The 72,089-nt window shown below is 34.6% G+C and overlaps 5 protein-coding genes and 1 long non-coding RNA gene across 6 annotated transcripts in view; 4 read left to right on the plus strand and 2 right to left on the minus strand.

The window, feature by feature from the left end:
* The first annotated feature begins 12,559 nt into the window (after positions 1 to 12,559).
* LOC145032739 (uncharacterized) lies at positions 12,560 to 13,577 on the plus strand. The gene is made up of 2 exons (XR_013677191.1): positions 12,560 to 12,708; positions 13,276 to 13,577. It is a non-coding gene; the product is annotated as an uncharacterized LOC145032739 (long non-coding RNA).
* A 16,928-nt stretch (positions 13,578 to 30,505) lies between these two features.
* LOC145032740 (Major facilitator superfamily protein) lies at positions 30,506 to 33,566 on the plus strand. The gene is made up of 10 exons (XM_078981649.1): positions 30,506 to 30,907; positions 31,550 to 31,713; positions 31,885 to 31,948; positions 32,074 to 32,187; positions 32,286 to 32,330; positions 32,426 to 32,676; positions 32,778 to 32,868; positions 32,949 to 33,058; positions 33,134 to 33,257; positions 33,356 to 33,566. The coding sequence occupies exons 1-10, from the start codon at positions 30,752 to 30,754 to the stop codon at positions 33,539 to 33,541; spliced, it is 1,305 nt and encodes a 434-aa protein (XP_078837775.1). The 5' UTR covers positions 30,506 to 30,751; the 3' UTR covers positions 33,542 to 33,566.
* Positions 33,567 to 33,704: 138 nt separating this feature from the next.
* Positions 33,705 to 40,932, minus strand: LOC145032741 (short-chain dehydrogenase TIC 32 B, chloroplastic-like). Its single transcript, XM_078981650.1, has 8 exons — positions 40,598 to 40,932; positions 35,071 to 35,302; positions 34,805 to 34,884; positions 34,522 to 34,675; positions 34,375 to 34,453; positions 34,205 to 34,289; positions 34,069 to 34,115; positions 33,705 to 33,974 (listed from the first exon to the last, which is right to left on the minus strand). The coding sequence occupies exons 1-8, from the start codon at positions 40,713 to 40,715 to the stop codon at positions 33,804 to 33,806; spliced, it is 966 nt and encodes a 321-aa protein (XP_078837776.1). The 5' UTR covers positions 40,716 to 40,932; the 3' UTR covers positions 33,705 to 33,803.
* Positions 40,933 to 43,736: 2,804 nt separating this feature from the next.
* Positions 43,737 to 44,966, minus strand: LOC145030374 (uncharacterized). The gene is made up of 2 exons (XM_078978749.1): positions 44,503 to 44,966; positions 43,737 to 44,379 (listed from the first exon to the last, which is right to left on the minus strand). Exons 1-2 carry the CDS (start codon positions 44,964 to 44,966, stop codon positions 43,737 to 43,739), a joined length of 1,107 nt encoding a protein of 368 aa, XP_078834875.1.
* A 10,920-nt stretch (positions 44,967 to 55,886) lies between these two features.
* Positions 55,887 to 57,365, plus strand: LOC145030375 (uncharacterized). Its single transcript, XM_078978750.1, has 3 exons — positions 55,887 to 56,046; positions 56,392 to 56,588; positions 56,736 to 57,365. Exons 1-3 carry the CDS (start codon positions 55,887 to 55,889, stop codon positions 57,363 to 57,365), a joined length of 987 nt encoding a protein of 328 aa, XP_078834876.1.
* Positions 57,366 to 71,681: 14,316 nt separating this feature from the next.
* Positions 71,682 to 72,089, plus strand: part of LOC145030376 (uncharacterized) — a 582-nt gene continuing 174 nt past the window's right edge. The window contains exon 1 of the mRNA XM_078978752.1: positions 71,682 to 72,089. This exon is cut by the window's right edge and continues 174 nt beyond it. Within this exon, the coding sequence (XP_078834878.1) occupies positions 71,682 to 72,089 (408 nt within the window).

Consider the following 72,089-nt stretch of genomic DNA (forward strand, 5'->3'; position numbering starts at 1 on the left):
ATTGTAGACTTGTCATCTCGATCTGTATTTTTGTGTAAGTTGTATGACAAATTGAATACTATTTGACAGTATTCGACTACTGTTGTACCTACTTTGACTACTTTGTAGCCTGCATAATGTATTGTCTTTTCAAAATGACTACTCTAAAAATGAATAATTACCCTTGCATTCAACTTGAAATGAAATCTATTTATAGTGGACACCTAATTCATTGAGACATATGAATTGGAAAAATGAGTGGATTCAATGAGGTATACAAAAAAAGTTTTTCAAACCTACCAAATTCTTTCATAATCTTCAAAGAACTAATCGTAACTCTTTCACAATCATTAAGAAAGATATGAGAGACCGGTTTCAATTTTGTTTTGTCGCATTGTGATGTGTGGTATGTCCATCTCTATACTAAGTTATTCTTTATTTCAAGTTCATATTTGCCTAATGTTGGTATCGTTTCTTGCAGAGTACTATCTTTCTCACATCCATGATACCAACAATATTTGTTGGCATTGTACCCCTTATTGGGACCAACATAACGACAATGTATGTTGCTGTTGCTTTGGATGGTAATCATGAACCCTTGATCATAGCATTCGCTTTGGGAAGTGTAGACTGTGACGAGGCTTGGATTTGGTTCATGAGAAGGTTAAAAGAATATTTAGGTGACACTATTGAACTTGGTTTCATAAGTCATATGTCTTGTTCCATAGACTACGCCATTCAGCGAGTATACCCATATTCATATCATGGGTATTGTTGTAAAAATATAGCTGATAAAGTTCGGGCTTCCATAGGAAGTACCGTTGTGGAATAGTTGTTCTGGAAGACATGCAAAACTTATAGTGTGTCTAAATTTTATGTTTGTTTGAACAAATTAACAAATGAGGTTAATGGGAATGATCTTCAATGGCTTGAAAATATTGCAATTGCAAAATGGGCTCGAGCCTTTTTTTCCTAAAGTCCGTTTCAATGTGAAATATATCAGCATTCCGACTGGATTGAATTGGCTAACAACAAACATGCACGAGTTACCAATAACGTCAATCATTGAAGTGGTCCATCAATCGATACGAACAGTGTACGACTATCGCGTTGCATTGGGAGGTAAGAAATATTTGTTGTTTATTTTTTACCTTAATATACCCCATTTATTATTGAAAGTAAAATAATTTTGCAGATGGAATGCATGATCATCTTACCCCTTATGCACAACACGTACTTGAAAGAAGAATGAACCAGTCTAATGGTTATGAGGTTACACATATTGGTAGTCACAAATTTGAAGTGAGTTTAAATTTAACCATACAAACCGTACAACTTGAACGTGGTATTTGTACTTGCGGAAAATGGCAAAAATGCGGCATACCCTGTGAACATGGTATAGCATCACTAAGAAGGCTTACATTTGACAAAATACAGGAGTTGGTAAATTATAAGTTGACTTCTGCGGTGTATCAAAATGCATTCCAAGCTGAGGCGGTTAATCCTATTCCAATCCTTTTACATTGGGAAATTCCAGTTGAAAATATGATCGTCTTACCACCATTTGCACTTTAGTAATATGTTAACTTATCTTTATTATTAATGTCATGTGTATTTGTAATTTTACCACCATTTGCACGTTAGTTCTAATTTACTTTCAGTATTATGTTATGTTTATTTAGAGGGTAAAACCAATGAGGTAATGATATCGGATTTGAAATCCAGATATTTTCCGACGAACAACTATGTACAAAGAAGGTAACCGACATATAAAACATAAAAATAAGCATTAATTGTACTTTTATGTTAACCTGAAAACGGTAATGTGTGTTATTTTATGTGGTTTTGAACACCACAAATCATACTTTGGAGGGTAAAACCAATGAGGTAATGATATCGGATTTGAAATCCGGATATTTTCCGACGAACAACTATGTACAAAGAAGGTAACCAACATATAAAACATAAAAATAACCATTAAAAACATACCTTTATGGTAACCTGAAAACGACAACTTATGTTTTTTTTTTTTTTTTTTTTTTTTTTTTTTTGTCGTTTTTAACACCACGAAGCATACTTTGAAGGGTAAAACCAATGAGGTAATGATATCGGATTTGAAATCCGAATATTTTTCGACGAACAACTATGTACAAAAAAGGTAACCAACATATAAAACATAAAAATAACCATTAAAAACATACTTTTATGGTAACCTGAAAACGACAACTTATGTTTTTTTTATCGTTTTTAACACCACGAAGAATACTTTGGAGGGTAAAACCAATGAGGTAATGATATCGGATTTGAAATCCGGATATTTTCCGACGAAAAACTATGTATAAAGAAGGTAACCAACATATAAAACATAAAAATAACCATTAAAAATCTACATTTATGGTAACCTGAAAAAGATAACTTATGTTTTTTTTTTTTTTTTTTTTTTTTTTTTTTATCGTTTTTAACACCACGAAGCATACTTTGGAGGGTAAAACCAATGAGGTAATGATATCGGATTTGAAATCCGGATATTTTTCGACGAACAACTATGTACAAAGAAGGTAACGAACATATAAAACATAAAAATAACCATTAAAAACATACTTTTATGGTAACATGAAAACGACAACTTATGTTTTTTTGTCGTTTTTAACACCACAGACAAATGGAAAAGATATTACAAAGACAATGGAAAATATATTACAAACATAATATATTTCTAATATATTACAAACACAATGTCAAATATATTACAAAACTAATATATTACAAAAACAATAGCAAATATATTACATAGACAATGACGAATATATTACAAACATCATTATTTAACAGGAATAAAAGTTACATTGGCAACAAAACAGCCAACAAAGGGTCTGGTGTTTCCCATACAGATGGTGGGGGAAGAGGGTGAATGGTTTGTGTCTGGTAGATGAGTTCAAATTCAAACATTGTGAAATCATTTGGAAAATTTTCTTTTTCTTGAATCACCCAGTCGTATTTTTTTTTGTAAGTTTTTGAGAATTTTTTTCATCTTAACCTCTTTTTTGTTGGCGTAGTCTGTTGCATCTTCTACCCAAACCCGTGCAGTTTTAATGTCGCGTTCTTTGTCTTGGACCGACCTCATTTTAGACCATATATCGGTTTGTAACTTATCCAATCGTTTCCTATCTTCTTCAATTCCTTTAATCTCGTTCTTGATCTCTTCTTCTTTTATTAATAGTTGTGATCGCTTCTCTTGTGGCATCAACCACCATGTTTCTTGAGAGGTGGACATTAGTTTATGTGATTGAGGTTTATAGAATACATATAAGTCTCTATATATAATTGACAATTTAACCACTTTTTTATAGTGCTGACTACTGTAAAATAGCTTATGACTACTATATTATGTGTTGTCACATCGTACCAAAACATTATTGTACTTTGACTACTGTCTTATAGGATTTGACTATTGTCTACTAGCCATTGACTACTATGTTTTTGTAGCACCTAGTTCCTGGTACGTAAAATTTATCTTAGTGTTTTTCATTTTTTTAGCCTTGGACTTAGCGAGTAGAGACGGGATCCGGAGCATGTTTAAGTTGGCGACTCGGCGAGTCCATATTCCAGACTCGGCGAGTCCCCGCTGTCTGATGAAACCCTAATTCCAAGGGTTTTCCCCCTATTTAAGCTAGCTTGTGCGGTCCAAGCTCGCCCCCTTTCACCCTCAGAGCGCCCTACATCAACCCTAACTCGTTTCTTCTGAGATTGAAGTGATTAGAGTGATTCCTTGAAGTTTTTGGGAGAAGAAACAGAGTGGATCAAGAAGAGGAGAAGGAGACCAGATATCTTGGTGATATTTCATAGTTCTCTGAGGTATATCTCTGCCCCATTCTGTTTGTATGCTTAAAACCCCATTAGAGCACCTTTTGAGCTCTTCTTGAACCTTTTCCAAGCTTGTGCATGAAGTAGAATTCGTAATGGGTTGATTATCCGCTAGATCTAGTCATGTTTGAGCTCTAGAAGCTCAGATCTATAACCTTTATGGGAGTAAATTGCTTGAATGTCCTAGATCTACCTTATTAGCCCTTATTTCGCCTTTAATCCCCATTATATGCATTTCTACACGTAAAGTTGGAAACTTTACGTGTAAATCCTGCCCTAAGAACCCAGATCTGTAGATGGCATGAGTTGGATTTGAACAAGATTGAGTGTATAGTATTTGCATGTGGCAGACTCGACGAGTCGCTCATCGAACTCAGCGAGTCGGGTGGGTGAGTTGGAAGCCGAACTCATCCGGGAAGGAACTCGGCAAGTCAATGCCCTAACTCAGCGAGTTCAAGGAAACCTTCTTAGATCAAGAATAGACTCGATGAGTTGTTCATACAACTCGGCGAGTCACAGCATAAAGTGTTCATCGGATGAAGATGAACTCGGCGAGTTGTTCATACAACTCAGCGAGTAGAATGAAGGACTTGGACATCAGTTTAGAAGGCGAACTCGTCGAGTCAATGCATAGCTCGACGAGTAAAGACGAGATTAAGGACAATCGAATGGATGGGACTCGACGAGTTGGCGAGCTAACTCGGCGAGTCGGGTCAACTGGAAGTTGACTCTCACTTTGACTTTTGACTTGATCAGGGGTAAAAGAGTCATTTTACCCAAGGGGCAATTAGCAGTGTTTGAGTGAGTATTTTGTGGGAATTATAGCCGGAGGATTTTCGGAGTAGCAACAGCAGCAGACAGTCAATTCCCACACCGATCAGCAGCTACTTTGAGGTGAGTTACCTTCCAGTAGCGGTGGGTCTACGGCTACAATGCCGGCCCACCAGTAGGAGTTGTATGATGGATGATTGTCTCTGTGATATTCATCTAAGGTTGTTATTACCTGTGATATGTTTATGTGCTAGTATGATATGCTGCTATGTGCTAGTGATAGTAGGGGGAGATAATCCCCAGATTATCGGTCGATAGGGCTGAAGGGACGGTCATGCCCAACCATGCTAGATAGATTATGAGATATGTGTGTTATGTGGTAGTAGTAAGGGGTGAAATAGTCCCTAGTATCCGATCGAGAGGACTGAAGGGGAGACCAGCACCCAGATATGCTAGTCAGTATTTGATCGAGAGGACCGAAAGGGAGGCAAGCTCCAAGTTATACTAGACAGTATCCGGTCGAGAGGACCGAAAGGGTAGGTCGGGCACCCAGATATTCCTGACGATATATGCATTATATGTGATTGTATGATATGTGGTACGTTGGGGGAACTCACTAAGCTTCGTGTTTACAGTTTTTAGTTTTGGTTTCAGGTACCTCTTCTTCGAAGGGGAAGGAGCTGGCGCGGTAGTGGTACATCACACACCTGCTTGTATTCCGCATTATGATATCTTCCTGGGAAATTGTACTCTGACACTTTTATGATTATGACAATGTTTTTCCGACGTGCAACATCTTTTGTGAAATGAAATGATTTTTGAATGATTTTTCCTAAATGTTTTGCTAAGTACATGTTTTAAAAACGAAAATTTTGGCTCGTATTTTTGAGATGTTACAGTTTTGTTTAGTCTTATCGAACAGTGAATATTCGACACATGATTGTTATTTGTCTACTTTTTTTATAGGTTTTGACTACTGTCTAATAGCATTTGACTATTAGTTGATTTGATTGACTACTTTTTATAGGTTATGACTACTATCTTCTAGCCATTGACTGTTATCTTGTGTTATATATAATGTGGATTTGTTATCAATTCAGAAATGAAAGAAACAATAACAAAAAAAAATTGAAGTGTGAAAATGACAGAAAGATCAGAGGAGATGAAAAGGATCTTGGCAAAATTTAATTAGCCATCAACGTCCAACAATAAGCCTCCTTTGGGGACAAGGTCCCATAACGTGTCAACCAATCCCCCTCCCAACGTTGATCCTCCTATAGTAAGAGAGAGGATGGATGAGGAAGTGAAAAAATTGTTGTTACAAAGAGAAGCTGAAGTGGATAAGGCTTTTAAAGATTATCGTCTCCAAAGAGACCTTCTAGACATCTATTGTGATGACATTGATCATAAAAAGAATTGGAATATAAGTACCAGGCAAGAAATCCAATCGATCGAGAGTTCGATCTGTTCCAGTGAAGAAAATTTGTGAAAGCTTAAGAGTGAATTAGCACTTCGTGAGTACTATTTGGAGAAAAAAAAAGGAAGTCATTGCTATGAAAAAAGAGTATCCGTATGAGTTTCCGATGTGGGAAGAAGATGAGTAGTATTTTAATAATGTTCTTGCTTGTTGTAGTAATATAAACGTAGTATATGTCCAAGTATGTCTTTCATTTTTAATTTTAAGGTAGTATATCTGCAACTATGTTTTTTTTTTTATCTGTGGTTGGTTAGGAGCTGCAAAATCTGTAATAGTTCCCGGTTTACTTATGTTTAGTAATCTAATTATGTTAATGTCAACTTTGTTTTATTAATTACTCAACGAAATGGTTATGTCTGCTATTTTTTAATTTTTTTATTTGTAAACAACATGTGTTGTATTGTCGAATGAATTAAGAATGAATATATATTACAACATGTATAGTATAGTACACAAGCAATATAGAAAATTAAGACAACAAATTCTCATACATGGAAACACAAACCATTACAATTAAGAACATACATTACTACATCTTACGTACTTCTACTACTTAGTGGTACATACAGCCTGCATAATCGACATTTAGACTACAACTTATACACAACAACACCAAAAAAGAAAATCCAACTACAAAGTAACGCTATCTTCAAGTGTAGTACTTTGCTTTGAAGTTTCTTCTTTGATCGAGCTAAGTTAGCAACTATCAACGTATTATTGTCGTTTCAAACAATATCTACGTGTAAGGTATCTGACAATCAGACTACTCTTTGACATTATTTGACTACAGTTTCATAGACTTTGACTATTACTTTGTAGCCTGCATAATGTATTGTCTTTTTGAACATTATATTTATCGTTTCAAGCAGTATCTCCGTGTAAGGTATCTTCCAATCGGACTACTCTTTGACATTATTTGACTACAGTTTCATAGACTTTGACTACTACTTTGTATCCTCCATAATGTATTGTCTTTTCGAACAGTATATTTATCGTTTCAAATAGTATCTCCGTGTAAAGTATCAGCCAATCAGACTACTCTTTGACATTATATGACTACGGTTTCATAGACTTTGACTATTACTTTGTAGCCTGCATAATGTATTGTCTTTTCGAACAGTATATTTGTCGTTTCAAACAGTATCTCCGTGTAAGGTATCTGCCAATCGGACTACTCTTTGACATTATTTGACTACGGTTTCATAATGTAGTTTCAAACAATACTTATGGGAATCCACCTAATTGTATGTTATTCTTTTTTTCTTATTTAAGTACTCCTATAAAATTATAACAAACTAACAAAAAACTTAAAAAAAATGGCCTCCAATCAACCAACTTCTTCCAATGCAGTTTCTCCGTCCAATACTCCACATCCATGGACAATAAGAGAGGTAATGGTGGTAACACGTTGTTGGTTGAACATTTACGATGATGTAACCATGGTTAACCCTGATTGCGTAGAAGGTGATGAATGGACTCGCATAACAGCCATGTTTAACCTCTCGTTGGGAGAAGGAAAACACCGAACACAAGAAGATATTTTTGGTAAGTGGATGGATTTAAAGGAAAAAATCACATGGTTTAATCGATGGTATCATCATCTTAAAAACAGGTATCATTATCCAAACTACGAAGAAGATCTTTTAGAAATGGTTAAAGATCATTACATTTTCGAGCACGAGGGAAGTGACTTCGAGTATGAGGATGCATGGATCCTACTTAAAAATAACAAATGTTTCATGTAGAAGGCTCTTTTATGTGAAATGTATTGTGTAATGTTTCTTAAGGGTGTATCTCGATTTCTATAATGTTTTATGTTTGTGTTTTATTTTTCATGGAATAAAGGAGTTAATAAGTGGAGTACTAGATTTAATTAATAATCTCAGAAGTGCTTTTTAATACAAGCAATAAAAATTACAAATACGAGAATTCATTGCTTTCCTACATTAATCTAAGGACAATTCAAATCAATTGTACTATTCAAATCAAAAGTAGGGTACACGCTTTCGTTCTGTGACCCGCTCCCGGATGCAAACTCATCAATCATTATGCCCTTTTGTGTAGATCTTTTCCTCCCCCCAGATCCGCTCCCTGATCCCCTACCCGTACAATCGTTCCTAGTGTGTCCAAATTGACCGCATGTAGAACATTCTTATCGTATGGGACGCTCACCTTGCGATGGGATACGTCCAATATTTCTTGGCCTACCCGGCTGACGTCTCTCCATTATGGGTGGCTTCACGGTCATCACATCATCGGGGATCTCCCAATCAGATGGACTTGGTAAGGGGTTCACATACTCCTCGTAAGTTTTTCTAAGCGTCTCTGTAAAGTAAGCTTTTAAAGCAAATTCCGAACAATCTTCGTAACGGTTCATTGTGAGCACTTTTATGACATGGCCACAAGGTAAGCCATCTATTTGCCACCACCTACATGTATAGGTTCTTTGTTGGAAATCAACAATGACACTTTTGTGAGTAGAGCTTTTCACTTCAAATCTACTATTTGAGATAGGGTACACCACACCATCCAATTATTACAAGCATCCTTATTTGTTTGTATAATCATTTCAGCCCATGGGGTGAGTGTCGTTTTTACTTCAGCTAAAAAAATAGACATATGTTAATAATATCATATGAGTAGTAAAATAACATTTCAAGTAGTATTAGATATAAAACATAAGTACTTGCTGCACTACGTTTCTGAAAACTCCATTGTTGCATTGTTGCACGAAAATACTCAATCAACATCAATATTGGCATCTTTCTTGCAAATCTTAACATTGCATTTATCGACTCCGCACTATTTGATGCCATAAGAAAATACCGATTCCACGGAAAATGTGCCCTGGCCCATTTTTCTGGATTGATGTTTTGTAGGTATTTCCGTACACGAACATTTACCTTTTTAATTTTTTTCATCCCATTATCAAATTTTTTAATAGTATACGATTTGCATGTCTCCCAAAATAATGCATGTATTGTATTGCTGCTTCCAAATTTTGGTGAAATGTTGAAATACAAATGGATACCACATATTCCATGATGGCGTGAGGAAATATATTTGCAATTGACGTCGCTATGGATGGAGCCTTATCATATATGAATGTAAGGTCTTCCACATTGCCTATACATTCATGTAGTTTTCGAAGAAACCAGGACCATGTCTCCGTACATTCACTTTTGCATATGGCATAAACAACAGGCAAAATCTGATTTTGACCGTCCATTGTTACTGCGAGCAACGTCATACCCTTGAATTCACCCTTTAGGTGACCACCATCAATTATTAGCGTCGGCCTACAATATTTGATGAACGCTTGTACCTACAATTATTTTTTATTTGATTAACAAATACAAATTGAGAATCATATGTTATATTTGTTATAAAAAATTATCACTGCTTACCGAGCAACCCATCGCAATATACACAAACTCAAATCGATCTTCAACGTCTGTTCTTATCTGAGTAACAATTCCTAGATTATGCTTGACTAAGTTGTGCATATACGCTGCTAGTTTGGTGAATGATTCCTCTTTGGTACCTCTTAACATCAACAACGCATATTGTTTTGCCCGCCATGCCTGTTGGTATGAGATATTGATTGGAAATTTCGAATTGATGTCCCTTACAATTTCATTACTCCAATAAACTCTATTATAATCTTTGGCCAAAACTTCAGCGATAAAGTGGCCGAGTACCTTTTTCTTTGATTGTCGATGATTAGACTCCAAGTTTGTTGCACAACATGTGTGTTGGTCAACAACTTTTGTGACTTGGAAAGCAGTAGTAGATTTGATTCCCCTTGCCCTAACCATCCAAGAACAATTTTCTACCAAACAAACCACCTCGAACCTTTCTTTACTCGACCTGGTAGTCTTATACTGCTTACCTTGTTCCATGCATTGTGTTCCAATTGCAGGCTTGAGCAACTCTTTGTCATAAAAAATGTCTAGAACCTTAATCTTTTCATTTATATCCAACCTCTGACATGGAATGTTCACATTATCATTTACAGGGCATAAAGGCAATGGGGGCATACCATGAAACATGGTATCAGAATAAATAAGTTTAGGTTCATCATCTAATTCTTCTCCGTTGGAATCACTCTCTAGACCGATTATATCCAACTTGTCACAATCCACAAACTCACCATAGCCTTTTAGTTCTCCATCATGCAAAAATGGATCTTCTTCTTTTCCAGATTCATTACCAACCTTATTCACCACATCTAGTGCTTTTTTTTTGGTCAAAGTTATGATTTACACCAACATCATTAACATATGTACCAACATCATTATCACCTATATACTTATAATTCTCCGGTATAACATACATAATCAGTTCTAGCAATACATTTTCATTTTCAGCAACACTGTGATATTAACTTTTACTTGGACTTTTAAAGTTACCTATTGGGGTGTTGCTCCCTTTTCAACTTGATAAATTAGCTGCAGATGCCTTTCCTCTATCATCCACTTCGTTACGCGATACGCCTTCTTCAACCACCACATAGACATACACATATTTATTGCCAACGATATTTATTACCTTGATCAGCTTTCTAATATCACGATCATTAACAACACCACAATAATAGAGTTGTTCTGGATGTTGATAAGCCAGACTGACTTTTGATTCTTCGGGAAGACCCATCTTGCACTTCACCAAATGAACAAATTCGGTGTATGTGGTGGTTTCATAAAATTCAACACCGAAATAAAATATTCTCGGATTGTATCCCGGTGGCCAAAAATATGATAATTGGGAATTAACAAACTCCCATCTTCCATCCATAATGAGCAACACAAAATACTCTTTGCAACTCATTGTCTTAATTTTGAGAATAAAAAAGCTAGGGTGAAGAAACTTTAAAGAACATGAAATATTTCAAAAAATATTAAATACTTAATATATATATAGTAGGTTGAAAACAGTAGTCAACTCTGACGAAAATATAGTCAACTCTAACGAAAAAGTAATCAAATTTAACAAAACAATAGTCAAATTTTTAATAAAAAAAGTAGTCAAATTAACAACAAAGTAGTCAAGTTTACCGAAAAAGTAGTCAAATTCAAACCAAATAATTGTTAAAATTTAAACAAAATAGTTGTTAAAATTTTATATAAACACTTTTTTTATTCTGTGTATTTAATTAAAATAAAATAAAATAAAATAAATTTTAAAAAAATAACCAAAAAGTAGCTTTTTGGAAATAATAATAGATAAAACCCCAAAATAGTAGATAAAAAAACAGTACTTTTTTTGACAACATAGTAGATAAACCTCCAAAATAGTAGATAAAAAAAAATAGCTTTTTTGGCAAAAACTATAGCCTACGGTTTGGAAACCCGTAGGTATTAGAGAGAAAACCGTAGGTTATATATTACATACGGTTTTGTATGTGAAAAATGATTTTTTTATACAAAACGCGAAATAGTAGACGAAATAACGAAACAGTATGCGAATCTCGAAACTTACGGTTTCGTGGGCTATTTTTGGCTATCTACTAATTTTTAGCTAAAATTGCTAATAACTCCCTTAATTTGGCTAGATTAGTAATTACCAAAAGAAATATCTTCAACAAAATAATCAAACTAATTTATGTCTTTAAACTATAAAGAAACAAAATGGAAAGGTAAAAGACAAAAACTGACCTTGATGCAGTTAAAAGCCAGTTACCCCGTTCCTATTATTCATTGAGGGGTAGATACATTGAACATATAAAACGGGTAAGATGCAAGCATCAGAAGATGCAAAACAACCCCACCACAGGACCAAAGTTTTTATTTATTTTTTATTTTATATATTTCCTTCGTTTTTAATTATTATGTAATGATCTGCTTGATATGCTCAATAACCTAAAATATTAGTTTGTTTAAACCATGATTGATCCCTTGAAGCAATGTATTTGATCCCCTAGCTAGGCAATGACACCTATTTTTTGTAAGTTGTGTTTTGTTGCTGACAAAGTATTATTATTATTATTATTATTATTATTATTATTATTATTATTTATGTTTTTGTCTTAAAAATTATTAGAAACTATAGTTATTATTCTATTTAATAATAACTCATTTATTATTGTTAAATTATTTTATAATTATTTACTGGTAACAAGGATAAGCTCTACCCAGTACCCACCTTATCTCAAGGTCAAAATTTTAATTGTATTAAAAAGTCAACTGACTGAAGTTTTATTTTAATTACTTATGGATGTCTAGTCTCATAGTTATTTGATCAAGATGAATCAAATGGGTTTTTTAACGAGGAATTGATGAGGTTCAGAATATATAATAATAAAATTAAAAGATTTACAACAAAGTATTATATTTTATTATAAAAATATCCATTTATTTTTTCAATCTAGACAACGTTGGAAGTTAAACTAATAATGCAAGTTTCACTCCCTGATCACTACTCAAATTGTTTATTTATACAAGCTTTCTATTCACACATGGATGCATATTCCCTGCATCTTTTTTCCAATTTCTCTCACAAAAATGTCTCAGGGAGGAGTGCGCCGCCACCAAAGGAGGCTATCTCAGTCGGTTTTCGACTTCCCGGACGACGTTCTGCAACCACCTCCCGTGGCGGACAATGACAGTTCCGACAAGGTTGGTTTCACTTTCACCTCTGCTTGTGCTTTAATTTAACTTGATTCAGATCTCGTTTCATATTTCTTAATACTTATGCTCCCCTGTTTACCATTTTCGTAATGCAAAACGATCTGGTCACTTATAAAAAGGTTTCTTGTTTTGGAAGATTCTATATGCATTTCAGATTTATAAAGTCATCTTCGTTTTTCCATAAAGTTTTGTTCGATTTTATCACACTACATAGATTATAAAAAGGAGTGTATGTTCATCGATTACATACACTAGTGCTCACCGGAACGCCGTGGGCGGTGGTGGTTATTCAAATTCTGCAATTGGCTCTCGGTTTCCATTCCGGTGGAAGTACAATGAGATCGCCTCAGGGGTCCTTGTGATGGTCGTTGTTTAAAAGTCGTACATTAAAAAAAGTAGTCTTGTAGGTAGTGTTACGTGGCTTGATTCCAATCACTCATTTAGATCATGTTTGTTTGTTAGGTAGGAAAGTAAAAATCCATTTAAAAAAAATACAGTTTTACTTGTGTATTTATATATACAAATATATCGATTCATTAAAATTGCTATTTACAGGAATCGAGGAATGCAAACTCGGTGTCTAAGGTACCAGAACAACAACATAGTACACGTCCAACCTTAGACGCTTCCACACATTTGAAAGAGAAAGGTGTAGCTTCTTCCTTACCACCAACGTCACAAAAGAAGTCGTAACGCTAGCTGGAAAATACACATGCTAGCTAGCTTAAGTTGGGAAATTAAGTGTGTAACAAATGGTTCTCTTTCTCTAGCTTCTTGTTACTTTTATTTCGTGTTGTAGTGTCATGTTAATTTCTAGTTCGATGATGTGAAATAAAGTATCGTATTGGCAACCACAATTTTCGTTTCATATAAAGTACCCATTTAAGGTGGCAAAAGTCCCACTATTTAAGTACAAATTAGTAATAGATTGTTTTATACTAAAACTTTAAACATCTCTATTTGTTATGGAGATAGGAATCCATATGTTGACGCCATATACTGTTGGATGTTGATTCTGTGACAACGATCAAATTAAAAACATTTGTCATGGTTATTAGTGGTGAAGGAGTCAGTAAGCTTCCCCAATGAACTGTCTCTCTCTTAACCTTAGAGGTGCGGGTGATTCTTGCATAGCGGAGTTGTGGAATGACTTACCACATATCAAATCTGATAGAGATGGGTCTTGGATTTACATGGGAGGTTTTAAAGATGTAAGACAACGAGAGGATCGGTTTTCTGAGATGGTGTGTATCCCAAGCATGGAGGCGTTCAATTCATTTATAAGATAAGCATGAATAATGGAGTGTATTCTCGGAGGTAGAAGATTCACTTGGATGAACCCAGATGGAAGAAGTCTAAGTAAAATTGACTGTTTCTTTGCTTGCAACAACTTCTTGGCCAGATGGGTAAATGCCTCTGAAACTGCTCTCCCCATATTGTATTATGATCATTGTCGTCTCATTATTGTTTCCAGCTTTCATGACTATGGTCCTTGCCTATTTAGGTTTTATAACTCATGATTATTATGTGATAAATTATGTCATCTGGTTTCAAACTCTTGGTAGAAAGTAGTATTGGATCGTACTACTGGAAGCACGTGATTCGTACTCGAATCAAGGAAAATCAAGAGGATTCTAAGGAGTTAGTTGAGGGAAGATAGCATGGTTTGCCACCATGATTCATTGCAAAGTGTTTCGGTCTCTATCAGCCTTTCGGTTATGGTTGTTCATTCTGAGGATGAGACTGGTAATTAGTCGTCGTGGCAATTTTAGGACTGAATAGTGTAGACCTATTAAAAATCTTGATCTAAAACAAAAGGCTCGTGTTAAATGGGATGTCTAGGGAGACAAAAATAGCAAAAACTTTCTTGGCTTGATTAATGGAAAGAGGAAAAAAATTGCAAAATTAATGGGCTTACAATAAATGGGATCTGGAATACTGATCCGAACTGCATAAAAATGAGATTTGGAAAAAAAATTGTAATGTATTGAAAATCATAAGGTATAAATTTCATTTTTTAATACAATCAAACACCGAATATCTTTTACTCAAACATTTAAAAGCATTTCATAATAAAACCATTATCAGAGTACAATCCTAAAATCACAAAGTTGCGGAAGAACATAGGTGTATGCACTGCGATTAAGCCTGATCCTTCCCTTTTGAACCGGAAGTACCTGAAACTATAAACAATAAACTGTAAGCACAAAGCTTAGTGAGTTTCCAAAAATACCGTATACCATACATACAATATAGAATGTTATGTGCCAGCCATAGTTTTACCATTATGCCATGAGCTATATCATGGTCTTTCCTTGCCAAGCCCAGGCCAAAACCTTAGGTCTTACAGACAAGTACCAAGAGTCACCTCCTGGTCTTCCATGCAATCATCACAAAGACAACAATCATACATTCTACAACTAACAATATACTTAACTGTCAGGGTCTGAACCCTAGTCTTGCATACAAATTTGCTAGGAGCCACCTCCGGGTCTTTCATACAATGCCAAGGGCCACCCCCTGGTCTTTCAATAATTCATAAGCCAATGGGCCGACATTGGTGCTGTCGAACCATAAACACAATGAGGATACTCACCACAGACTTCTAAAACCCATGGATAAATCTCTGGCTGCAGATCTGCTAAAACCCCTCGCGCTATCAATCACAAAATAACATCCAATTACTAATTGGATCTTGACTCACACGAAGAGTCCAAATTAGGGTAAAAGACCTCTTTACCCTTGCCCGAACTTGGCGCAAGGCCAAGGCCCAATCCACTTGTCCAAAAGCCTAAATTCTAAAATAATCACCCAAAGCCCAAACATGGCCTAATTTTCCAAATTGGGACCAAAACCCATCATGGGCCTAATCTGAGAAGGCCTAATATCCTAAAAGGCATAAAATGTCCAATGGTCAACCTTGGTTAAACTTTTGGTCAATGGACAAGGTCAAAAAAGGTCAACACATCAAGAAAACCCAACAGATTGAGTACACCCTGCGTACTCAGTTGGTACACTCAGCGTACACCGGCTCGACTCAGTATGCGCTAAGTACTAGGAGGTATGCCCCGCGTATGCATACTGCTCACAATCCACTTAGAAAAGGTCTTAATCCCTTAATCCAATACGTCTAATACTCAGAACTTGTTCTAAATCATGACTTAATCCACAAAGTTGTTGAATTTGAGATTTTGCATGGCTCAAAGGAACTAATGCTCATTCATTGATATTATCCTTCAAGATTGCATTTTTATGTATTTGGGACACCTCAAATGTCCAGATCTAGGGACCAAACTCCTGTAGAAAACTCATTTCCAAAAAGGCAAACCAAAGAGACCAAAATGTGCCACAACCACCCCAAACTAGATCCACTCAAAATAGATGATAAGATTAAATCTTTTTACCTTCAATAGGTTGCAAAAGATGAGTAACTTATGGATCTCTAAGCTCCACTCTAAGTGATGATTCCTCAACAAGCTCTGATCTCTTCAAAATGCACAAAAACATTCCAAGATTCCTCACAATTACTTAAGAACTCCAAGATGGTGGCTAAGGGTGGAGATTAGGGTTTAGGAGGTATGTAGGCTAATAAGAGGCAAGGCTCAATGAATAAAAGAAGCTTAAATAGGGGTAAAACCCTAGAAATTAGGGTTTCTATCTAAAGGGTACACCCTGTGTACCCATTATTACGCCTGATGTACTCAGAAGGCATTCGCGACCGATCCAACCACTACGCCATGCGTACTTGGTAAGTACGCCCCGCATACTCGACCAAGCTCCAAAACACTTAAATTTTAATCATCCATAACTCCTTCGTTCTAAGTCCAATTTCGACGTTCTTTATATCCACAAAAAGGTCACAAGAAGTCTACACTTCTATCAACTCATCCTCACCTTAAGACTTACCGAACAAAACCCAAAATTCATAAAGACCCGAACTGCCAAATCACTGATATACCCTTGGGCTCCGAAACACAATCGAACACTCGAATCACTTAATATATAATACCCTCATCCAAAAAGGGAATATTCTCTCTCTTCCGCCAAGGCCCGAAGCCTTATGATAATTGATGATTCGGGTCATGGCTCCCGAATAATGAAGCGATTTGAAACCGAGTGTTACATTTTTTCAGAAAAATTTAATGAGATGATTCCTGCTAGACTTAAGCTTATTAGTCCGAAATTTTTGAAGTTATCTCAGTCTAACTGTGATGACTTGTAAGGAACGTTCACTATGAAGGAATTTAAGATGGTTGTGTGGTGTTGTGGCAACGATAAGGCTCTGAGATCTGATGGCTTAACTTTCTAGTTTATAAAAGAGTATTGGGATGTTATTAAAGATGACATGCTTGTTTTCATTAAAAACTTCAAGGTGAATGGGAGGATTTGTAAGAGATGTAATGCCTCCTTTATATCTCTTATTCCAAAATGTAACAACCCTTTCTTTTTCTAAAAGACTACAGTCCGATAAATTTAATCAGTTGCATGTATAAGATTCTCTCCAAAGCGCTCTCTTTGAGACTTAAAAAAATCATTGGTAAAGTAGTTGACCTAGAGCGGTTAGCATACACTAAAGTAAGAAGTATTCTTGGTGACCCTATCATTTTAAATGAATTATATTCCTGGGCTACAAAATCTAAAAAGAAAGTCCTCATTTTCAAAGTTGACTTTGACAAAACTTTCGATTCACTTAATTGAGGATTCTTAGATTCGATAATGGAGCAAAGGAACTTCAGTTTAAAATGGAGAAAATGGATTCATGTTTGTCTATCTTCCGGAAAGGCTTCCTTCTTGTCAACGGCTTCTCCACTAAGGAGTTTGACATAAAGAGGGGAGTGAGACAAGGCCTATCTTCCTTCCTTTTTGTTATTTCCATGGAGGGTCTAAGTATATATTTGAAAGAAGCTATTTAGCAAAACTACTTTCATGGTATTTTGTTACCAAACAATGGGCCTTGTTTATCTCATCTCATATGTGCAGATGACTGAACTTTATTGGTGAGTGGTCTGAGGATAATGTTATCAATCTCAATAAAATTTTGAATGTTTCCATATTGCTTCCAGTTTGACAGTGACCCTTCACAAAAGTAAAGTTTTTGGAGTCACAGTTGAAAACATTGAGCTTTGTCATCTTTCTAATATCCTTTGTTGTGAGCCCGCTAGTTTTCCTTTTACATACATCGGTGTTCCTATTGGATCCAACATAAGGCTTGCCAAGAATTAGAAACCCATCGTTGAGAAGTTTAAAACAAAACTTTCGAATCAGAAAGCGAGCACCATTTTCTTTGGTAGGAGAGTTACCCTTGTTAAGCCTGCTTCGAGTAGTCTCCTATTTTTCTATTTCTCGTTGTTCAAAGCTTCGAAAAAAATTATTTATACTTTAGAGGGTATTAGACCAAAATTCCTTTGGGGAGGTGAAGATAATAATAAGAAAATGCATTGGATTGCTTGGAGTAGTTTGGTTACACCTAAAAACAAAGGCGGTATCGGTATTGGGTATCTTAGAACCATAAATGTAGCTTTACTTGCCAAGTGGTTGTGACATTTAAAATGTGAATACAAAAGTCTTTGGTTGTTGTATATAACAAAAGTTCATAACATTTTTGGTATTAATGGTAAACCGTTAGCAAAATGCAGGCTTCCAGGGATTTGGTTCTCTATTTGTAAAGTTGAGGTGAAGCTTGAATAGTGAAACATTTATTTTAACAACCTTCTTGAAAGGAATATTGGGGCAAGAGATAACACACACTTCTGGAAGGATCGTTGGATTGATAGTAGAGTCGTTACGGATGTTTTCCCAAAATTATATATGATTGAGACACAAAAAAAAATTGTAAAATTGCTGAAAGAATTCATAATCCTGGAGCCGTTGGACAATGGTGTTGGAAAAGAAACCCAAGAAATGGTGATGAGACCACTTAACTGCACGCACTTAACAGGTTGGTCTCTGGGATGAGGCTGTCGATGGACCCTGATTTATGGCGCTGGAAAAGTGATTTTAATAGAAAATTTTCTATTAGATCGCTAAGAAAGTTGACGGATAATGCTAGAATTGTTGATGTGCATTATATATATATATATATATATATATATATATATATATATATATATATATATATATATATATATATATCGGAATTACAACAGATGGGCCGAAGCTCACTTAATATGGGCTGCACAAAATAACATCAATGTATATATATAGAGAGAGATACGCTAACAACCCCCCACATTTTGAACATGAGTAACATTATGAACATTCAAACTGGACTGAAAATCCAAAAATAATGTCGAGGGAAGACTCTTTGTGAAAATGTTATCATATAGAGATTTGGAGGGAACATGAAGAATGCGTAAATGACTAGTGGCGACTTTGTCTTGAACAAAATGAAGACCTATCTTAATTTTCTTAGGACGTTGATGTTAAAACCGATTGGAAGACATGTAAATCGCACTGATATTGTCACAATAAACAATAGTAGCGTGATACGGTGAGTAGTGTAGCTCAAGGTGGAGATTGTGTATCCAACAAGTCTCAACAACTACATTACCAACTCCTCTATATTTGCTTAAGCACTAGAGTGAGAGATCATGTTCTATCATTTAGAAGACCAAAATAACTGATTGTGTCTTAAGAAAACACAATACCTGGATGTAGAACGACGAGATACCACACATCCTGCCTAATCGGTGTCAGAGTAAGCAATAATATCCCTATTACGAGAGATGAAAATTTGAAGACCATGATCAAAAGTACCCAAATGTATATGAGAATACTCTAGAGAGAGGTGAAGTGAGGCTCTCTAGGATCATCCATGTAGAGACAAATTTGTTGAATACCATATGTAATGTCAGTCTTGTGAAAGTCGAATATTGTAAACCACCATCAATACTGTGATATATAGAACCATCAAATTTAGCAGACAAGTCAACTGGAGTGGAGGTAGGTTTACAATTAAGCATGGAAGCATGAGCCAATATTTCACTAGCATATTTATGTTGATATAAAAGCAGACCAGTGACAGTTCTGGTAGCAGAGATACCCAAGAAATAATGTAAATCGCCAAGATATGTCATAGCAAATTCAGATCCAAGAATCGAGATAATGTGTGACAAAAGTTGAGGAGAGGAGCTAGTGAGAACAATATCATCCATGTAAAGGAGGAAATAAGCAGTGTGTTGGCCATGCCTATAGATAAAAAAAGAATAACACTTGTTGTTAGTAAACCTATTGCGAATAATAAACACATTCAAACGATGGATCTAAGCGCGCAGAGCCTATTTGAGACCATATAACAATCATTGTTATAAACATACATGATCAGGTTTAGAAGAATCATGAAAACCTAGTGGTCATTTCATATAAACTGTCTCATGTAGATGGTCATGAAGGAAAACATTCTTCACATCAAGATGATGAATAAGCCACTTATGAGTGACAACAATGCTCAAAATTGTACGAACAGTGATTGGTTTGACAACAAGGATAAATGTCTCTTCACAGTCAATACCAGATCTCTGAGTATGATCGTTAGCAACAAGTCTAGCTTTGTAGAGATCTAGAGAACCATCCGCATGAAGTTTCTTTTTAAAATCTAGATGAAATTAATGAGATTAGCATTAGGTAGGCGCAGAACTAGAATCTAGGTATTGTTCGAAATAAGAGAAAAGAATTCCTCTTGCATTACTTTAAGCCAGTAAGAATCCTAAAACGCCTGTAAGTAGGTACGAAGAGTTGAAGAGGAAGTGTCAACGTGGAGATTGAGTTTTTGAATAGGTTTCTTGATAACCCATTTTCTAAGAGTGAGCATTGGGTGATGAGCGGAATTAAGTGGGTAAGGGTGCAAGGCTGGAGTTTGAGGAGAAAAGGCTCAACCGATAGTGAAATCAAAAGACGAAGAGGGTTGATCAGTAGTCGAAGCAAATTGATCGACGGGTTGATCAACGAGAGCAGTGGGTTGCGATAAAGATGGATGTGAGGGGGATTCAGATTCAGTGTTAGGATGCTGATCAAAGAAAGAAGAAGGATGATCAACAACATTGGGAGTGACCGAGGATGAGCAAGAAACGGGTGGAGGTTGAGTAAAAATAGGAGGAATGTCAATGTTGTCAAGAAATGAGTAGGAAAGGGCTTTATTAGGTGTCAAGGATCCAAATGGAAATGTTGTTGCATCAAAAAAAACATGTCTCAAAATAATGATTTGTTTATTATCGAGATTGAGACAACGATATCCTTTTTGGTTAGTGGGATATCAAGAAACATGTAGGGAGTGGAACGAGGAGAATGTTTATGAGGAGTGACAATATGAGGAAAACAAGAGTAGCCAAAAAACATGAGAGTACGAACTATATTATTGATGTGATATAATTTGTGAAAAGGAGTGTCATTATTAATGGTGGTGGATGGAAGGATGTTTAGGAGGTGTGTGTCCATTTTTAGAGCTTCAACCCAATAGTCGGGTGGAAGACGAGCATGAAACATGAGAGTATGAACTATATTATTGATGGTCCGCAGCATGCGTTCAAATTTACCATTTTGTTAAGATGTATGAGGGCATGAAAAATGAATTTGGTTGCCATTGATGTCACAAAGTTGGTGAAATCAAGTATTATCATATTCACCACCATTATGACATTGAAAAACCTTAATGTCGTTTTGAATTGATTTTAAACAAGAGATGAAAAATGAACAAATTTAGAGAAAACATCATATTTTGTATGTAAAGGATAGGCACACAAAAAAATAAGAAAACTTATCAAGGAAAATAACATAATATTTAATGCCACTAATATTTTCAGTTGGAGAGGTCCATATATTGGAGTGTATAAGATCAAAAGGAGAAGACAAAACATGAGAATAAAAACTAAATGGTAATTTAATGTGTTTACCAAGTTGACAAGATTGACATAAAGTGGAAATTTTATTATTTTTGGAACATGAAATAGAACTACGATCAATTAAAGTCTTGAAAACTTGACAATTGGGATGTCCAAGACGCAAATGCTAAATGAATGGAGCAACAGAGACGAAAGATTGAGAGGATGGATGAGACCAGATAGAGATATCTAGTGTTATCACATCACATGAGAATTCGAATGGTTTGAAGATCCTTCACAAAAAACCAAAATAGTTAAATTCAATAGAAACCATATTGTCACAAATAAAATGACACACATAGATCAAGTTTTTAATAATTTTAGGAGTGATTAATACATTTTTTATTGTGAGAGTACGATACGGGTTTGGAAAGGAGGTGTTTCCAACTTTACTTACAGGAATTGAGGACTCATCACCTACCAAACCATTATCCTAACCCTAAGAGGAAATAGTTTGGCATTCCCGAACCCACCAACACAAGTCTAGAAATATGACAAACGCTTACATAACAAAAACTACAAAGTATTTTTAGAGTATACAAATCTTGTGAACTTACCAACATTATGTTGAACTTTCAAACCACGTGTATTCCTAGGTCTCCAATTGAAATAGCAGATATTACAACAATGGTTGAAGAAGTGACTAGCAGTCTACCGAGAAGCATAATTACCAAGATAAAACACAATGTAATAAATTTATAGTCCTTATTTAATTTAACAATTGATAAATGGAAGTGATATTTATGTTATAATAAGTATGTATAATCTTTATCTGTGATCCAACATCCTAACGTCGCACATCCGGGCATTTCCACCGCTGGTCGGGGGTGTGATAGATTGTTACCAGAGCTAGAGGTTATAGCGAACTAGTAATTCTTTAGGAACTACAACTATAACCTAGGAAATGCACTCTAAATTAGGTTTAACCCTTAATCCTAATAACTAAAAGAATTATTATTAATTACCATAATTATAGACTACTTACATGAAAGGTGTCTAGTTTGAACTATCGCTTGGGTTGCTGTATTTCAGAAGGAGGTTATATAGGGTGCAAAACTCTAAAATTTAGGGTTTCCCACCCAGCCACCAACATGTCGAGTTTCACTCACAAACTCGTCGAGTTGGTCCATAAAAATTCACAACCCAAAAGTCCTTCAACACGTCGTGTTGAGGCTACCAACATGTTGAGTTCAAATGGAAAATGAGCTTAAGGAAACAAATCTCATACCTGGGAATGGAGATGTTATAGACACTAAAATCACCAACATGTTTAACATGTTTCTTGTTTCTCTTCAATTGATTTGTATTTTACTGATAAAATATATCTGGTCAAATCATGGATCTAGATATTGTTTTAAAAAGCAACAAAAGTGAATTTGTTATCTATTTTGATATTAGAATCATCCAGTTTGTAGAGGGGTTAATACTGTTTTTATTCGACAAGAAACAGAAAATCAAGCTGCTTGTTTATAGAAAATTAGAACACCCTTTGTTATTTCTGTAACATCCCAAAAATATAATCCAAAAATTCCGTTTTAATTATTCATAAAAACCACAATTGCCATTCATCATCTCATAAAACATAAGTAATGTATCTCAATCATCATAACAAAATATCGTATCAAATCATATGTCAAAATATCAGAGTAAATCATCCCAGGCTAAAAGCTATAGTGTGTGCCATGTAGTCATCCCGAGCTCTTCCCCTTGATAGTGGAAGTACTTGAAACCAAAAGTGAAAACTGTAAGCACGAAGCTTAGCGAGTCTCCCTAAATTACCACATACCATACACATAATCACATACCTCAAACATTGGGCCTAGCCCGCTACATTGGGCCCCTCCTGGCATCGGACGAATCCGGTATCAGGCCCTGCCCGGTATCAGGCCCCACTCGGTATATATATTTGTTTCTAGTAGGCCCCGCATATCTTCCCCCCTCCCTCTATACACACTCAAACATATAATCATAATCCTGCTAGTACATAACTGATGATACGCCCCTCAGAGCGGGCCAGAAACAAGCGAACCCCCGATGAGGAGTTTCTAGCGAAGCCCGGGCCGGCGACTCGGCCGCTCAGGCAACCCCGGACTCCCGCGAGGCGACTCAGCCGCTCTGGAAACCCCAGACTACCGTGAGCTGACAGCGTAGGAAGTTCACCCTCGCTAAGTGTTGTCCTTTAGCAATAGTCGAAGGATAATGGCTCCATGCGACAAAGAGCACGACCAGAGCATTATCGTATGGACCAATCGTTGGACCGGACACTAAAGTGGAGCAGGTTCCTCCTAAAAGGGTGACGGATCTTTTCGGAGTCACACTCCTTATCCCTCGTACGGATTAAAGAGGATCCTCGGTATAAAAGGTTGATTACTCTGCCTTGAGAGGTAAGCTATTCTCTTCCCCGATCATACACCTCCATACTTCAGATTCATCCCACTAACTTGACCGTCAGAGTGTCTTTCCGGGACCTCCTCTGGGAGAGCAACTAACGTTTCTTCTTTCTTTGTGACCTCTCAGGTTCTATTCCGACGACCATCTCTCAGTAGCCAAGGTGGTTTGGAGCTAGGTCGCATCATTTGGCGCCATCCATTTGTATGACAATAGATATGCAAACCCCTTTTACTTTTTCTATTTCAACCTAACCACGCATGACGAAGAAGATGACGGGTGAGCCATCGGAACCACCGCATAGCCCAATACACCCAATGGTGTCGTTGGAAGCAACCAACACTCCAGCATTGCCATCCTTCGGTGGCCTGTCACCATCTCTTGAAGCAGCGCCACCCTCCGACATTTTTCCCGCTACCATCTCTTGAAGTAGCGCCATCATCCGGTGGCCTGCCACTGTCTCTTGAACCAACACCATCATATGGTGGCCTGCCACCACCTCTTGTGGCAGCACCATCATCTGGTGGTCCGCCACCATATCCCATGATGACACCGTCACCAAATGATCCTCCACCGTCCATTGCAGCAATCATGCAATCGGTTTTAACCCAGAGTCAAACATCGCCATCCACTCTGACCCACACAACACCCCCACCATTCCCAAATAGTAGTGTGCTTAACCATACATTGTACCCACTTTGCCACCATTTTTCCCTAACACTACCGAGTCTAGCAATCCCCAAACAACACCCACAACGATTCAACTATAATTACTTCTTTACACAAGGACTAAACCTTGCCTCATACGATTCAAAGGTTAAATATCTTAACTATAACTACCCCTTTCCACAAGGACTAAACCTTGCCTCATTAAGGCCTAACGCCTCATACAATCAACTTTATGCCTACGTCCCTAAAATAAGAAATGACGAAAAACATGATGTTACATGATTACTTTATAATTTACATACATGGAAAAAGTCTTAATATGGAAACAATGAAAAAACCTTTCCATGTGGTCTCATAAGTTGGTATATTGTAACTTGTGAAAGTGAATGTTATGTAGAAGCAACGTATAAGAACTTAGTGTCCCATGAATTGACCTATTTGTGTACAATTGTAATCTTTAGGCATTTGTAATTTTAATCTTTTTCCTATTAGGACATTTTAAATGTAAATTCTTTTCCTATTAAGTCAATGTGTTGTGACTGTCCAACCAATTATTATAACATTATACTTTCGAAATTTAACATATGAAGGCATTGTAGTTCTATTTTTTTTATTTATTAAGATATCAGGCTTTGAAAATCGAACCATTTATATCATTATACTTTAAACATCAAATCTATTAAGACATGGTATTTTTTACTACTAAGTATTTGTATTTATGAAATTCTGAACTTGTTTGATTTTTTTTTTTTAATTTTAGCATTATACTTTTGGTTTTTTACTATGAAGTCAATGTATTATGAAAATCTAACCACTTATAACATTTTACTTTCAATCTTGGTATCATACTTTTGGTATTTAATATTCTGATTTGTTAATAGCATTACAATTTCTATTTTTTTCTATAAAACATTGTCTGTATTTATTTATTTCTAGTGAGACTTTGTACTCGTTGTTCTAACCATATTTAGCATAGTGCCTTTACTTTTCACCTACAAAAACATAATACTTTTAAATACGAAAACTTGTTTGATTTTTTGTTGTGATGTAATCAATATACTAGCATTTTTTCTTCAATCGAAAACTATACTTAGAATTCTAAGCATTGCACTTTTATTTTTTATTCAATTAAAATCTAACATAATAAGATAATGTACTTTTATTATTTTTCCCAATTAAGACACAAAACTTTCAAAATAACGTTATTTAAAATTTGAACCTAATAAGATATTGTATGTTTAACTTTTTCCCTTTTAATATTTTATACTTATTCAAAATTTTAAACCTAATAAGCATTGCACTTGTTTGATTTTGGTTACTAATTAAGACTTTGTACTTTTAGTTATTTATATCAAGGCATTTTTCTTTGAAAATATGTAACATCCAGGCTCCCAAGTATATTATTTATGTATTTATTTTTGAGATTTACTGAATGACTTGACGAGTTGTGAGCCCAACTCGTCGAGTAGAGTCGATTTGGCCACGTGAGTTTAATAACCGACTCGACGAGTCAGAGAGCCAACTCGCCGAGTTGGCGTTGTGAGGTGAACCCTAAATCTCCGGGGTTGGGGCCTATTTAAGAGAACTTATGTCCTTATTTCTGCCTCACCAGCTGCCCAACTCCCTTGTGTGAAACCCTAAATGTTTGTTGTGAGCTAAGAGAGTTATAGAGCTAATCTTGAGTATTCTGATGCATCTTTTGAGGAGAATAGGAGATTATCCAACGAGGAACGAGGAGAAATTGTTGGATCTAGTGCTATATTGTCCATAGCTTTTGTGGAAGGTAAAAAGCCTACACATTTCTCATCTTATTGGTTAGATTTAAGGATTATGCAAGTTAGGGATTTTACCACCTTTTTATTGGGAATTGAGTGCATTGAGTCTATCAGGAGGTCTAGACTTCATATATGGACCTTGTGAGGTCCATAAAGTCCAAAGGTCCCAACTTTATTCAACCATATAAGAGTATTTTTGCTTAAACACCCTTATTAGAGTTGTAATGGCATTTTGGAGCAAAATATGCCATGCATGAACGTAAAGATCAAAGCTTTACATGACATTCAAGCCTTGGGATCTTAGACCTAGAATGTGGAGTGGTAGATCTGCCTTAAAACGTCTGAATGAGAATTTAGACTGAAGGGACTCGCTAAGTCAACGATATGACTCGACGAGTCGGCTAGGGTTTTCCCTGATGAGTCCGAACATGGGTAACTCGACGAATCGACGAGACAACTCGATGAGTTGAGTTGGGTTTTCATGATGTTCTGAAGGAACAAGGGGGACTCAACGAGTCACATAGATGCACTCGGCGAGTCAGGTCAACATGGACAGCTGACTCGAGTGTTGACTTCTATCGACTTTAGGGTTTAGTCAAGGTAGGGAGAATGGTAACCATGGAGGGGTAAACTGGTCTTTTATCCATTCGAAGAGTTTGAGAAAGACAATAACCTAGTTTATTTCGAATCACGATTTAAGTGTTAATTAAGGATTATTATCTTATGTGTTAGGTTGAGGCTAGTTCGAGATTCGTGTACGATATTATTACTTGCAAGCTTACGAGGTGAGTCTTCTCACTATACTTTACCTAGTGTGGTAATCCTTGTGTGACCGGAGGGTCTTACGTGTTATATTGAGTATTGTGATATCCTGCATTATGTCTTTGTGATTTGTGTCGTGTATTATTCTGAGCTTACCGAGTTAGGATCAGAGGGTCCACCTGAGTTGCGGGACCGGAGGGTCCCATTGAGACACATTGACCAGAGGGTCTTATTTGAGCATAGCCATGAGAGGCTAATGAGATATGTGTGGTATTTTGGGGAACTCACTAATCTTCGTGCTTACCGTGTTATGTGTTATGTGTTTTAGGTACCTCTCAGGATCACGGGAAGGCACCGACTTGATAGTACACACTGGAGCAAGCTTATTTTCATGATTCTGGATAGTGATTTGTATTTGTAGATTTGTTGACATTTGAGACACTTTTGGTTTTTTAGAAAATGTAAAAATGAGTTTTATTGTGTTTTAAAATGAAAATTTTGTCTGAAAATTTACGTTGTAACAAAATATAAAGGATAATGACTTAAAAGGGTACTATATTTTTTTGATTTGTACACATTTGGTCACTGAGTTTTTTTTTTTCATCCACATTTACCTCTTTAACTTGTTAAACTGTACACATTCAGTCCTTATGACTGGTTACTCCAGGTTACCCGGGAAAAATGGCTTAATAGGGTAATATATTTCTCATTTTATACACATTTAGTCCTTAATATTTTTGTACACGTTTAGTCCTAAATATATATTTTTTTTGTTTCAAAATATGCCATTTTTGTTTTTATACACATTTAGTACTTATGAATGTTTTCTTTAGGTTTTTCTCACGATATCTTACGTGGGACAATCATTGATGAAGTGTGTGGGGTTGTTGATATTTATGTGTAATGTCTCATTTTCACAACCAAAAATTTTCATTTTTAAATAAGGCAAAACTCCCTAATTATAAATCCATTATTAAGAAAAAAAAACATTTATTCCAAAATATATTTATCGAAAATCAGAGTAATATAAGAAACGCAAAATCCCCAATATTGTTGATGAGTGTGTACAGTTATGCATTCTCCTTCCCAAGACCAACGATAGAACCTGAAAACATAAACAACTGGGTAAGCACAAAGTTTAGTCAGTTTCCCCTAAAATACCCGATACAAAAAACGTATTATTATGCATAACGGACCCACACTCATCAGATTGGAATACATTGGCCCAATCAATCATCGGATTGGAATGCCAACATGTAATAGGTCCAATCAGTCATCGGGCTCGGGCTAGAATACCGAAGGTTTGTTGACATGCTACCTTAACCCTACCGCTCTTCTCAAGTCTCCGTGCCTATAGCTTATAGTCAGTCCGCACCAAGTATCTTGGCCTAAAACATATAAGATGTCGTGAGAAAATCTAAAGAAATCATTCAAAAATACTGAATGAATACAAAAACAAAAATGATTTATTTTGCAACAAAAAAAATATTAAGGACTAAATGTGTACACAAATATTAAGAACTAAATATGTACAAAGTGAGAAATATATTACCCTATTAAGTCATTTTTACCGGCTAACCTGGAGTAGCTGGTCATAAGGACTAAATTAATTTGTACAGTTTAATAAGTTGAAGGGGGTAAATGTGGACGAAAAAAAAAATCAAGTGATTAAATGTGTATAAATCAAAAAATATATTACTCTTTTAAGTCATTATCCCAAAATATAAATTTGTTTTATTCTGATTACCAATTATCTTTCTATTATTTTTCATATTAAGATATTTTAGTTTAATTTATTACAAAGACATTATTACCTTCTACTACAGAATGATAATTTCAAACTCTAATCTTTTAAAACAATGTACTTAATTATATTATATTTTTCCTATTAAGATATTTTATTTTGAAAATTTAAACATGTTTGACTTTGGTTTGAAAATATAAAACATGTTTGATTTTTTGCTATCAGTTTTCCTCTTAAGAAACTATAGAAACCTAACCAATTATACTTCCTTTTTTCCATACATAGTGTTATACTTTCAAAACCAACCATTTACAGCAGTATAAAAACTAACCTATTTATAATTTTTATATTCATTTTATGAGCTTGCATCTATCCTTCAACAAACCCAAAGTACCTCTTTCACCAACTTATCCAATCTTAGCCAATGTACTTTGGACAGATGGCCAAATGGACCATTTGTCACCATTAGTGTTTCACTCATTTTCCAAACACATTTTATACATCGAGTAATGTTTTATCCACATCATCTCATGTTTCTCTTACTCTTACAGTTACCTCGTCATTTTTAAACATTAGGGTTCATAATAATACAACATTTCTCCTTGTGGGTGTACACGATCTCCACTTTGTCCAACCATGTAAATGCCAGTTGTTGTCTATATTTGGTTGTTGTGTTTGCACTTGTTCATGAAACTAAGTGTTTGATATATATTTTTTTAATGTGTTTTGCATCGGTTGAGATATGTTCAAAAATTCATTTGGATCCGCAGTAATCTCCCCACAAGTATGTATATACAATTAATCTGTGTAACTATCTTTTTGAGTTCACACCGACACGTCAATCACAGAGGCTCTTATGAGTAGCCACACATGCACATTTTTGCCATAATAGACTAGCAACAACTTTATTTTCCAACTGTGGTGTTACTAACACTTCACAACTCCCCATCTTATATTCTAACTTCATAAATGAAGCTTTTGACAGTAGGAAATAACATGTGACCTTTTTAGTTTGTTGTAGTTAACAAAACAGTTTTAACATTTTAGTATAAATAATAAATGGAATAAAAAACCACAAATTTCAAATATGTATTTTAATTAAAATCCTTTTAAAATTCTTATTAATATAGCTTGTATTATTATAAGGAATATACAAGGAAAGTAGAAAAATCAATTAAAATTTCAACTGAATCAGGTATCAAATGGAAAAAGACAAGACAAAGAAAACGATGTGGTCTCCTTCACGGTAACGGACAAATAATGAGGCGTCAGATTATCCGTCTTATTATTTTCCCACCAAACGAATTAATATATAAATTAACGTTAACTTGCAATATGCTCCCCTATAAAACCGGCCTACGAACAAATTGATCCCTTTACTTATATGATTTAAAATTTTTAGGTGCTACTTTCTTGTATTTTCGGTCATGAATTTCTTACTTTGTTACGATATTATTATTTTATTGTATTGATTTTTAATTTATCTTCAAAAACCCAACTAATCGCCAAAATTTCATTTTATTTTGAATTTTTATGAATAAAATAATTTAACAATAATATAAGTTGTTAAAAATCTAAAGCAACTCACACACACACAAACACACCAGATTCTACAGATTCTTCTCTCTGTGTCGTCTATCAGATCCTTCCGATTCCATCAATAATTTATACCTTCTGCTCTCGCCGGCGCTCCAATTTTTTGTTAAATTTATGTATATTTGTATATATAAATCGATAATATCCATGTACCTATGATTCTGTAAAGTTAGTGTCTCATACTGGAGATATCAAGGATCGATCATTAGTCGAATCAATAGATGGCCACGGATGAAGAATCACCGCTTGTTGACCAGAATCAAAATGGAACTCAAACGCTTAATCATAGCAGAGACATTCATATTCTGAGCTGGGCGTTCTTGTTGATTTTCCTTGCTTACGGCGCTGCTCAGAATTTGCAGAGCACACTCAACACTGTGAGTTTCCTTTTTCTGGTTCTGCATATATAATTTTCAGTTTAATTATTGTGTTAAATTTGCTCGATGTTTGTATGCATCAATTTTTATCAGAGAGAAGTTGGATTAAGGACTCTATCCTTTCCACCTTTTTCGGTCAATGATTGTATAGAGTTATTGAAAAACCTTTGCTAACTTCAATATTAAATTGGCGAAAAATCGATATCAATTTGGATTTGAGGAGTCATAATGTTGACCTCAAAAGTCAAGGTATATGTTTTGAGGGAATGGAGTCGTAGTTACAGATGGTTGGTTGATTATTTTGTGTAGATGTATAAGCCTTAAGTGACTAGGTCTTCTGAGTTTGCTGTCAATAACTTTGTAAATTGATTAAAAAATTATGGACATTTAATTGGTGTTGACACTTCAAACTCGATATTTTTTAGAAAAGTTTCCATTATTGAACAAAATCAGCACAGCAGATAGAAAAGGAGGAATTAATTCGCTAGTCAAAACACTTGTATCATCTGTGTGTTTCTTATCTTTTTTCTCATAAGTCGTTTAAGTAGATATTTGTAACTGTATCTGGATTAAGGGAGAAGAAATCAGATATGAATGGTTATATAATCTTATGTGATCATTAAATGTTTTGTGTTATTACAGGATGGAGATCTGGGAACAATTTCACTTGGCATATTGTACACATCTTTCACAGTTTCTTCACTTTTTGCCTCTTCAGTTGTTAGAAAACTTGGATCAAAGAATGCTCTGCTTCTTGGTACTACAGGTTACTGGCTATACATAGCTGCAAATTTAAAACCATCCTGGTAATTATCAGTCTTGCAATGCTGCTACTAAATCCATGATTTACTTATAATTGTTAAATTCATTTTTAACAAACTCCCATTTCTTTTGTATCTCAGTTAAATGTCTTCTACTCTTCTGTCAATTTGTGATATAATTTTGATTCTATCATTTTCCATTTTCCTCCCTCATAGGTATACAATGGTGCCAGCTTCTTTGTACCTTGGATTTGCTGCTGCTATTTTATGGGTTGGGGAGGTACATATCTTTTCTTTTGAGATCCTTTTAATTTTATAAATTCAAACATTTATACAATATTTTTGACTTGTAAGAGTAATTAATATATTTGTTGCTTACTATTTGAGTATATCTTTGTATATCAGGGGACATACCTTACCTCTGCTGCAAGGAGCCAAGCAATTGATCACAAGCTACATGAAGGAACTGTAATCGGTCACTTCAATGGAGAATTTTGGGCGATTTTTGCTACTCATCAGGTGTAGTTTAAACTTTCAGTTAACAAAGGCAATTATTTATTAAAGCGATTAAAGCTGTGAACTGATAAACTAATTTCTATTTCTATTGAACTTTTCAGCTAGTTGGAAATCTTTTGACTCTTTTTCTGTTGAAGGATGGAACTGTAAGAATCTATATAACTAAATTGATCCCATTAAATTTGCTTCTAACAACCACTACCTATTTTATTTTTTTTAATTATTATTTAATTATTTACAGGAGGGAAGTACAAGTGGCACAACTTTACTTTTCACTGTCTTTCTTGGCAGCATGACCTTGGGAACTTTTCTAATGGCATTCTTAAAGAAAAGGGACAATGAAGAAACAGATGAACAAAGAGATTCCTCTCTTAGTTTCTATTCTTTCCTAATATCTTTATGGAAGCATGTGATAACTCCATTATGTGACGCAAGGATGTTATTAATTGTCCCACTTATAGCATATTCAGGTCTACAACAAGCATTTGTCTGGTATGCATAAGTCAACTTACAACACCATCAATATAAATTTTCCATTTTCATTTTTCTTCAGTTAACCTTGGATTCTATTTTTTTTTTTTTTATCATTTTAGGGCAGAGTTCACAAAGTTTTTTGTTCAACCATCTCTTGGTGAGTCAGGTGTAGGTGGTGCCATGGCTGTATATGGAGTTTTCGATGCGATTGTAAGTGACATGATTCTAAGTGAAGGGACTATTTGTGTCGTTGTGTGAACTATATGGACTAAATTTGAAACTTGTATCAGTGTTCTCTAGCTGCTGGTCGGTTTACATCAGGTCTCACATCGATCACTGTGATTGTTTCTGGTGGAGCTTTTCTTCAGTGTGGTATATTGATCTGGCTCCTGAATTACAGGTGATATTTTTCTCCTGTTAGTTTTTGTGAAAAAATAATTTTTAAATCTAAAATCTTTTCCCTTTATTTTTGCAGTGTGCCTACTGGTGCTCTTGGAGTAGTATATCCACTTCTGATTGCTGCCATATGGGGAATAGGAGATGGGGTGCTCATGACACAACTAAATGCCTTGTTGGCAATGTTGTTCAAGCATGACATGGTAATCCATGTTTGAATTTATTTTTCAATTTTTTTATTAGGTTTATTAAGATATTTAAATGAACTTATATATCCTGTGTGATTTTGATTTTTGAACAGGAAGGAACATTTGCACAACTGAAGCTGTGGCAGAGTGCTTCAATTGCAGTTGTATTCTTTTTGAGTCCATATATCTCACTGCAAGCCATGCTTTTTCTAATGCTTGCTGCACTCATCTTATCATTAGCTGCCTTTCTATTCCTTGTGCTCAATCTAGAAAAAGCTTTCTCCTCAAATCACACTTAATTAAAAAAAAAAAAAAAAAAAAAAACCTCTTGCTCTTTACCTTTACCTTCTTTTCACTTGTTATTTATCCTTCTTTTTTATTGTACTGACTGTTTATTCCAGTCATATATATTTCAACTTTTTTCATAATTTGTTTACTTCTTTGAATACAAACCCGCATGAATTTCTCCAACCACTAGAATATTAATTAAATGTGACAAGATTAAGCTAAGTATAAAACATATAATATTAAAGTTGCATTAGATGAAAAAGGATGGTGAAGTCAACGCTGAAGAGAGTTGACCAGATTGTTGCTGTAGTCCCAGAGGTTCTTTGCCAACTCAGGATCATTTGCAAATTTGCTTGCTGGCCATTCATTGCAGTCCAGAAAGTACTTCCCGCTCACCCCTTTTAACCCTGGGTGGACTGCTACATAGCAACTTGTTGCTGCACCCTACAATAAATAAATAAATAAATAAAAATCATTTTTTACATAAAACGTTGCATATAAATTGACATATAGTAATGGAGGTAGAATAGTAGAATACCTGTGGGACATTTTTCCAAAAGAGATAAGTGAACAGCTTCAAGATTCCTGCCAAAAACCACAGTTGTGAATCAATGAATACAATTCTGTCTAATATTATACAGAGAACTAGAGTTTAGAAATAAGAATACACTTACTCATCTGCCACAAGGAATGCCTCATGAGATCTGTCATTATTATCCCTGGGTGTACCGAGTTTACTGTAATATTCGCCCCCTCTTCCTGAATTTCAATTTTTAATTTTTAAATTAAGATTATTGACAAATAGAAAAACATATTAATTAATTATTTAATATCTAATTAATACCTTCAAGCGTCGAGAGAGCTCATTCGCGTGCAATATGTTTGCTAACTTGGACTGGCCGTATGCCCTTTTGTCTGAATAGCTGTTTTACAAAAAAAATATTATGGTAAAAATGTCATTATATTAAACGAAATTAAAGAACAAATTTACCTATCTTTATCACTGATTTTATCAAATCTGATCCCTTTTTCGTAAGTATAGACATGAGCTACCGATGACAAGTTTACAATTCTACCCTCGATTCCGGTAGCTGCAGCGGTTTCCTTCATCTTGTCTAGTAGTAGGTTTGTCAAGTAAAAGTGACCTGCCACAACAATAATTCCCAAAAAACTACGTTTTAGTAATTATCACTTTAATGGTGATATTCAAGAAGATAATTTAAAACGAAACTTTTGATTCCCGTTTTACCCTTCTGAGAAGAGTAGATGCCTACCTAGATGATTAGTCGCAAATTGCATCTCTATCCCATCTTGCGAGAGTTGGTACGGGCAAAACATGATACCAGCATTGTTTCTGCAAATTTGAGTAGAATGTCGTATGGATAAATAATATTTGTTTTTTTTTTTTTTTAATGATGTCATATTTAGGGGAATTGGAAGGAAAATACAAATGAGGATAAATTTGTGAAAAAGTTAGGACATATGTATTATGTAATTGCAAGAATTAACATGGTAGGTGTAAAGATTTTGGATGACTTACATTAAGATGTTGAGAGGGAGATTAAGAGCTTTGAAACTATGAGAAAAGGTCTTAATTGACTTGAGAGATGAAAGATCAAGCTCAAGAACATCAATCTTAGCTTTCTCATTGTGTTTAATAACAAGTTGTTTAGCTTCATTTGCAGCTTTCATGTTCCTTGCAGCTATAATCACATGAGCCCCCCTCATTGCTAATACTCTTGTTGTCTCTAACCCAATCCCACTTGCCCCTCCTGCATTTTGAATTTGTTCACATTTTAAAATTTCTTTTAGTCTCTAAATATCCAAAATACCAGATGAGACTTAAAAAAATGACAATAATAATATTAAACACAGGATCTTGAAACCACTTCCATGTTTTACTAGTATGAATTGTGTTGGACCTTTCTTATAAATATTTTAGAAAGTTTGCAAGATTTTGGTATAAAAGGGTGTGTGCATACACGTGTACATATGTTGTGATGTATATATATATAATGTTTGTATAAAACTTCATCGGCTTACGTCTAATGTTTTTGAACAGAACCAATTCAAATTATTGATTTTCATTAGTAAGATATAACCGATCAATTTTGTCTATTGGATATTTTATATTGGTTATCGAATCTATTCGATTGGATCCATCTAATGTTTGTTGAATTTCAATTCAATTATAACCAACAAAAATCTGATAGATAATTTCAAAAAAGGCGTACGCTTCTATTATTAATGTTCCATAACAATTTATCCTAGTCCTACAAATGTCATCTACGAACCAATAGTAATTGCTTCTAGGAAGGACAAGCTTTGTAGTTAGAACTTAGAATATTAGAATCCAGGATTAGCCATTTTATTTGTCGTAGTTGTGTTAAAAAAATTCTCACAAAAACATATATTTTATTATACAAACATGACGTGTGCTCAAAGAGAAAAAAAAATATTTCAACTATTGCATTGACTTGTAAAATAAACATCAACTTGAATGACATTTGGGTATTAAATATTTTTTTAATAGTGATATCACTCGATTTAGGAAATAAACTTTTCAAAATGTCTTTAAATTTCCGACATGTGCATTTAAATATTTAGGGGGTGTTTGGATTTTGCTATTAAAATAACTTTTGGATTTTTAACTTTTACAAAAAGTAAAAAAAGTTCAAAAGATGTTTGGTAAAATAGAAAAATCATTTTAAATTAATTTTTAGTCATGTTTAAAAATGAGTCTTTTAAAAAGTCATGAAATCTCATCTTTTTGTGACTTTTGACTTTTATCTCTTAAAAGTTTTAAAAATCCATCCAAACACATTTTAAATACATTCTTCTAGAAAAAGTTCTTTTTATAAAAAAAACTTTTAGCTTAAAAAAGTAATCCCAAACACACTTTAAAAGGGTTATCAACTATTGGTTTGTTTATACCTACCATTTGAAGTTGATAACGTAAATCCTTTCTCATTTCACGCATTTGGCATAGATTTTAATTTTTATTATGAATTTAGTCCGAATATTAAATTTTTACGAATACATCACAAATTTAGTTTAATTTACAAATTTGTTTTTCTACAACTTCTTAAAACTTTTCTATAGATTTTTCAACAATTTTTTAAAATTTTTAATTACTTTACAATTTTATTTTTCAATTAATATACAATATTTTTACTATTTGTTATACTTATTTTAAAAAAAAGTTTTAAACTTGTTTTATACAACATTTATACTTGATACGTAACTTTTAAATTTTTTTTTGACACTCATACAATTTTAAAACAAAAACACTTTGTAAATTTTCTAAAAAAATGATACACTTTTATATGTTTTAATTGAAAGTTTATCCAACTGTTTTTAAACATTTTAGTTAGAACGTACGAAAGTATTAAATTGTACGAGAGTGTACAAAAATTTAAAAAGATATAACTGAAGTTTAAAATGTTACATCAAAAAATATAAGACAAGTTTATAACTTTTTTGTAAATAAGTATAACAAGTAGTAAAAATGTTGTCAACTAATTTAAAATAAAAAATAAAAAATAATAACTATAAAATATTTAAAAAGTTTGTAATTTTTTTAAAATGTTGTAGAAAAATAAATTTAAAAATTATAGTAAATTTAGGATGAATTTATAATAAAATTTAATATTCGAATCAAATTAATAACAAAATTTAAAATCTAAACCAAAATGTAACATTGAAAAAAAAGTGAGGAGATGATAAAATATGAGTTAGTTACCTTTTAAAAAAATATGTTTGCTAACAACTTAAAATACAATTTAAAAAGTTCTTTTTTCACAAATTAAGTTATAACCATTTTTTATATTCAAATGCATGTCTTTAAACACTTTATTATGATATTATGAAATCATATTATATATTATTGAAATGTTAGATTTATGAGTTTGTGATGTAGAGACTACAAATTAAGGTGATGTTATCACTAGTTGGATCAGAGATTTACCCCCAAATATGTCATTTTTATAATCTTAGATTTGAACGTCAAAAATAACGTTTTTCAATTTTTATATGATTTTCTAAGTCTACTAAATTATATGTTTAATTTGAATAATTAGTTATGAATCTTATCTTACTGAATCTTGTATGGTAGGTAATGTTTGGTTTAAATTGTATGCTTGAAATTACCTAAGATACCATCATTCTAATTTTGTGGGTATGGAGTTTTATTAAAATTACAAAGAGTTATTAATTGATTCTATATATATATATATATATATATATATATATATATATATATATATATATATATATATATATATATATATATATATATATATATATATATATATATATGAAACATTAAACAAAAATTTATTTAAAATTGAAAATTTTGATTTGAAATTTAAAATTTAAAATTTGAATTTAAAAGAAAATATATTAAATATTATATAAGTACTAATATTGTAAATTATTGGTTATTTTCAATTAAATCAATTATTAATTGAGATGTAAATATGATTGTTAATTAAGAAAAGATATAAAAAAAAATGACAAATAGAAAAACATTTAATCAAAAACACAAAAAACTGACATGTGTACAAGTTAATAAGAGAGTGTTATGTGACAAAATTATTTTCATTTCTTAGTGTGTGTATATATATATATATATATATATATATATATATATATATATATATATATATATATATATATATATATATATATATATATATATATATATATATATATATATATATATTGAGTTCTCTTAGGAAGAGTCAATAATCTCAATAATCATACATTGACATAACTTTCCTTTAATCATCAATAAGTGTTTGAAGAATTTATACTTTTTTTTTTTTCATAATATCTTTTTGTATCGATTATAGATGTTTCAAAAATATAAAATATATACAATAAGAATATGAATTTCTTTGTCGATTTAGTTATTTTGCAAATTGCATACAAGGGTTTTTGCATTGCTCATGAATATATAGTCGTAGCTTCAATTGTACATTTATATACAAACATACTAGCCAGAATATGGTTGCCACATCAATTTCGAATTAAATAGACTTGACCCACATTTCACATTTGATTAGTGTCCGGTGATATCAAATCCAGTGTCTAGAACGGTCACTGTGATAAAATTCATAGAATAAATTTGGTAGTTTCTACCTAGACAAAGAGTTTTATTTTCTCAGTGATAAAAGACTAGTGGTTAAGGTATGTAATTTTACATAGATTTTCATTAGAGGTGTAATCGAGTAGAGTATTGCTAAGCTCAAAACTCAACTCGGTTAAAAAAACCGAGCTCAAAACTCAATTCGAGCCTTAGTTTCAAACTCAGACTGTAGCTCCATAAAGTAATCTACACTTTCGAGTTCGGCTTGGCTCAACACAATTAGCTATTAAAAGTTAAAATTACAGTAAATTTCAATAGAAATACATACAATTAAGCTTGTAAGCTCGAATCGACTTGGCTTGAATATGTTTAATATGAATAAACCTAAGGGTAAAAATGTAAATATAACTTAGCTTGAATAAACTTGCGAGCTTCATGAGCCGATATTCCAATATTCGAGCTCGACTCAATAATATACCCGAGTAGCTCGAGCTCAACTCCAACCGAGTCGATCTTAAGTGTTTTTCGAGTCTGTCTCAGATATCTTATGCGTTGATTCCACTCAATTAATTACACCCTAATGTTTCAAATCATGATATGCCAAATTATTGTTAGTGCTTAGTGATTCTTTTTTTTTTTTAATGACAAATAGAAATATATATACTAAACTACTTATAAATTATTTTACTTATATCCACAGTGAGATTTGAACCCTCGATCTCAAGGAGGGAAAATAATATTTGATACCACTGGGCTTAGTGTTTCACTTTTCATATCGGCATGGGTTGTTCAAATAGTGCAATTTATCATTTTTAGCTTATTGAATGTACTTTTTATCACCTTTTTTGGTTTTATAGGTAGCTTTTATTTTAATTAAACTTATATTAAAATATATAGATAGTTATAAATTTTGCAACTGTTAAATATAAAACATTTTTAAAATTTTATAAAAAGTATTAGTATTTAAAAGTTAGCAAGTTTGTATCCTTTGTATATATTTTCTTCTATTTTCATAAAACATATAAAAGTATATAACAAATTGGAAATTCAGCACCAATTCTATTACAACGTTTTTTAATTGCACGAAAGTATAAATAAAAAATGTTCAGATCCTTGTTTTTCTAAATAACAAATCTAATCTAATTCTATGTTCAAATGTGATTTGAATTCTCAATATTGTGAAGGAAATACAAATCTAATGTGCTCATACTCTACGACCTATCTATACTTTCAATTTCATGAAAGTATAAATATAGATGTTTGACAACGGTATAATTATAAATTATTTTCAAACTAGAAAAACTCGTCATGATTAATTATACGACGTCGTAGACAGAGAAATTTTAAAAATCGATCGACATTTGGTATTAAAGTTAATGCTATTGCCTATATCAAATAACTTATAGCATAAAAATGGTCTAGTTTTGAAATAGAGTAATGAGGTGTGTGTGTGTGCTGTAGGTCTAAAAAAATCAATACTACATATACTTGCCGTAGATGGTATTGAAAATCCGTCCCAATAAATAACTTTTTCTAGACATAAGAATTAATGATTCGGTTAAGAGATGAAAATGAGTTTTCTTGATCATAAAGCAAACATAATACGTTTTGTCTTTTTTTTTTAATCCATCTTTGTATATTTTTAGCGAAAATAATTATCCGTTGGGTCACGAAAATGTGATGTATCTACTTCCAAAGGGTTATGTTAGTCCATTCACAAACATTCCGTGATTGGTACATGTTGCCCTACTTTACAGCATGCTTGGAGTTCCAACTTTTTTTTATTCTCTCTCTCCCTCACACACACAGTTCAAAGTGTGTGAGAGAAAAACAAGAAGAGAGAACGATGCATGCGTTTCATATTCGTGTAGACTTAATCGAACTATAATCTCACAATATCTTTCAACGGAAGTGGATCGATGCATATACATAATACAAAATGATTGATATATTAATTGATATAAATATTTAATTATACCTGTAATGATAACAGTGAGATCGGAGGCATCGATGGAAGCAGAAACTTGTTCAGCGGTGGAGGCAGATCCGAATCCACTCCGCCCTGGCCATCCTGATATCAACGATAAAACTCCCATTTTAAGCTAAGCTTTTGGTTTCCTTTTTTTAGTAGTTCAATTTCTATATATATGCATATGAGAGAGAGAGAGAGAGAGAGAGAGAGAGAGAGAGAGAGAGAGAGAGAGAGGTTAGCTGGATATTTATGCAGAAATCAATCCTTTCTCTGATGTAGATATATACAGAAACGAGAGAGAGATGACTTGGATTTGAAAGAGCGGGTGGAAAGTGTGTGAAACAAACATCGGTGAATTTATTGTTCTAAGATGGATCATGGATGGGCCGGACAACAAGTTGAAACAACCAAATAATTTTTTTTAGACAAAATTGCAAGAATGGTCCCTATGGTTAGGTCGAAATTGCCACTTTGGGCCAAACAGGTTTGGAATAGCATTTATGGTCCAAAGGTTTTCATTTTCTTTCTATTTTGGTCCAATTTCTTTTGAATTTTTTGTAAAATAACTATTTTTCCCTTTATATTTATATTTTCTATTTTTTATAATTACAATAACTAAAAAGAAAAGAAAAAAAGAAAAATCTATTTGTATTATCACCCCATCCCCTCTCTTTCTCTCTCCCATTAAGAAAATTGAAACACCACCAGATTCTGGTGGCTTTGCTGGTGACCGAGGTTTCTGGCAACGAGAGGATTCCTTACCGGAGATGTTTTTTGACAGCAAACCAGAAGGGTCCGCCATTTTCGTCGGAGCACCACCATCCTCCCGCCACCTGTTGTCCGGTGTAACACCTTCGCTTCAGACCTGGAAATATGACGAAGATCTGGTCGAACTCGTCACCTCCTTTACCGCCTTGGATCAACACATCGTCGTCAACAAACACCGGTGATTGTCAATGTTGTTCATTTCGCATCCGCTGCCGCCACTACATGTAAGACACCCTAGCTCCAGAATTCGCGTTTTCAGAAATGCTAGCTTCACCTTCTTCTCTCTTCATCTATATCCTTCTATAATGATGGTATGGGCTACGAGATTCATAAAACCCTAGCGCTGACGCTCCAATCGGCCGCTTAGGGTTTCCCTACTTCGTCATATCGTTTGTCTTGGTTTAGATTTGACGGTGCTAGAGTTAGGGTTCCTAAACAATGGTGGAGGTTTTTTGATCGGAAAATCGAGGGTTTTCTGATCGGAAAATTGGGGGTTTTCAGATCGTATAATTCAGGGTCTTCATATTGGAAAATCAGAGTGTTTAGATCAGAAAATCGGGGGTGTCCATGAGGTGGTGGTGGTGGTTGACGGTATGGCAAAAGTGATGATGACGTTGGCGGTTCTGGCAAGATGATATAGTCGCCAACGGTGGTTCATCACGAGAAAGAGAGGGAGTTCATCAGGAGGGAGAGTGAGGTGTTACCAGTGATGGTGGTGTTTACCGTAAAATCGAGGGTGGTGGACTGGTGGTGGTGGTAACCGGTGGTGCTGCTAGGGGTTGCCAGTGGAGGCGATGTTGATTGGTGCAGGGCAATAGAAGGGGAAAGAGAGATGTATTTAATTTTTTTATTTTTCTTTTAATTATAAAACTGTTTAAATAAATAAAAAACATTGAAAAAGTAAAAACCAAGGGCAAAATTGTCATTACGAAAAAATTTATAGTAAATTGGACTTAAAGTGGCAAGAAAATGAAAACCTTTGGATCATTAATGCTAGTCCAAACATGTTTGGTCCAAAGTGGCAATTTCGTCTTAACCACAGGGATCATTCTTGCAATTTTGTCTTTTTTTTAATAGCTAGATCAAGTTGTTGGTTCTAAGCATCTCTTAAAAAAAACGGTTAAGTATATTATTAATAATTAATATGATATGTTATTACTATGATAATCTTATCTTAATTACTTTATAAATAAAACAAGATTAAATTATGAAATTTATTTTTTTGGTAAAATTCACAATTTTAGCATATTTAAAACAAATGAGAGTATGCGTACTTATGGTTTCTAACTCTTGCACTCTTGGATGTACGTGTGTGATCTATTGGATTCAAAGGACACCACATACCATATTTTCACATATGTTTCTAGAATGCATGATTAAATTAATATTAACATGAAAATTCAATACATATCGATTGTAGGTAACGGGCAACAAGCTGCGCCGCTAGTTCTTTTTGGATAGTAAAACTAATTCTTTTGAAAACAACATTTGTGGATCTAGGAGATATGACATTAGAATGCATGACCCGTTGGACTCTATCGAATGCTTTACCACTTTGCACGCAGCGGCTTTCAAAGCGGCATGCCCAGCTGCGAAACCTCCGCTCCCCAAACCAACGAGAGGAGAGACACCTGTAAGATCCACACATGCATGCTTCCTTCCTATCCATCCAAAGACCAAAATGTCAGTCGGTCTAAGTGTGGACCTGCCATCCTGCGGGTCCGTCAAAAAGTTTACTGGCGCTTCTTTCTTCACAGAAATACCAGCACGCCGACAAGCATCAAAGAGAACATCCTGAACCACATCATGTCTATACTTGAAACCAGGGAGCTCTCTACAATGAACCGCATGTTCCCCAAAGGTATCCAAACATGCCTTGCGACAAACTGGGCATATCTCGTCAATTGGGAATATGGGAATCATGAGGCGGTAACGAAGGATAGTTCGGTACTCCACATGAGACATATGCTGGCCAAGACCATCAATAGGGATAGTTAGCAGTAAATCCTGAGCATAAGGCGCACGTAGACACTCAAAGACTGTTTTCTGTCTGACAGTCATGTCGAAATTGACTTTCATATCTTTGACGATTTTGCTAAAAAGGGCACACGCCAAAGCTTTTTGGGATTTTTTTTGGGGGGGGGGGGGTGTCCTTATTAGTGAAACCGCTACAGTCAAATCCCGGAATCGTATCACGAAGACGAGTCATAACACATAGGTAACCCGAGTCCATACCACATATGCCACTGTCACGTAAGATGTGGTCAAGTAATGCCCAAGATTGGGCCCTCGAGGCTACAAATGCGTACGAGGAAACCTCGTAGGCCGAGTACAAACCCAAACCACCGAAACGAATAGGTAAGGAAGCCAAGCGCCACTAAATGTCTCCAAAGAAGGGGCATCCACATACCACCATATCCTCAATAGACCTGCGCAATCCCTTGTCAAAGAATAACGCTGCCTCTTCTATGTGTACCGGTTGACATGTTCTTAAACCAAAGAAAAGTTTTGCAATGCCCATACATGATCGAAGCAAAAGGAGCTCACTCTGCGGGTCACATAGTTGTCGAAGAAGGCCCATCAAATCAACAGCATTGACCGCTCTTTTCATGGCCAGCCCGCTAATAAACCCTGCGTCTCTGCTAACAACCCCCCCCCCCCCAAGGAGTTTCACCCCCAAAGAAAGTCTCCGTATCTCCGTAGGAAATAAATCAGCACGAAGCTTCCTACCATCACATGAGGGCCAAAAAATCTCCGTTTTCTTGATGTTCAACTCAATACCCAAACCTGGACCATGCAACCGAATTATGTTCAACACTCTAGCCACCTCTTCTGAATCCCCAATGATAGTCCCATCATCTAGGTACCAAGCATGGAGAAGGAGCATACAATTGTCTCTAATCTTGTGTACAAGCGGGTGCAAAACAAGGGCAAAAAGAAGAGGGCCCAATGGGTCACCTTGCTGCACCCCAGTGGCAGACCATATATGTTGGTCTCCGATATAAAGTCTCGCTGCTTGCCTGTACAAGAAATTCACCCACGAAGAAATGGAAGGTCACATATTCTTAACCTCGTGGAGCAATGCTGAACGATCCACTAGGTTAAAGGCATTCGAAAAATCCACAGTCAGCATTACAAGAGACCCATTAGCATGGTGTTCACTCAACACCCTATTGGTACTGTGTAACACAGCCTCAGCACCGCCAGATACACCAACCCCGAACTGAAAATCATTAAGGTAATTGGTCATTTCTTTACCCACACCTTTCATGGAAACCTTGGAAACCAGACGTCTCCATATAGTGCCTACTGCAATCGAACGGATCCCGTTGTCAGGTTTAAGTAGAGGCGTGAGAGGAGCGGATGCAACAAACTCTGCCAAAATGGTTGGACATCTTCCCGCTATCCATAAATTAACAACTGAAGTGATAGCATGTATGAGATATGTGGCAATAGCAGACCCTTCTCCACAAAGGGCGTCTAGTAAGTGTTGAGCCCTCAAGCTATCTCTCCCGCAAGAAGTTCCTTTAAGGAAGGATTTGATGCAACTAAATACACAATCAAAGTCTGCTACAAGGGGAGGTTCAGAAATTATAGGGCTCAGCATGGATGGGGTGGTCTGAAAGGGTGTTTGTCCTCCAAAGCTTTAATAGTATCACCATTATATGGTGCAACACCCGATGAGCATAACATTTTCACTGCTGCGGTAAAATGACCATCTGCAACCTTACGGAGGCACTATCTGATGTTGGTGTTACTTGATGTAGCCTCCTTCTAGAATCATTTTTGTTATCGTGTAAAGAAATAATATACATGCTATGATCACTTTAATATTGCTCTGGAAATCAAATGTAAGTTTTTTTGAAAGGAAAATCTAATATACTCCTATTTTCACATATGTTTCTAGAATCATTTTTATTATTGTGTAAAGAAATAATATACACGTTATGATCACTTTAATATTGCTCTGGAAATTAAATGTAAGTTTTTTTTGAAAAGAAAATCTAATATACTCCTAATTTCATTTATTTTCAAACGGAATATGAACCCTTGCTTCAAGAATGAAAGATAATGCATGTTAATATTGTTGGATATTATACTAAGTTTATGTCAATTAATGAAAGTACCTTGTTATAAACAACATAATAACCCATATATGGTAATTTTAATGATATTATGCAAATCAAATGAGAGTACATTGCTATAAATGTCAAAATAACCCTATATATTAATGATTCTTTGCAGTTCAAATGAAAATACAATGCTATAAATGCCAACACAACATCTTTAAGCCCTTTATTGATTTTATGGAAATCATATGAAAGAACATTGATATAGATGGCAAAACAACCCTTTACATGGTCATTTTAACGAACTTTTGCAACTCAAATGATATTACATTGCTGCAAACAACAAAAGCCCCTAAATTATCATATTAACTATTTTATGCAAATTAAATGAAAGTACATTGCTATAAATGAAAAAAATCCATATATGATCATTTTACTATTTGTATGCAAATAAAGTTAATGTATATTGCTATAAACGACCACCACCCCGTTAATGACCATTTTAATGATTTTGGCAATTCAAATGAAAGTAAATTGCTATAAATGTAAAAATAGTCTCTATATGGACATTTTAATGATTTTATACAAATCAAATGAAGATATATTGCTAAATGTCAAAATAGTCATGATATCCTTTTATTTTTTATTTCATACAAATCAAATGAAAGTACATTGTTATAAATGGAAAAACAACACCTTTAATGGGCAGTTTAATGTATTTTTGCAACTAAAATAAAAGTACATTGTTACACAGTAACAAAACACTACTATGGTCATTTAAATTGTTATACGTAAAACAAATGAAAAAACAACCCTGATATGGTTACTTTACCATTTTTATGCAAATCAAAAGATAGTATATTGATATAATTGAAAAAATAACATTTATATGATTATTATAATGATTCTATTCAAAAATAAAAGGACCTTCCTATAAATCTCAAAACAACCCATGTATGGCCATTTTAGTGATTTTATTCAATTTAGGTGAAAGTTTTAAACTAGAAAAACAACCTATGTAATTCATTTTAATGAGTTGTTGCAAATCAAACTTCAAAACCATTACCTCATAAATAAGTAAATTCATTCTCTTAATCCTTGATCATCCACCCTCATGCCAACACACTTTGCCACCATGTCATAGAAACAAACACATTTTAATATTGATTAAAAGAACACCCATATTTTGTAACATCCTCAAATCAGGCGTAAAAGTTTTTTTTTCCTTTTTTAGTAAAAAGATATTCATTTTGAAAATGAATCAAACAAATAAAATAAGTAAGTTAAATAATTAAATGTAATCAGTTAAATAATTATAATGATAAACATCATGATAGAATTTGATTACAAGTTTAATACAGTCATATTAAGAAAAAATTTGTTAGAAGGACTAAAGGTGTTAATTCATGAAAGTTGAGATTTGATTCTTCTTGAACAAGAAGGACTTGAATGTCATAAATTATATGGATACAGGTTAGTTAGGAAAACATAAAACTTACTAGTTAGTTTCCAAGTTAAATGGTGATCATAATGTAAGATTAATTAGTGAAGGGACCATTCTTGCCCATCTGTCCAAAGATTTGGAATTAGATCTCACTCCTTGCTCTCCGTCTCCATTTAATGCTTCAACCATTAGGGATCCCTCTCCATGGTGATTCCTCTTTTTTCATGATGGATTGAAGAAGTTTTAAAGTTCTTGAAAGATCAAGTTAATGCCTTTTCAAATCATAGCCTTATAATGTAAGTGTCTTATCCAAAACTTCATCTTCTTCATGTTAAGTTTTTATTTTGTATGTAAATTCTTGGTTCTAGGTTTTAATTCATAAATTAATGTAGTCTTTTTTAATAATAATTGATTCTCTACCAATACTCAAACAACTCCATTCATAATTGTGAGATTTGGGTTTTGGTGAAATTTGGGGGTTTTTTAACCCTAGGTCTCCATGAATTTGATTTTGGGTTAGTAATTAATTTTGTTCAGTTGAGAAGGGTATACTAGTCGATCCGATCAAGATAGAGGTTGTGATGCAGTGGGATATTCTGAGGTCTCCAATTGAGATTCGGAGTTTCCTGTATCTAGCGGGTTAATACCAGAGATTTATTCGGGACTTCTACAAGATTTTAGTTTCTTTGACCCGACTGACCAAGAAGTCAGTGACCTTTCGTTAGGGGCCTTGGCAGCAGGCATGTACCGCCCGTAGATCAGGGCTAGTCAATTTAGAGACGTTAAACACCAAAAATGACTTTTTGATGGAAGATTATTTTGAAGGAATAATCTTAAGTAAGTTTTAGTATATGTTACAAGGATTCCGTACATATAAAGAACGCCAAAATCCGAGTTATAACGAAGAAGTTATGACATGTCGAAGTTTCGCAACAGAACCGGCACGACGCTGAATGACGTAAAAAGTGAATTTACGTTAGAGTGATATTTAGCCTTAGTGATCTAAACGAGAATTGAATATCTTGTTGATAGTAGTGCAACGGTAAAAAGACAGACGAAAACGGACGTCGGATGAAGAAGTTATGAATGTATAACGGAGTTTTCTTGTCCTGACCTACTAAAAATAAATAGTAAAAATAAAGTCAAAATTAGCCGACGGAGTCTAAACGAAAGTTGTAGAGCGTAGTCTCACCAACGCGTGGATATAAAGAACAACGAAAATGGAGTTCGTATGAGGAAGAAATGAGTTTTTGAAGTTTATTAAATAATTTAAATATATATTTAATCTTTAACTCAGATGTATATCCGAAGGAGTCATTGATCTTATCCGAAGTACGCCCAGCGTACCCCGGTGCATGAAACCCTTGGACTCGAGTGCCTCGCATACGTAAGCGATGACGTTTTTAGCACTACGCCCCGCGTAGTTAAGCATTACACCCAACGTAATGCGAGGGTTCAGGCCTATAAATACCTTGCGAGGGCAACCGACCTTCTTGCTCATTTTCTCTTCTCTCTCTCCCATTTTACCTCATTTTTCGTGCAATAAATATCCCGAAAGCCCTGGTATTATTCCCGAGCCCTGAAGCAAGTCCCGAAGCCCCGAGGATCCCGAGAGGTGAAATTCTCGAGCCGAAGCTCTGACCGCGAGGAGCCCGGTTTTTGTGAAGATCTTCCACATCTACCGAAGAATTATACTTCTACAAGTCATAGTGTTGTCCGATCATCTTCTGATCAAGTGAGTTTATAGTCCCTTTCATAAACACGATATTTATACAAGTATTATTTGAATGTATTAAGTATATGTTTGGGTGAGTGTGTGGTTACTTTCTTCTAACACATAAATATGAAGTATTTGCTTTGAAATACGTGTTTTGTGTATATATATTATTGTTTATTTGAGATGAGTGTGGAATGGATGTTTTATATAGTTTTTAAATGAGTTAAACTGTATATGTATTTTATATCTACAAATATGTTGGGTAGAACATGGGTAGATGAGATAGTTGGTGTGTGATAAAAGGATGAGTTGGATTAGACCAAGAGGTTAGTTTTAGATCCGGGAGTATGGATCAGGTAAAGAGATAAAATTTGTTATTAGTCCGGGAGTATGGATTAAGACTAAGTTAATTGTCTCTAGTCCGGGATTATGGATTGGGCACAATTATTGATCCGGGAGTATGAATCAGATCAGGATTAAGGTATAGCTAATTGTCCCTATTCCGGGAGTATGGATTGGGTACAATTATTAATCCGGGAGTATGGATCAAATCAGGAGGTTAGTTTTAGATCCGTGAGTATGGATCAGGTAGTTTTAGATTCGTGGGTATGGATAAGAGGAAAATGTTAGTTTTCGATCCGTGAGTATGGATCAGGTGAAAATGTTAGTTTTAGATCCGTGAGTATAGATCGGGTGAAGAGGATAGTTTTAGATCCGTGAGTAGGGATCAGGTGAAGAGGAAAATTTTAGTTACGAGAGTTTAGATCATGTCGTTGTGAGGATCGATGGGGTGGGATAAGAGTTTCCTTTATATGGTGAAATTGTACAAGTTTGAATGTTCTATATTTATAAATATGTGATATAACATTGTGGGATGAAAACCTTATATGCTCACCAGACTCCCAAGTCTGACCCACTCAGTTTTCTTTGTATCACAGATATCGATACGAAGACATATTTCACAGAGAGATTTAAAGGAGATATAAATCATTAGTGTAATTGAATGTAAGTTCTGTTTATGCTTATATATCTGTATCAGAACATGACATCCCGATGTTTTATTATTAAATGAAAATACATTCTTTTTGAGAAATGTTTTGATAAGTTATTATCATATCTTGTTTTAGGAACAAATTCCGCAACTGTTTTCTTTGAAAGATTACTCTGATTTTTAAAACAAAGCATAAACAAATCGGTCGTTTCTAGCCGTGAAATTGGGGATGTCACAGTTGGTATTAGAGCATTAGTTTAAACGAACTAGAAATTTGTAGGAAATTTCTAGACTTAAACATAGAATGCTAAGTAATGATTGTGAGGAGTGTGTCTAAAATATGTTAGCTAGTATACCTAAGTTGACACAAGCACTAGTTTATTTTAGGAATGATGCCTAAAATACTTTTATGTGCTAAATGTTTTGTGTGATAGATAAATTGATGCTATTATTTGTTCGGATCTATGGTCTGTTGCCGAACGGATCTGGAAACCTTATGTGTTTAGGATTCTAAGCGTGTGACTACGATATTTAGAACTAGCATGTAAACGTTTCGGAGTGATAAGGATGATTTAAATATCTACCGTGAATGAGGATCTACATTCACCTTATCTAGTGTGTAGATCAAAAATGGTAAGAACCAAAAGTGGAGTTGGAAATGTGAATGAAGACAGGAATCAACCACCTGTGATTGATCAAGCACCTGTTGTAGCAGCAACACCAGAGCAAATGACGATGGTAGGTGTAACGCCCGTAGATCCGAGCTAGTCAATTTAGAGATAATAAGGGTCGAAAAAGAATTTTTGATAAAAAATTATTTAGAATAAATAATCTTAACCAATCTTTATAATATGTCTCAAGGGTTCCGTACATATAAAGAACGCCGAAATCCGAGTTACAACGAAGAAGTTATGGCCCGTCGAAGTTTTACGACAAAACCGATACGGCACCGGGAGACGTGAATAGTGAATTTTTGATAAAGGACTTTTTAACCTTATTGATCCAAATAAAATTTGTAGTATATGTTAAACCGAGAACATACAAAAAAAAGAACGCCCAAATCTGACTTCGTATGAGGAAGTTATGAATTTTCTAAGATTTGGCATAGCAGTGCACGGCCCGAAACTCGAATTTTAGTTTGAGCGGTTTTTAGCCTACGCGACCTAAATGAGAATTGAATATCTCATTAATAGGACTCAACGGTAAAAAGACAGACGAAAACAGAGTCCGTATGTAGAAGTTATGAATCTTACGCGGACATTTAATAGTATAATCTTCTTGTACTATTAAATTTAAGATCGGTCAAGAATTAGCCGAAAGAGACAAAATGAAAGTTGCAGATCTTATTTTTACCTACGTGTGGATATAAAGAACGTCAAAAACGGAGGTCGTATGTGAAAGTTACGAATTTTAGAAGTCGGAAGTGTGTTGTGTAAAAATGGGTGATGTGGCATAATCTTGGTCATTGCTTTCTCCCCAAGTCTTGCCACTAGATGGTGACATGTGGCACCAAGTTCAACCATTTTCACCCTATAAATAGAACCTCTTCCACCCTCATTTTTCTCACATTTCACATTCTTTCTTCTTTTTACTCTCTCTCTAGAACCTATCTCTAGCCTGGACCCCCCCCCCCCCCCCCCCCCGAAAAGGCTAGGGAACCTCCCTAACACGAGGCGGAAGCCCCGGAGTGCTCGAAGGCTCCGAGAAGAAGAGCTTTTCGGCTCGGGAACGCTGCTCCAAGCAAAGCCTGGTTTTCTATAAAACTCGTTGTAAGTGATCTACGCCTACGCTATATTTAATATATCGTTTATTTAAGTATAGTAACGTTATTAGGAACTTATAATAAGTACTTGGGCTATTATTATGGGTTATATAAGTATTGTTTAATGCTTATATAATAGTAATAATAACTAGACTATTAATTAGTCTCGACAAATAATAGACTAAACTCTAGTGGTAATAATACTAGGTTTCGTCGAAGGAAATTATTTTTAAGAAGCGAAGCGCTGTCTGAGTTCGGAATCACCACCTTTTCAAGTGAGTGCATAGTCCCTTTCATGAACATGATTTTAATACAAGTATAGATTGAAGTATTAAATATATATTTCTGTGTGAATTATTTGATGTTGCCTGAGATACTTGTTAAAGAACATACTTGACTATATATGATGATTTAGGATAAAGAGTAAACCTAAATTAATTATGAGGAATATTGGGTAGTGTTTTCTTACAAGTACGAGTGAATTATACTCAGAGAATGAAAACCTTAGTATATGTCATTGATCCGGGAGCATGGATTAGACATAGTCATTGTCCCTAGTCCGAGAGTATGGATTAGGCATAATCATTCATCGTTAATCCGAGAGTATGGATTAGTCATTCGTCCCTAGTCCGAGAGTATAGATTAGGTAAAGTCGTTCATTTCTGATCTGGGAGTATGGATTAGGTAAAACGGCTAATCTTAGGTCCGAGAGTATGGATAGTCTCGTAGTGAGGATCAACGGGGTGGGATAAGAGTTGTTTATATATATGGTGAAATTGTATATTTTGTGAGTTTTAAACTATATATATGGTATAACATTGTGGGGTTGAAATCCATATGTACTCATCAGGTTTCCCAACCTAACCCACTCAGTTTATTTATATCACAGGTGTTGATATGAAGTCACATTACACTGAGAGATTAAGGAGATATAAATCACTAGTGATGATGAATGTAAGTTCTGTTTATGGTTATGTTTTTGTATTGACGATCACATCCCAAATGTTTTAAAATAAATAAAAATACTTTTCTTCGGAAGTGCTTTGATAACGTATTTATCATGTTTTACTGGGAACAAATTCTGCAACATTTTTATAAAAAGGGTACTCTAATTTTTATAAAGCATAAACATAATCGGTCTTTTCTGGCAGTGAAAATAGGGATGTCACAGCTAGGGTGCAAGCGACGATGCAGATGATGTTGGATCGCCAAATGGAGGAGACAAGGCGATTACTCCAACAGAATCGTGAGGAACTGTCACTTCAAGTGGAAGATCCCGAAGTGAATGGAGGGCAGTCGGAGGGAGGCAACTACAGTGGGACTGTTGGACAAGCATAATCCACATTGGCAGAAAGGAATGACCCAGAAAGGGAAGGAAACAGGGATGGGCGTATGTATAAAAATTTCTTGGGCGCCAAGCCGCTAAGTCTTTTTGGAAGCCCAAAGCCTGTTGAGATTATGGACTGGATGTCCGAAATGGAGATGGTGTTTGAGAGTTGTGACTGTAGCAACAAACAGAAGACTGTCTTTGCAGTTAGACAACTGAAGACCGAAGTCGTGAGCTGGTGGAAGTTACTGGAAGATATGATGCCTCGAGGGGAATCCCTGAGGTTGTCTTGGGAATCATTCCTGGAGCAGTTAAAGGTGCAGTACTGCTTAGAGATACATCTGATTGATCTGAATAATGAATTCCAGCCCCTGAAGAAAGGTAGGTTGAGCATTGATGATTATGCTACTGCATTTACCGAAAAGATGAAGGTATTTCCATACTTAGTGCCAACTGAACTCTAAAAAATGAGAGGTTCGCAAATGGACTACCTGCCAACTTTGGCCCAACGGTCAAGATGGCAACTACTTTAGGACTTGTTTTGTCTCAGGATCTAACTCGGGGAAACTTTTCATCCTATATCGAACATTCAATCGAATCACCCATGACAGATGAGTTCATACCCATACAATTTACTATTTTAAATGCTTATAGGGGGAGAATACAAGTAGAAAACTATGGAATTAAGCTATTTATTTACATGTGGAAACAAACAAACCAAAAAAGGATGTCTTATACTTAATTGTTGTTAAAACCCTTTTAAAAACTATTTTAAACTATTTTAGATCTCTTTTTTTTATCAAAATCATATTCGACTACATATTTATGTATAAGTATGCTTTAACGGACTTAGGATTATTGCTACATACCATAATTCATGTTCCTTGTTTGGTTGTGGGCTTAGGGTAGGATCACTAGTCTGACTGTCGGTTAAATCATAGTTATACTTACTAAATATATGCCTGAATATTAAAACTCATTATTTTCAAGGAATATGCTTAACTCAGTTGTACACATTATACATATTGAGTCTTTTCAGTAACAATTCAAACAAACATACTAGTAAACTATAATAGGTATAGTTCATAGGATCACTACATGCTATTGCTAAAACGGAGAAACAATATATGTGTTAGTACATACATACTATTACTATTCATTACAAAACATACTATTCATTTACAAGACCAAGAAGGAACTTACGTACTATAACAAGAACAAGATAACTAAAATGTGAGCCACTTGTTCATGACATAGCAATACACTTGCTATGTCACGTTTTGTAACCAGAGTCTCCTGGAGGGAGAGTGTGATTTTGTGTATAGATATATACGAGATTGACAATCTCGCACCTCGTTGCTAGCTACAGTGGGACCTTCAGGTCTACGGGTGACAAATGTTATATTATTTTCGACATCTGAAGAAGGTCATGTTCTATACTAGTCTATCGAGCATGGTTACAACCAAATCACATTTACCCTTAATTAACCATTTGGTTTTCAAGGTAGTTAACGCATCGATAGTGTCTTTTATACAATTACTACTGAAAATCTTCATTTTTCCATTTCATTCATACAATGATATTTTCACATGAGAGATGCATACTATTTTCAAGTAAAGATAATTTTACAAATATGGAAAACATACATTTATACTATTTTAACTGAAATCATACATTTTACACTATTTTTAAAAAATATCATATCATACAGACAGTGGGGTCTTGGTAGAAGACTATTTTTCATTTAAAGGCAGGAAATATAGGATTTTCTGGGAAAGATACAAACATTTTTACTAAACAAATACAGACATTTCATAAAACAACAGTTTACTTTTGACACTAAAATACTTATGTACTCACCAACTTAAATGTTGATACTCTCTTTCAAACTAACTTGTATCCTCAGGAAACCAGTAGATAGGTACACGAGCAGGTTTTTGAGAAGACGAAGCATGTTCAAACTCGTCTTCTATTTTGTTATACATTTTTGGTGTCATACTACTTTACAAAGAACACACTTGTATTAACTATTTTATTAATGCAATGGTTGTTTTTTCTTGTTTTATTATTTTACATTGTTATGATACTATACATGACGTCCTCCACCCCAAATGTTTCCGTCATCTCGGGTTGGGGGTGTGACAGAAGAGCATAAGAAAGAAAAACATGAAATCACACACCTCATAGGATTTCTAACCAATATCAAGAAGTTGGCAGATATTCGTAGTCTAACGAGGGAAAAACTTTCAGTTAGGAGTAATGGCCTACAAATGATACTTGAAGTAGAGACACTTGATGCCATGGATCTAAAACAAAAGTCATGTGTGAAATGGACCATCGATGGTGATGATTTGCACGGGTTCATAAATAGTAACATTAGGAAAAACAAAAAACATGAGTAATGGTTAATGGGAGATGGATCACCGAGGTAAAAGAAACTAAGGATGAAAACTTTAGATTCTTTCAAAGCAAGTTCAAGGAATAATGGGTATATAGACCAAAATTAATCAATCAATGTATCAGATCCATTTCCATGATGGAGGCAATCCGACTCGAGGCCCTATTTACTTTAGAAGAATTAAAATCAACCATATGGGAGTGTGGCAGGGATAAAGCCCCCAGACCTGATGGATTTACATTCCAATTTCTCAAGAGATAATAGGATATAATATGTGTAGATCTCATGAAGTTTATAAGACACTTGGAAGATTCTGGTTCCCACAACCACAATTGTAACTCATCCTTCATCACCCTTGCAATGAAAGTTAAGGATCCAGCTACGCTAAGTGACTATCGGCAGATTATCTTAATTGGGTGGTTGTACAAAATAATCACAAAGATTTTAGCCACTAGAATTAAATAAGTTAATGGAAGTGTCATTGGGGAGGTATAATTAGCCTATGTGGAGGGACACAATATCCTAGACGAGCCTTTGAACATCAATGAGGTTTATTCGTGGGCAAAGCGTATAAAAAAGAAGGTATTTTTATTTAAGGTAGATTTCAACAAGGCCTTCGATTCAATCAATTGGGAATACCTTGACTCCATCTTGTGTCAGATGGGGTTTAGCAACAAATTGTGTTCTTGGATTAGAGGTTGTCTTTCTTCTTCATGTGCATCGGTGATGGTAAATGGTTCCCCCACTGATGAGTTTAACATAACCAAATGAGTGAGGCAAGGTGATCCGCTATCACCCCTTTTTGTCCATAATCGCAATGGAAGGCCTGAATGTAGCATTGGAATCTGCAAAAGAAAAAGGAATTTTCACCGATTTACAGATCCCGAGAAATGGACCTCTACTCTCTCACATGTTCTACGCAGACGACGCGTTATTTTTAGGCGAATGGTCTAGTTCTAACTTAAAAAATCCCACACGTATCTTGAAGTGATTTCATGTTTCATCTAGACTAAAAGTCAACTTTCACAAATCCAGGGTGTTTGGCATTGGTGCCTCAAAGCAAGAAACCTCTGTTTGGGCCAATATTCTTGTGTGTGTGAGGCAGGTACACTACCATTTAGCTACCTTGGAGTACTGATTGGGGCCAACATGAACCTAAAAAGGAATTGGAAATTGGTGATTTACAAATTCAGGGCCAAAACTGTCGAGATGGAAGTCAAAGATACTTTCTTTTAAAGGAAGATTAACCCTAGTAAAGCCGGTATTTGGAAACCTCCCTAATTTTTTCCTATCACTATTTAAAGCACCAATTGGTGTATCAGAAACACTAGAGAAGATTCTTTGGAGGTATCTTTGGGGAGAAAATGAAGAAAAGAAGAAAATTCATTGGGTTTCATGGGAGAAGATGATTGCATCGAAAGAAAAAAGAGGGATTGTAGTTGGGTCGATTAGGGCATTAAACATTGAACTAATGGTCAAATGGTGGTGGAGATTGAAAATCGAACATTCCTCCATTTTGGTGCAAAACCATAGTAGGAATTCATCTACTGCATAACTAGCCAGCTAATTATTTATCAAAAAAGAGTATAACAAGAGTTTGGAACAATATCGCAAACACCAAAAAAGATATTAACTCTTTTGGATTAAGTTTTGATTATATATGCAGGAAAACATAAACTTAGGAGGAGACATCCAATTCTGGAAAGATGTGTGTCTTGATGCGGTTACTCTAAAGACTGAATTCCCATTATTATACGCTTTGGAAAAGAAGAAAATATGCAAAGTGGAGGAGAGAATTACAGATAGTAGACCTATATGGAAATGTAAATCCAATCCTGATGATATGATGCTACGCTTAGAGTTGGCTCGGTTGAATAGAGTTGTTGCACATATTAGAACTCAATTCGGGTCCGATATATGGACGTGTCCACTAGATACAGAAGGCAGATTCATAGTGGCTTCACTAAGGAGGAGAATTGACAACATACACGTTAACAATTCATTACAATGTGAAATGATATGGAGCCAAAACATCCCAATAAAAGTGACTTTTTTCATATGGAGAGGTGCTCTTAGGCGTATCCCATCAGCAAATGCATTACATCAACGGGGAATCAAGGTCGACTCGACCGAGTGTGGATCCTGCATTGGCAATCACGAAAATGCCAATCACATCCTTGTGTCATGTCTATTTGCTATCAAGATTCATGAGTATATCTTCAACTGGTGTGGTATTAGCTTCATCACAATTCAAAATGTAAGTGATATCATACAGTTCGCAGCATCATGGGGTTGATGTCCAAAAAAAAAAAACAACTTATGGCTATTTGCTATGGGATGTTTTGGATGATGTGGAAGGCTAGAAACGATCAACTATTCAAAGAGGTTTTCTGTACACCAATAATAGTAGTGGAGAATATGAAATCAGTTGTTTATCTGTGGCTGAAACACAGGGGCAAAAGGGGTATTTGTAATTGGGTCGAGTGGAAACACTCCCCTTTCTTTTTCATGTAATTGTCTATGTTGTACTTTCTATTTTCCCGTTTTTAGCTTCTTGCTATGCGGGTTACTTTAAAATAATGGTCGTTTCAAAAAAAAAAAAAACATAAGCAAAATAAAGTCGAGTCCCGCATAGTTTATAAGTGGATTTATGAATTAGTTGTATGTGTATATTAAAATGTGTGTATATTTGTTCTAAAATTAATAATAATCATCATTTTTGTACTATTAATCAAAACAACTTATACAAATTATCAATAAATATTTGAGATATTAATACTTGTCCTCTCAGATTTTTTTTTCTAATGAATAGTTTTTAAACGTATAGATATGTGATTAATAACAAATTACGACAAAAAGTACAAATTAATTTCTTTGCCGTTCTATTTATTTCGCATATAACTTTTACTTTCATTGGATTCAATGAATAGATACTTCAATTGTACATTTATATGGAAGCACACTAGCAATAATGCGGTTGCCACATCTATTTCGAATTAAATGATATAAGACTTTGATTCGCATTTAATCAGTGTCGAAGGATATCACATCCACTGTTCATAACTTATAAGGATAAATGGTTTTTCAGATTTTTTTCTAATGAATAGTTTTTAAGAGTATATATATATATATATATATATATATATATATATATATATATATATATATATATATATATATATATATATATATATATATATATATATATTAATTTAAATATTCTTTTGACTTTCTACATATAAAAAAGGTAAACCGCAAATCAGAATGGCTCGCATCAACCCGTTCTAGAGGGTCACATATGTGGTCAATTGCAGAACATTAAAAATATTTTGGGTGTGATAATGTTTGAACTTTGAACATTTTGTATGGAACCATTCCATTTTCTAAAATATTTTAGTTATAAGTTAGGATTTTTATCATGTGTTGATCATATATATGATTTTACTTACTTTTGGCACTGAAGAGATACCATGTTTATATTCATTGTTTCTGATTTAGAGGTTAAAATTTAAAGTAAACTAGGGAAGAACCCCAAACGCCAAGGAAGTGGAAGAAACATGAAGATTTCATTGAGTAACTTTATAAAGGACTATAATATTTAAATATGAAAATGCAACAAATAACAACCTACTTTGGTGTGCCACTACCTGGTGAATGAGCAAGAATCTGAAAAAATAAAAACAAAACGGCTCATAACAGAACAAACAAAATAGTTTTAATGTATACAACCATTTAATGAAGATTTCTCATATGTCAAACTCATTTGTTATTTCAAATTTCACAAAAATGAAGCATATACAATTTTAGTGGAGTGATATAGCTCTCTAATTGAATTGTTAATTATGTAACTATAACACCATTAATAACCCATACTTTAATAGTTAGATTATTTAGCATTTTAAAGAAATTAGAAACTGATAATCCAAAATAGTAAATAGAACATGTGTCATATCCAACCCAAGTATGTTTAACACCACTGTCCAGTTGCACAAAAATCTCTCTAAATCTTTGAACAACGAATTATCACTTCTTTTCAGTTGTATGATCAAACACACACACCACTTGCAATCAATTTACTTTTTACATTGGATGGTAAAAAATTAATAAATTAAAATGTAAAACATGGATTTGAATTATTTACAACTTCAGGTTAAAAACAAAGTAAATTAGCTTTAAAAATATTAGATGTAACAATATCTAATCTCAAAACATACTTCACTCCTTTTATAACATTTCTTGTTTGGTCTGTGCCTCTCTAGTGTACATGAAAATAAGATGAGGGTAGTTTTGTCTTTTTTATATAGAATCAAATTGTATCCTCTTCCTCCTATTAAGATAGATGAAATCCATTAAACATGAAGTTAAATTCTGCTAACTTGGTATATAATTTTTTTTTCATTAAGTATATAGCAAGGGTATTTTGGTCTTTTGGAGACTGGATATGCTTACCACATACACAACCAGAGGGTGGAATGTTGATTCCATCAATGATTATGCTTCCACCAGAAGGCTCCACCAACCTCAACAAAACTTGGATTAGAGTTGATTTCCCATCTCCAGTTGTCTTCCTTCTAAAGCTCGGGTGACTAACTAACAGGAACACTGGAAACACATATTCCATTCCTCTCGTCCAAGAAAGCAAAAATCGTCAAATAGGAAAAATCGTAGGGGAAGATGATGATGGACATTTTGATTAATAACCTATACCAAGAAAGCAAAAATCGTCCAAGAACCCTATACCAAATTAGAAATGTTTAAGGTGCTTTCAGGTAATATGGGGTAAAAACTAAAACCCGTTATGATTTGCTCCGTTTTGCCTAATTTTGTTTGGCCTAATTGACATTTTAGTTCTGACGAATAAGTATGTTTTGCAACAGCTTTTTCATTTGAAGAAAATTTCAATTATAATTGGAAAATGGTGATGTCAAATAGGAAAATGTTAAAAGGGTATCTTTTCCGAAAGCAAACCAAAGGATACATTTATCAGATCTTTCTAACAAGAGAATGCGGATATTTAAACTTCTTTGGCCTTTTTAACCAATTTGAACACTGTGATGTGTATTATCTGGGAGCTTTGTGGCAACTTTGTTCTTTCTTTGTTACTTAGTCACCTAACTAAATGATCTATTTTTAAATGAAACAACCCATTGATAACTAAACAGTGGACTAAGTTTCACTCATTATTGATGAGTCCACCCAGGACATATGTTGAAACAAATTTTTTGTTAAAAAGGCCTTATGCTTGTACATGTTATGCATGAAAAAACTGGGAAACCATTTTTTTCAATTATGAAGCAGGTTCAACCATCTTTTCATGTTCTTTTAGTGTCTCCATTGATCCCAACTCATTGTTTTTGCAAAATGTAGGTTATACTTGACTCTACAACTGATTATGCATGTGAAGGGACAAAACAGAGAGATGATGTATACTTTTAGCGCAACATATAATTTTACCAAGTCTATGTTTTTGATGAAGAGTGTGATATAATATGAGTAAATAATATAGTTTTTTTTTTTTTTTTTTTGTGTATATTTGACATTTTTTCCTTAGAAGACATCCTATTTGAATCTTGGCGAGTGTTTGTGGTTACAATTGCAGGACATGACTAATGGTGGTTTCAAAGGCTAAATTGGCCCGAAAACCAATGAATCCTTTGACTTTTGTACCTGATACGTAAGGGAAACAAGCATCAAAAGGTGCTAAAAGGGGTTTTAGGGTTTCCATTAATCGAAGAGGATTTTAAGAACTTCAAAAATATGAAAGTATCGATATTCTACACATCAAATACCAATTCGGAAAAATCACATATCAGGAAGTCAAAAATATGATTTCAGGAACTTCACAACTAAAAATCGCATATCAGGAACCCACACAATGCTTTTAGGGTTTCTTTTGATCAAAGAGGATTTCACAACATACGTAGAAGAAGAAGAAGGAGAGTATAGGCGGGGTTTTTAACTTTTGGTATTTCATTCCCCTCTTAGCAATTAAAATATTGGACAACGCGCATTCATGAAAAAAAAATTATAAAGCGACAGTTCTACACGACACGCTCTTTTATGGTAGGTGTCCTCCGTGTTTTTAATTTTTTTGTTGGACACTAATTTTAGGGCATGCATAAATGTGTGTCCTCTATCCTTCATATTTTGGAAAGCTGACGTTAATTTTTAGGGCACACATAAATGAATGTCCTCTATCATTGTGTGTCATTGTTTGTATGTCATTAAAGGGCTGTATTCTAGTAGTGTTTTCAAAAAATTTTCCAAATATAAAATATGATTATTTGAACATGTCCGTAATGTAATTAGGCATGGTAGTTGCATTGACACCCTTACCTGTTATTAATACGTGTCCTCTATCATTGTGTGTCATTGTTTGCACGTCATTAAAGGACTGTATTCTAGTAGTGTTTTCAAAATTCTTTCCAAATATAAAATATGATTATTTGAACATGTCCGTAATGTAATTAGGCATGGTAGTTGCATTGACACCCTTACCTGTTATTGGAGTTCCTATACGTGCTTCTGCCTTAGATGGGTTCGACTCCCTGCTCTCAATTGTTCAGGTATATTATAATTTATATAGATACAAAATCACCAATCTACTTTCATCTATTTGTTTATTATATTATACTATTATGATTTTCTTTTTCCTAGTGTTGTATTGTACTATGTGAGAAGCTTGGAAGTTGTTTCCTCCATAAGTTGGTCATGTGGGGGTATTTTGATCATTAAATTTGCAGTCCGGACGAGGAGGGCGTTAATGTCTTTTTGGGATTAATTGCTAAAAATCACAGCGAAGAAGGGTAATGAGGACGGGTTCTCAACCCCTTTAACGTGGTCATCTTTAGAGGTATCGGCTTTCTTCATCTCCAACATTCACATAGGGTTCATTTTCATTAAAAAAATCAACAATTCAGTTTGCATATTGAATGATTACAGGTACTTAGGAAAACATTTTTGATCAAGATAGAGTATCTAGAAAACAATAGTGACAAACTTTTTTTTTTTGAAAAAAAAAATCAAACTTATTAAAGAAATTGATAATTGGAAAGTACATGTCTTCAAATATGTTTTCAGTTTTTGAAAGGTTGTTGAGTAATGGTAAAGTTTTCTGTTCTTTTTCATAAGAGCATTTTCGTCTTTTTTATGAAGAAGATAAGAGCATTTTCGTCTTTTTTATGAAGAAGTTAACTACAAAATTGATGGCGCAACTGACTGGAACCTGCTTTGTATATATTTCTTACTTTGTTTTGTAACAAGTGCAATTCCTTAAAGATGACAATTATTTAATCTAAGAAAAAGACTTCTCTTGTGTTAAATTGCTTTCAATGTTAGCAGCAATATTTTTTTACTGTTTTTTGGCTTTAAAACACAACCTTTTTGTAATGCTTTCAATTGTAAAATGAAGTCTTTCTTCAACTGTTTTGGATTGAAATGAACATATTGTAGCGTCCTGCTTTCCATAAAAATAACATCTTAATAAAAACATCCTCTCTTGTCTTTGGGTAAAGGTTATTTGGGTTGACCATAGATGTGTCTCAAAGATTTTTCAAGAATTCTCTATAAGTAGGTAAAATTTATGTGTTTACATTAAAATCATAAATATATTCAACATAAAGAAGATGGTCAAGAGGGTAGGATGGATCCATTATGTTTAATAATGTTGTTAACTTGATAAAAAAAAAATGTTAAATATATAAAATGGTAAAATTACCGGTTTCAAAAATCGACATGAGAAGCTTTTCTAGAAAAAAAAAAACTTTGGGTTTGAGATTAAAAAAATTATATATGATAGAAGTTTACTGATTGTGGTTTTATCTTTTGACAAGTTACATTTCTGCCCTCGAGTAAGCTGATTTTTTGTGATTTTGCTCGTGATTTTAGACATGTTTTATCTCTGTGTATATGGGTGTATATGCGTATCAGTGTAATAGTATCTTATGCAAAGAAATAAATAGGAGGCTAATGAGAGGCAGTTGAGACAGAGAAAAGCGAATCAAGAGTTCACAAAGATTTTAGAAGTATGTTGGTTGTATTGTTTTAATCTTCCTTAGAAATATGCAATCCATTGTCTTTGTAAATTTCTCTTTTTTGTTTTAAATGATGAAATTTTTTGTATCGAATGTCGTAATATGAACAATCATCTTTTTTTTTTTTGTCATGGCTACTATCTACGCTAACAAATTCAACTTTTTATGTTGATTCCTTTACTGATTCTAACCCCGCAACGCATGGTTCTTCTTTAGTTATTATTTATTCTTAGCTTTATTTATTTATCTTTAGTTTTGCGGTTTAAAAAACTTTTAAAATTTTTGACGTTTTATTCGAATATACGATTTAATTACGTTTTGTTCGTTCACATTATATAACGTTTTTTATGTGTCACTCAAATAAACAAATTAAAATAAAACCTCAGATACTATCAAACATCAAATATAATTATTTAATGTTGTTTTTTTCATGTGTTTTTCCTTTACATCATTCGTTTATGTGCTTTATTTTTTTAGCTTTAAAAGGTTTATTGTTACTTTTTAAATGAATAATTTTAAATATTATGATAAAAAAAACTATAATATTGTCATAATAATAACTATATTTTAACAACTATCTGTTTAAAAAATAATCTTAAATAAAATTTACCGTTTCTAATACCCATTAAGTATATATTGTTTGAAATAAATACGAGGGGAATTTTTTTATCATTTCAGACAATATATACTTAATGACTATTAACAAGCGGTAAAGGTTTTTAAAAATTGTTCTTTTAACAAATCTTTGTTAAAATATAGTTGTTATTTTGATAGTTGTTACGATATAATAGTTGTTTTTCATAATATTTAAGATTATTCGTTTAAAAGGTAACAATAAACCTTTTAAAGCTAAGTAAACTAAAAAGGTAAAGCACATAGACCAATGATGTAAACGAAAAACACATAAAAACAACATTAAATAATTATATTTGATATTTGATAGTTATCTGGAGTTCTATTTTAATTTGTTTGCTCAAGCGAAACATAAAAAAACATTACATAATGTGAACGGACAAAATGTAAAAAAATGTATATTCGAATAATATGTCAAAAATATTAAAAGATTTTTAAACCACAAAAACAAAAATAAATAAATAAATCTGAGAATAAATAATAATATGATATATATATATATATATATATATATATATATATATATATATATATATATATATAATTGAAAAGATAAATATAACTTTATAAGAAATCTATACAAATTCTATTAAAATAACGAACAAATAAAACTGTTATATAATAATAATAATAATAATAATAAATTGTTAAAAGAAAATCAAAAAGAAAAAGAATGGTAAGTTAGTCTTTTTATATAAAGCAAGGACCAAAAATGAAATATTCATAAACCATAGGGATGCAACCTATCAATTTTTAAACTTAGGGATGAAAACTGTGAATCTAATCAAAACACAGGGACCATTTCTATAATTTACTCTAAAATTTATGCTACAAAATCTGATATGATAGAATACATTGTATATTCATGATGTTAAGAAGCTTGTAATTCTAAAAGGTTGCAAAGGGAATTCGTTCACTAAAAAGGATTGCTTATATTAAATGGTAGTTAACATGGAATTGTAAAAGATGGTGTTATGATAGAATACATTGTATATTCATAATGTTAAAAAGCTTGTAATTCTAAAAGGTTGTAAAGGGAATTCGTTCACTAGTAAGGATTGCTAATATTAAAGGGTAGTTAAAATGGAATTGTAAAAGATGGTGTTTGAACAGAATGTCTTCAAACTAATAAACTAATATGTATAAAATGGTTAAAAGTGGTTAATGTTAAAAGTAGGATGCTATTTTATGAAGTCAGGAAGTGTAAAGTATGAGGTGAATGAGGTAATCAAAAGAAAGAATGTTAGGTTATGTATGATTCATCATGTTAATACAATATTCATGGAATTGAATTGTTGAAAGCTACGTATATTGATAACTTAAGAAGCTTGTCAAAAAGGCTAATTACATTGAAAATGTAAGTAAAAATGTTTTGTTTGTCAAGTATGATTGTAACATCCTAATTTTCGAGCTAGAAGTTTTAGGGATTTTCGGTAGAAATAAAAATTTAAAATTTAAAATAAATAAATAAAATATGAAAATTGGAGAAAATATTAATGAAAACCTTAACACTAATTGATAATTATAAAATAATAGATTTTAGGATCTAATGGATTAAAATTTGTTAGAAAGGATAATTATGTCAATCAGGTGAAAGTTAGCTTTGACTAGAAGGACGACCAACTTAATGACTTGGACATAAACCGTGAAGATTAGGATGGAGAGGGACCATTTTTCAAGATATTAGATGCTCCTTAGTTGGTATGGAGTAATTTTGAAAAAGGCTTTTGCAATGAGATACCATAGTTGCCTAAGTGACCAAAGTTGGATTTATTTGAGTCATCGCCTTCCCTCACTCTCTGCTTCACGTAAAATCAACCTATCATCTCCTTTGAAATTAATTTCACCTTCGAAATCAATGATGCGTTGATGCTTGAAGATTTCACTTGAAAATTTTTCAAAATTCTTCTCAAACTAGTAACTAGATGTAGTTTTCTCCTCCTTTTTCTCTTCAATTTCATGTTACTGGCCATATGGATTTATAAGTATGATTTCTCCTTAAGCCTATGGTGTTCAATTAAATATATATGTTGTAATTTTACTCCATATTCTCCAACCTTCAACTAGCAAATAGTTGTAACATCATGATGATTTGGCTTGTTTTGATAAGTTTTCCAAACCCTAGAAAGTGAAATCTAAATCTAGTGTTTATAATATAGTTTTAAGCTTGAATTTTTTGGCTCAATGATTTTAGTATTCAATTCAATGATTTATTTGTTAATTATTAACTTATGTTAAGAATGCTTGGTGTTTGAATCAAAATTTAGCTTCTATGTGTTGATTTCGGAATCCTCCAACTCTTAATGTTATAGATCTATTCTCATGACTCCAAGTAATGATATGAGATTAATTTTATGTTTAATTGTGTGTTTCCACTTAAATCCATAATCCAAATGACAATCTATATGTAACATTCGGTTCAGGTGAGCAATTTTCAGGTTTAAAAATTCAAAGGTTTAACTCTACTCATGATGTGAGGTATGTATGTCAGGTCGTGAAGAGGTTAGTGCAATCACGCATCACCTTCAAGCTCACGACGTGAGCACATATGGCTCACGACATGAGATCAGCCTAAGAGGATACCCTAATTTTGGGGGTTTTATTCTTTATTCAAAGGAAGTAAGGGATAGGGTTAGCCCACCCTCAACCTCCATCACCTCCTTGCCCTCCTCTATGAAACCCTAGCATCCATATTGGATATTGAGCTTATTTGTGGTGATTCTAGCTAATGAGAAGAAGAGGAAGAGCATCTAGTCCATCATTTCTGCATTCAAGCATCTCCATCAAGCATTCTCACTCCTTCTGGACCTTTCGTAAGTTTTCAAGTTCATTTTTTATGAGTCCATAAGCTTAGATCTAGATTTTTATGCTTGATCTTTCATATTCAAGATGATGTAGTGGTTGCAATCCATAAAGTAGCCAACTTTATGGATCTCTAGTGTCCCTTGAGTAATATAGATGATAGATCTGGAATATGGTTGAGTTTTGAGATTCTTGAATGAGATTTGGGGTCAATTTCTCTTTTTGTGCCCTAGTTGGTGTTTGGGACATGCATGTCTAAATAACCACAATTTTTATGATGTTCTGAATTAAATAAGACACTATGGAGGATTTTGTTGCTTGGCCAAAAAGATATTAAGAGTTTCATTAAGAACTTCTATCCAGAGCGTCATCACGACGTTAGCGCTGGGATGTCATGACATGAGGATGTTTTCCTCGATTGTTTTGACTTATTAGGTCACGACGTGACCAGTGGCTGTGGGACTTTCGAGTGTGTGTTAATTTTGACTTTCACCAGGGTTTGAACTAAGGCTATTGGGATATTTTGATTGTAAATAAGATTGGTCCCTATTTGATGAATAGGGAACCGATAGAGCTGATATTTGAAGCAATGTCTTGTTCAGCGATCCTTTCGGACCGAGAGGTGATTTTTCCTCACTGTACATGTGGGTCAAAGGCACCAAAGTCGGCCCATTGGATTTGATATTTTGGTATATTGCTAGATGTTATGTTGAGTATGCGGTAGATCTGTATGATTACCTAATTTCTGATACGTATTAGACTTGTATAGCTATATGATTACGTGTATTGTTGGATATGCATTAGGCTAGTAGATATGTAGGAATACCTATATTTGTTGTATTTTGATTGTTAAGATATATGTTGATGTGTTATTATCGTTTGGGTTAAGGCAACCATGCTTTGTGCTGAAGGCCAAGATACCCAGAGATCCGGATAGATTGAAGACCTGCGAGGCAGTCTAGTCAGGACGAAGGCTCGGAGACCGGTTTGAATAGGTTGTAGGCCCGACGCGGCGATCCAGTCATGTGGAACGCTCTAAGAGCGATCTATATAGGTTGTAGGCCCAATACATCGATCCAGTCAAGTTGTAAGCTTATATATTCAGGATGTTATTTGTATGGTTGTGTATGGTACTTTAAGGGAACTCGCTAACCTTTGGCTTACAGTTTAAGTTTATGTTGCAGGTACTTCAAATGATCGGTGCTAGGCAAAGGCGTGATCGTACACATCCTTTGGTGTTATGTTTTAGAGATTTATGATACAGTGATCTTGGTAAATATTTGTATTCTGATGCTTGATTTTGAGATGGTTTTTGCTTGAAAACAATGATTTCCTTTAAATTAAAAATGAAAAATTTTATCTTGATTTTGGGATGTTACAAGTTGGTATTAAAGCCTTAGTTTGAGAGAATTGGATGAGCATTCGTGTAAATCCAAACTCAAACTAAGAATCTGTAAGATTTTAAAATAAATTCCAAATTAATTTCCAAAAGTTGTTTTCAAAGGTAACCAGAGATTGATGCGATATGTACGATCAGCCAGAGCAGAAAGTATACCCCAAGTTACCCACACTGTTTTTTGCTTATGATGATTATGATAGAACTGCATTCTAGTGATAGACTAGAGATCTTCAGGAATTGCATGATAGAATTGGCCTTATATATGATGTCTAATAGCTTAGGAAGACTTATTGCATGAAATTGACATCATTACTGTAGTTGCTTAGTGTGTGCATCATAGTTGTACATAAGTAAGATTTTATATCCTGAGAATGTTTTATTTGGCCTTACTTCATGTTCCTTTTTTGGTCGTGGTCTTAGGGTTGAATCAAGTATTTGATTGTCTATAGGATCCAGCGTTATGTATGATTAGCATGCACGAGCGGCTACAGGTTTAGTGAAAGTTTCAAAGGTGGGTAGGTATGTGAGCAGCCCGACCAGATGGGGCATGATTTGACACTCTCAAGAGAGTGAGGATACGATGTATGTGTATCCTAGTTGTACTTGTGTGGGCAGTTTGTGATGATCCTTTAATACAAATACGAGTATGTGTGGAAGGTAGTATGGGCCTATACTACTGGAAGCACATAACTCATACGTGTAGCAAGGAAGTCACAAACACCAATGGTTTTGTTTGTCTGGGATGTTTTTATGGTATGAATTGTTGCATTTATGATATATTTGGTGTATATTTTCAGTATGGAGTTAATAAGAGGATCTGGTTCCGAATATGGAGCAAGTGGCCAGGATAGGCCAAGGTTGACTGATGATCGGATACGTGAGATGATTGCCATTGAGGTGGAAACTGTTGTTCGGGGATCGATTTCGGAGCTGTTTGGATCTATCAAGACCGCAATGATTGAGCTCTTTAATAATTGTTATATTGCTCTTACTGAGGTTGTTGTTGTTACAGCTACTACAGTTGTTGCTACTGTGGGGGTTTGAGGGGAGAGAGCTTTCCAATACTAGGACTTCGACAATACGATGCCCCTTGAGTTTTTATGGGGCTAGGGATCCTATTTGTAGTGATGATGTGGCTATATGATGTGGAGGGGTTGTTTCCTCATGTTTACTTACCCTACTGACCATAAGGTCAAGTGCACCCTGAACCTTCTCAGGTTGGGGGTGAAGGATTGGTGGAGGCTGGTGACTGGTGCTTACACTCCTGAGTAGAGAGTTGTTGTTACTTGGGAGCAGTTATCGGAGATGTTCTGAGAGAGATACATTCCTTTGGTGGAGAGGGATAGGTTAGATCAGGAGTATTTGGATTTGAGGTAGACTACCAAGATGTTGGCGAAGATCACCAAGATGTTTACTGAGAGGACTCTTTTCTGCCTTGAGTTTGCTGCTTCAGAGTAAGCTCAGATGACTTGGTACTTGAGCATGGTGTCTACCCATAGATATGGTACCCTCGTTGAGACCCATGAGGCTGCAAGGAGGCAAGAGATTGAGATTGGGATGCAGAAAAAGGAACAAAGTTAGGCTCCGGTTCAATCCCAGGTTGTGGCGAAGCAGTTCAAACCCGTTGATTCACGGTTAGGGGGTCCGAGGAGTTTCACTTGTGGAAATTTCGGCAAGGTTCATGATGGGTTGTGTAGATTTTCTTCTACTGGTTGCCACAAGTGTGGTAAGGAGGGGAAATATGCAAGGAATAGATGTCAGCATGCCCCGCCTGTGGGTCCTAGGATTTGTTACCATTGTGAGAATGTGGGCTTTGTGAAGTCCCATTGCCCATTACTTTCCAATAGGCATGTTCATGCACTAGCTACTACTACTCCTAGAATCACGGATGAGCACCAGGGTAGGGCGGATACCCTGAGGGCTCGGGGTCGTGCTTTCTATCTTACGGCGAAGGAGGTCAGGGTGGCGCGGAACGTCATTACTAGTATGTTTCCATTTATTATTTTGTTAAATATTTTATGGTATCCTTATGTTTATGATTATATCATGTACCTTCTTAGTGAACTCCTTGCCTGCTCTTGTGCTATTTAACTCGGGTGTGAGTCGGTCCTTTGTATCTCAGTCCTTCAGTAAAAGTTTTGATATGACTCTTGGAGAGTTTGAGTGTTCGTTGCAAGTTTCTATTGCCAAAGAACATGAGGTTTCTGCATTAAGTGTTTATTAGGGTTGTGTCTTGGAGATTTTTGGGGTGGCTTACCCGATTGATTTGATTCATATCCCAAGTTGATATTAGAGCCTTGGTTTGAGTGAAATGGAGGAACACTTGTGTGAATCCAATCTGAAACTAAGGTAAAAGATTTTTCAATCAATTTTCAAATACTTTTCATAATAATCAAGGAGGATGTGATGTGTACGATTAGCCGGAGCCAATAAGTAGACCCCAAACTACCAAATAGTTCTTTGAGATTATGCTTTGATATGTTAGAACAACATGCTAGTATTAGGATAGGGATCTTCAAGAATTATATGAGAGAATTGCCTGATATATGATTAAATATCTCTTATATAACCCTTGACTGATTGTTGTTTGACTCTTTTGCGTATGAACTGGCTATTATGTGAATACGCTAAGTCACATACAACATGGTTTAAATGATATTAGGATAAGAGATTTGGTCCTACTGCACAACTCTTGTCTGAGTTCAACTATTGTAGGATTGAGTCTTTTATTCTAAGATTATTTAAGTTGTACAACATATGATTGTACAATAAAGGGTCGTGTGGCAGTTAGTGGTAGGATAAATTGTGTGGGGTCAGTCAGCTAGTCTCGAGATGTGTAGTCTTCCTCTAGGATGTGATGATCACATATTTGAGCATGCTAGTGTGTATTGGTAGGGTTTTTGTGATGATCCTCTAAGACAAATACAGGTAGGTGTGGAAGGTAGTATGGGCCTGTACTGCTGAAAGCATAGGACCCGTACACGTATCAAGGAAGTCACAACCCCTAGGGCTTTGTTGGGAGTTGGTTCCCCTGTTATGATATGCGTGTTATCTGATATCTCCTTGGTTTATTTTCAGTATGGTGATGACAAGACGATTTGAGGCTGGGTCCGGATCGGGAGGCAGTTAGGGTGGGCCAGCTGCATCTGATGACAGGATTAGGGAGATCCTACAGTCAGGGTGGGCCCCAACGCAGTCGCAACCTGCACCAAAGCGGATTAAGACCACTGAGGTTACATCTGGGGGTGTAAGGTCCGCACTTGTGGGAAGTGCGTCAAGGTTCATGATGGAGCGTGCCATCTATCTTCCAGGTGCCACAATTGTGGTCGGCAGGGCCATATGGCGAGGGATTCCTTCCAACAGGCCCCAACACTCAGCTCCGAAATTTGTTTCCATTACAACCAGGTTGGCCATGTGAACGCCAACTTTTCCTAGCTTGCTGCTAGGACGACGGATGCTCTGGCTCTAACTACTTTAAGGATCACTGATGGGATTCAGGGCAGGGAGGAGCCCCTGATGGCTCGAGGTCGCACTTTCCAGCTCACTGCCGAGGAGGCCAAAGTAGCTCTAGATGTTGTGGATGGTATGTTTGTATACATTATTCTGTTAATTATGTTTTTTGTTATGCTTATTTGTGTGCCTCTATTAGGTACGTTCCTAGTGAGAATCTTTCCCTTCTCTAGTATTGTTTGACTCGGGTGCGAGTCAGCCCTTTGTATCTAGATGGTTTAGTAAAGAGTCTGATATGCCCATTGGGGAGTTAGAGTGTGCGTTGCGAGTTTCTGCATCATCAGTGTATCAGGGTTGTGTTCTAGAGATCTTCAAGGTGCTTTATTCGATCAATCTAATCCCTATCCCCATGGGGAATGTTTGCGTGATTGTGGGTATGGATTGGCTAATCCGTTTCGGTGCTATGATTGATTACGAGGGCCAGCGTGTGGTAGTTCGAACCCTAAGTGGGGGAGAACTGTTTATCTATGAAGAGGGCACCAGGATGGGTTCAGGGTTTTATTCTGCAGCCAGGGCTCGACAGTATATTCAACATGGATGTACGAGTTATTTGGCTTATGTGGTTGGCACTTGGGTAGGGGACCAGATTTCAGTTTCAGAGGTTCTAGTAGTAAGGGAGTTTGTTGATGTATTCCCAGAGGAG

This window comes from Lactuca saligna, chromosome 2, assembly GCF_052625555.1.
Source record: "Lactuca saligna cultivar CGN05327 chromosome 2, ASM5262555v1, whole genome shotgun sequence".
Classification (NCBI taxonomy): Eukaryota; Viridiplantae; Streptophyta; class Magnoliopsida; order Asterales; family Asteraceae; genus Lactuca; species Lactuca saligna.

Coding starts and splice junctions, on each gene's coding strand:
- LOC145030375 (XM_078978750.1), top strand. CDS start 55,887: ATGGAAGGCCTGAATGTAGCATTGGAATCTGCAAAAGAAAAAGGAATT. Junction 56,047..56,391: donor TAACTTAAAAAATCCCACAC/GTATCTTGAAGT, acceptor TTGGTGTATCAG/AAACACTAGAGAAGATTCTT. Junction 56,589..56,735: donor TCGAACATTCCTCCATTTTG/GTGCAAAACCAT, acceptor TTATATATGCAG/GAAAACATAAACTTAGGAGG.
- LOC145032740 (XM_078981649.1), top strand. CDS start 30,752: ATGGCCACGGATGAAGAATCACCGCTTGTTGACCAGAATCAAAATGGA. Junction 30,908..31,549: donor TGCAGAGCACACTCAACACT/GTGAGTTTCCTT, acceptor GTGTTATTACAG/GATGGAGATCTGGGAACAAT. Junction 33,258..33,355: donor TGTTGTTCAAGCATGACATG/GTAATCCATGTT, acceptor ATTTTTGAACAG/GAAGGAACATTTGCACAACT.
- LOC145032741 (XM_078981650.1), bottom strand. CDS start 40,715: ATGGGAGTTTTATCGTTGATATCAGGATGGCCAGGGCGGAGTGGATTC. Junction 34,676..34,804: donor ATTTGCGACTAATCATCTAG/GTAGGCATCTAC, acceptor TTGTTGTGGCAG/GTCACTTTTACTTGACAAAC. Junction 34,290..34,374: donor AGCTCTCTCGACGCTTGAAG/GTATTAATTAGA, acceptor ATTGAAATTCAG/GAAGAGGGGGCGAATATTAC.
- LOC145030374 (XM_078978749.1), bottom strand. CDS start 44,966: ATGCTGAGCCCTATAATTTCTGAACCTCCCCTTGTAGCAGACTTTGAT. Junction 44,380..44,502: donor AGTGAACACCATGCTAATGG/GTCTCTTGTAAT, acceptor TTTCTTGTACAG/GCAAGCAGCGAGACTTTATA.